The 72,089-nt window shown below is 46.3% G+C and overlaps 1 protein-coding gene across 1 annotated transcript; it reads right to left on the bottom strand.

Annotated features, from left to right (window-relative positions):
- Positions 1-39,923: 39,923 nt before the first annotated feature.
- LOC147980191 (uncharacterized) lies at positions 39,924-59,525 on the bottom strand. The gene is made up of 2 exons (XM_087515507.1): positions 58,818-59,525; positions 39,924-40,199 (listed from the first exon to the last, which is right to left on the bottom strand). The coding sequence occupies exons 1-2, from the start codon at positions 59,523-59,525 to the stop codon at positions 39,924-39,926; spliced, it is 984 nt and encodes a 327-aa protein (XP_087371633.1).
- Between the last annotated feature and the right edge of the window lie 12,564 nt (positions 59,526-72,089).

Genomic DNA, 72,089 nt, shown 5'->3' with positions numbered 1-72,089 from the left:
AGGCTCGCGGCCCAATCTTTGAGATTATTTGGTAGCAGAAGGTGATGATGGTCCCTTACGATCGCCCGCATGTGATGGAGGGCGTAGTAGGCATCCTTCTGACCGCCAGGCGGCTGCTTGACGCAGCAGAACATCGTATTGTGGGCGAACACGTGTTTGCCGTACTTACGAACTGCCCCGATGAAGGTGCCTCCAGATTTGGCGTAGCCAGGGAGAACATCATCAAGAACTTTCTTGATATTTGTGTAGTCTATCTAGGAGTTACGGTTCGGGTCGAAATACATGGCCATGGAATATTTCGGGCTTAAGAGGATGAGTGTGCAATGTGTGTCACTGCACAGAACACGGAATGTTAGAAAAAAAAGAACAATCAAAATCTAAGAAATCATATGTTACGGGGCGGTTAAGGAATGACTTACTCGGGAAAGTAAGCCACAAGGAAGTTATCCTTATCTGGGTTTGCCAGAATGACGTCTTCGAGGTGTGAACTCGCGACTTGGTGGTCCCCAGCGCTGCTCAAGAGCTTGGCACGCTTGTAGAAGGGGTCAACGATCACGATGTCCGGGGTCTTGTCTCTAATGATCCGCATCTCCATACTCAGTGAAAACAGCCGAACGAAGGTGTAGTGCAGCGGATGAAGGTTGAACATAGCAAAGATGTCATCAAACCGCAGGGCGATCGTACCCCCGATGGCGCCATCCACAAAGCCCTTGCCCTCTGGCACCTTGGCCACGAAAACCGGGTATGCCACGTCATTCTCTCTGAGACGCCGCTTCTCCAAAGAAAGAACACTGTCGTGCAGACTCCACATAGCACCGGTTGCAGCATTGAGCATATTTGTCGGTAGCGTCGCCCTACCCGCCACATGCACCCTCCTCGAGATATCCTTAGGTGAAGGTGGCCCGTCCTGAGCACGGATCATACTCGGTGCCGGCTGGCTCGCACCGGCGCCCTTTTTAGTCGGCCGTTTCCGGCCCTTCTTCTTGATCTGCTGTAATGGGACCGAGTTCTGCTCACAGACCGCCTTCTTGAGCGTGTTGGGGCTGATAATATTTGGCACCTCTGCTATATGAGGCTCGGTGAAGGCGGCAGCTGGAGGTGTCTCCTGAGAACTGAACGCTAGACGACGCCTGTTGCAATTGGGTTTCTCCGCCGTAACAGCTAGATCGCGGTCGTCTTGTTTGGGTTCTTGAGAAGGAGGCCCGCAGAACTCGTCACCGTACCCATGTTCGGCAAAGTACTTATCAACGTTGGTAAATGTACCATCACCGTTGTCATCGTTGTCCGGATCCTATGCCATATGCATGTCCGGATCCTGTGCCATAGGGATGTCCAGCATGTCCGTTAGCGTTGTGGCGTTCTTGCCATGGCTTGGCGCCAGCATGACTGGCGGTCTTGTCTGTGGGGTGGTGTCCCCCGCCCCCAAACGAATCTGGCTCTTCGGCCAAAGCAGGGGCCAGCTCAGGCGCTGAGGGTCATCTCATCTTCTTCGTCGGCCCCAGCGGGTCGAATCAGAGGTAACAGCTCGTCGCAGCCTGGCAGCACCCGAACCACTTCAACCTTATACATTGTGGGTGGCATTGGATTACCGTGGAACACGGGGTTGCCCGGTTGAACTATTTTGCCCTTGGCGACATCGACCAACTCGCCGCCCACGAAGTGCAGGAGAGTGTAAGGAACGTCGGCGGCACCCTGCGAAAACATGTAGGGCATCAGGGATCCCCGGTCAAAGGCAAGGAGATGAAGTCCTCGGCCGAGACTTAGTTACCGTGATGCCGTCAAGCTTGGCTAATGTTGAGGCACCGCCAACAGCGGGCGTGCAACTGACGGAGGGGCCGCTTGCTGGCGAGGTGCCGGCCGGCGTACACCCGGGTGCATTAAGCTCCAATGCCGGTGTCGGAGACACCAATACCGCCGCCGCCGGAGACACCAATGGTGCCGCTGCCGTAGACACCAATACCGCCGCCGCCGGAGACACCAATGGAGCCACCTGCGCGTTGTGCGAGTTGCTGGCCGTGAAGCTGGGAATCAGGGGAGGCCCCTGTTGGCCACCCGCAATCCACGTCGTTATCCCATGAATCAAGGTAGGCATAATGCCGGTGAGCGTCGATCCCAGTTGTTGTTGCACTTGCTCTTGGACCATCTCCGGAATCCGCGCCACTTGCGCCTTGAGTGCTTCAACCTCGCGCGACTAGCTTTTCGAGCTAGTCTTTTTCTCCTTTCGCCCACCAGCGGTATAGTATGACAACCATTTTGTGGACAAGCCTTTGCCGGCCACACGACCAGCTGACGTTGGCTTACTGAGCTTATCCTTGTTTTTCATTACGTTCAACGCCCTATTCAAAGGGGTGTCGAAAGGGGAGCTCTGAGACGACCCCGCGCTACTGCTTTCTTTGTCCTATGGAAGGAACGTGAACCATTTAGAAATATTGGGGATTAATTAGAATGCAACCATATGGAGCTAATTACGCGGGGGTGTATTCCTTACCAGAACAAGCTCAAGCGCCTTGGTCTTTGGATCCGTGGTAAGCTCCTTTGTTACCGGGTCCTCCTTGTACCGGGCCCTGAGAAAGTTCCTGGTCTGCTTGTCACTGTATTTCTCGAAGCGGGGCGGTAGGCCTTGCTCGGCACGCTCTGCGTCCTCCTTGTCCCATACAGGCTCCGCCACTCTGTAACCGCCGGGACCGAGTTGGTGGACCCCTATGTTCAACTGCCGCATTTCTTTCCCCCACTTACTTGATTCGGAGGTTGCGGGGCTCTCGCACTTTATCTTGAACTCCTTGTAGTCATCTTCGCTCATCAAAGGATATTTCGCCTTGATCTTCTCATAACTATCACCTTTGTCAATCAATGCCTTCACCGTGCTTTTCCAAGTAGACAGGGCCGTGCTCATCGTCGTGATGGCGGCACCGTTCACTTTATTACCCGAGGGGCGTGTGTTTGTGAACTCAGCGGGGAACTTGTATCGTTCGTGCAGCTTCGTGAAGAGGAGGCTGCGCAAATTCCCTCGGTCCTTATGCCTTAGGTTCTCGGTGTTGATCGAGGCGGTGCTTCGGAGAATGCAACCGAGCTGAATTGAGTACCCCTTGACTACGTGTTTGGGCGCCGTCGGATGCCCGTCGGAGTTCACTTCAGTAAATTCCTCCCTGACGGTGCCGTGCACGTTCGGGCGCTGGTCCTTCCATTGCCTCTTCGGTTGGCTGCCATCTGTGCGTGCGCCGCCATCATCAGTGGTGGCATCCACGACGCCATCATCAGTGGTGTCATCCCCGACGGCACTAGGGGTTGTGTAGTCAGGATCGGTGTCTTCCGTGTCGTCCTCATAGCGGTGAGGTTCTTCCTCCAACTCCTGGGACAGCTCCCAGAATTGCTTGTCTCCCGAACCGTCGACCTCATCGTTGTGGGCCATGTTTCGCTCTAAATAGGAAAAAAATTTGGTCAAAAATTTGGTTATTGTCAAGGAACAAGATCATGGTCTCATCATTTAGGGTTTGTCGACACCGAGGCATCCTAAAAGCTAAGCTTTTATCATTTAGGGTTTGTCGACGCCGAGGCACCCTAAAAGCCTAAGCGTACATCATTTAGGTTCTCATCGACACCGAGGCACCCTAAAAGCCAAGGTTTCATCATTTAGGGTTTGTCGACGCCGAGGCACCCTAAATGCTAAGTTTTCATCATTTAGGGTTTATCGATGCCGAGGCACCCTAGGTTGGGCCTAATCACTTGGCACTAATCAGTTGGCTCTATTGCCACCTATGTTGGTTTATCATCTAGGGTTTATCGATGCTAAGGAGAATTTCAAAGTTGGGCCTAATCACTTGGCTCTATTGCCACCTATGGTTTAATGCAGCAAGAATAAAGGGGCAGTTGATCCTACTTAATTAAGTACTAAGATACCCCGGCCCATGCATTAGTAGCAAGTACCTCATATGTCCGATTTTTAGCAAAGTCATGCTAAAATTCACGGAAAATTTCAGCATGACCTTTGCTGAAAATAGGACATATGGAGTACCCGAATTTGCCGGAACGGAAGTTAATCGACATTCCGGCAAACTCAAGGGCCTCTCGGGGTACCTGCAAAATCATCACGACACGAAGGGCCTCTCAAGGGCCTCAAGCAGCAGCGGCGTCTCCCAGGACCCCATTTTTTTGCTAAATTTCTTTAAGCAACCATTAGAGCAGAAAATTCAGCATATTTCTATACAACAGCACTGTAAAGATGAAGAACAGTTCTACAGCAGCCCATTTATATACAATAGCATCTTTGGTCATACCAATTTCTGAAACAATTCAAATCTGAACTGTATCTTTGGTCATACAAATCTCTGAAACTATACAAATATGAAATATATATCTTTGATCATCATCTTTGCATGTCTTTCTCAATGCGATCACAAGTAATTCAGAGGCATCACAAGTAATTCAGAGCATCACAAGGCATTAGTAGTTCAGTACATGAACAAGTTTTACAAAGCACATCAATATGTTACAGCAAACAAGAGTTCTGAAATTTGTTTCCCTAACTGAATTAACTGAATTTTTAGTAACCGAATAAACTGAATTTTCAAAACTGCAAGAAGCCATTTAAAAAAATCCTCTCATCTCATATGAGGAGTGTTAATCCTAAGACTAATAGTTTGTTGTGCAGTACAGCTACAGTGATGCCCTGTCCATTTGTCCCTCCCCAACTAGATACTAGAGTAGCACTGTTGATGCCCTATTCTTGCTGAACTTTATGACAGTATATACAACAACTTATCCTAAATGTGGCTAGAACTGCAGATTTACAAATTAAAGGACACAAACTCAAGCAAGCTTCCTGAACAATACCCTGACAGAAAACATAGGACAAGCAATGAATTTCTATAACCAGTAAGAACAAGGGGATGATTTTAGCAAGTTAAGTGCAGCTCTAGCACCCTGTGCATGAAATGTATCATGTATCAAACCATCAATTAGCTGCTGAAAATCATAAATGTACCATGTGAACATATAATACCTTCACGAGCGAACTCAATGAGTGTGAACCAACAGAGTGTGGGTCACCACAGATTGTGTAGTCAAAAACCTTCAGGACAGAGTGAAAATAGTTACAATATGCTTGCAAGTAATTTGAGGAGGGAACTACACTACACTACATACCCCAATTTGAGAAGAGCGGGAACTACAGTACACAGCACTACACTACATGGTCACTGCTACTCGAATTTGGAAATAATAATCCAAGCTGCCAAAGTATAGCACAGGAGCAACGATATTAAACCTAGTAGCACTACTGAACCTAATTGAACCTAGGCAATACTCCAACTGAATGCTGGACCATGCATGTTCTCACTACTAAACCCCAAGAGAAAAACTCAGTAACAAATGGAGTAACAGATTAACAAATAACAGTACACAAGAACTAAACTTTGGTTAACTGAATGCATTAGCTACTAAGCTGTCCAGATTAACAAACTACAGTGCACAAATCTCCTGTCATCATCAGTAACAAAATTCAGATTAACAGATTACTTCCATATGTCAATTTAGAGTGCACAAACTTTACTGTTATCATCATCAGTAACAAAATTCAGACATTACAGGTGGAGTTGGGGGGTGAAGTAGTCATAGTAGAAGGCGTTGCAGGTGTTTATCTGCGGCCATCACGAATCCATTCATCATTACCCAGGGAACAGAGACTGATAAATTTGTCAATTTTAGAAGAAAAGGAACGAATTACTAGCATGGCATCTCCATTCTCCATTGTCTTTCTGTCTAAACCTAGGAACACAGTCATTACTGTCTGTCTGAACCTAGGAACCTAGGAACCTAGGAACACAGGAGAGGGAGGAAGGAGGAAGGAGGAGAGGTACCTGGGCGGGAGGACGGCGGCAGCGGCTGGAGGACGGCGTCGTCGACGAACTCGAGGGCGGGGGCACCAGATGCTCCTCTCGTTGATGGGGGTTGGTGAGGAGCAGGTGGACGGCGTCGTGGTTGGCAAGGCGGCGCTGCCTCCGAGGCTCTGCCTCCAAGGAGGTGGTTGGTGCCTTGGCGGCCGGCGGTGGCGGAGGCCTGGAGGATGGAGGGACCGAGAGGGAGAGATGGAATCGGGGGCACAGGGGCGCGGGGGCGGTGGGGGTGGAGTCCGGCGGGGGTGGGGGCGCGGGGGCGCGGGGGCGGCGGGGGTGGGGGCGCGGGGGCAGCGGGGGTGGAGTCCGGTGAGGGTCGGGGCGGCGGCGTCGTGGGTCGGGGCAGCGCACGGGTGGATCTGGTGGCGAGGGAGAGAGGGTCGAAGGGGATTATCTGGCGAGGGAGAGGGAGATAGCTAGGGGGAAGCTTACTAATGGCGCACCACACCTCGGTGCGCCATTAGAAATCTTTTTTTAGATAGCAATGGCGCACCCCGCAGCGATGCGCCATTAGAAATATTTTTTTAGATAGCAATGGCGCACCCAAGCAGCGGTGCGCCATTAGAAATCTTTTTTTAGATAGCAATGGCGCACCCCGCAACGGTGCACCATTAGAATTTTTTTTATTACAGTTCGAGCACATGTTATATTGCACCTAACCCAATCCACATCAGAACCCGCCCACTAGCCCGACTGGTCAGCACGCAGCACACACACCAGGAGGTCTTGGGTTTGATTCCCAGGCTCCGCAATATTATTTTTTTGCATTTTAAATGTTGTTTGATATTTATTTGTGTTTAAATATGTTCAAACGTGTTTAAATCATAACAGTAATATTTTTTATAAAAACAGTCATAATTTTTTTAAAAATATATTCAAATTTGTTACTTGAAAATATCATCGGCGGCGGTGGTGGAGCGGGGGAGGGTGCGGGGGGTGCCCATTGGCGGCGGTGGAGCGGGGGAGGGTGCGGGGGGCTGGGTGCTCGTCGGCGGCGGTGGAGGGGGATCGAGATCGAGTTAACCTAATATAAATAATTTTACACTAGAGTTAACCTAGCTCTACAAGTTAGTTCAAATAATTTAACACTAGAGTTGAACTAGCTCTGCAGCCTAGTTCAAATAGTTTTTACGCTAGTGTTGAACTAGCTCTATAACCTAGTACAAATAATTTTAAACTAGAGTTGAACTAGCCCTACAAGCTAGTTCAAATAATTTTGCACTAGAGTTGAACTAGTTGTATAACCTAGTACAAATAATTTTACACTAGAGTTGAACTAGCTCTATTACCTAGTATAGATAATTTTACACTAGAGTTGAACTAGCTCTACAAGCTAGTTCAAATAATTTTACACTAGAGTTAGACTAGCTCTACAGGCTAGTTCAAATAATTTTACACTAGAGTTGAACTAGCTCTATAACCTAGTACAAATAATTTTACACTAGAGTTGAACTAGCTCTACAGGCTAGTTCAAATAATTTTACACTAGAGTTGAACTAGCTCTATAACCTAGTACAAAGAATTTTACACTATAGTTGAACTAGCTCTATATCCTAGTACAGATAATTTTACACTAGAGTTGAACTAGCTCTACAACCTAGTATAAATAATTTTACACAAGAGTTGAGCTAGCTCTATAACCTAGTACAAATAATTTTACACTAGAGTTGAACTAGATCTATAACCTAGTACAAATAATTTTACACTATAGTTGAACTAGCTATACAGGCTAGTTCAAATAGTTTTACACTAGTGTTGAACTAGCTCAAGAAGCTAGTTTAAATAATTTTACACTAGAGTTGAACTAGCTCTTTAACATAGTACAAATAATTTTACACTAGAGTTGAACTAGCTCTATAAGCTAGTTCAAATAATTTCACACTAGAGTTGAACTAGCTCTATAACCTAGTACAAATAATTTTACACTAGTGTTAAACTAGCTCTACAAGCTAGTTCAACTAATTTTACACTAGAGTTGAACCAGCTCTACAGACTAGTTCAAATAGTTTTACACTAGTGTTGAACTAGCTCTACAAGCTAGTTTAAATGATTTTGCACTAGAGTTGAACTAGCTCTGTAACCTAGTACAAATAATTTTACACTAGAGTTGAACTAGCTCTACAAGCATGGTCAAATAATTTTACACTAGTGTTCAACTAGCTCTACAGGCTAGTACAAATAATTTTACACTAGAGTTGTACTAGCTCTATAACCTAGTACAAATAATTGTATACTAGTGTTGAACTAGCTCTATAAGCTAGTTCAAATAATTTACACTAGGGTTGAACTAGCTCTACAAACTAGTTCAAATAATTTTACACTAGAGTTGAATTAGCTGTAGAGGCTAGTTCAAATAGGTTTACACTAGTGTTGAACTAGATCTACAAGCTAGTTTAAATAATTTTACACTAGAGTTGAACTAGCTCTATAGCCTAGTACAAATAATTTTACAATAGAGTTGAACTAGCTCTACAGGCTAGTTCAAATAATTATACACTAGAGATGAACTAGCTCTACAGGCTAGTTCAAATAATTTTACACTAGAGTTGAACTAGCTCAACAACCTAGTTCAAATAATTTTACACTAGAGTTGAACTAGCTCTATAACCTAGTACAAATAATTTTACACTAGAGTTGAACTAGCTCTACAGGCTAGTTCAAATAATTTTACACTAGAGTTGAATTAGCTCGATAACCTAGTACAAATAATTTTACACTAGAGTTGAACTAGCTCTACAAGCTAGTTCAAATAACTTTACACTAGAGTTAAACTAGCTCTACATGCAAGTTTAAATAGGTTTACACTAGTGTTGAACTCGCTCTACAAGCTAGTTTAAATAATTTTACACTTTTAACAGCCTGGATTTTGGCCCTTTTCTTTTTCTTTTGGTTTATTTAGTTTTTGCTCTGTTTTACTTTTTGGAGTGGTTCTGTGGCCTTGCCACCTGGGAAATCATCCTCATTTCCCCTCCCAAGTGGCTCACCATCCTCAAAACCTTGCCAAGATCATGTCACTTCACTCCTTGACCAAACCCTAAAATCTTTTTCTAGGGAATATTTCTTTTTCTATTAAAGGAATAAACCCTATCTGCCCTAGGTTGTGAAGCAACCTATATTTATGTCGCTCCCAGAAATCCTAATTAATTCTCAGAATTTCTTTGGGTCATATATTGCTCAAATATGCCCAAAAATTTCCTGTCCTAGCCCAAGAATAATTCCCCAATAATTATTCTTCCTTTCTGTCCAGAGTGGCACTTTGTGAAGGAAGTGCCATTTATCTTATCTTGTTTGCTCCCAAACTTGTTGGGAATTCTTTTACGTCCAAATAATTGCCACATGCCAAAATTCAACTTTATTTGCCTAGGTAATCTTCCTCAGTGATTTTTCAAAGTTTCTGTCAAACAGAAGCCACTGTGAAGGAAGTACTAGCTAGGAGAATCCAAATGAGTTGAAATTTTTGCATGCCTCTTCTTGTTCTCATATTATCTCACTCCTACAAATTTCAGCCCCATCCAATCATCTATATGAGCACAGGACCAAATCTTTGCTTCGCGTAAAATTTTCAGGTTGTGAAGCAAGTGCATTTTATATTGCTTCAAAAATCCTGATAAATTACCAGACTGTTATCCTACCCAAATAACTTCTCTCCTCCAAAATTAGGCTCAATCCATTAGACATTTGCCCTGTGCAATTTTTCCAAGTTTCTGTCCAGAGCAAAGCTATATGAAACAAGTGCTAATTTGGTTCATCCAAATGGCCTGAAACTTTTTGAGCATCTTCATATCTTCAAATCATTAGACCATGACCAATTTCAGCTCAACTTGCTTCTCCATGTGAGTGCATCATCCAAATCCCTAATTCTGGCCATTGTAGTGGTTTCTTCAGCAACCCTCATCTAAACTCCTCCTCTTAGTCTGATTTTTGGTGATCAACATCACCTTAGTGCGTGATCATCATTGGACAAACTTTTTACTGCGTTACCAAGCTGGTGTCCCCACTGCACAACACAAACACTTGGCTGCTGGCTTGCTTTGGGGCCGTCTGCAAATCTCTTCTTTGCCCCTGGACCCAATTCTTTTTCTTTTTGACTGAGGACACGATGGTCTATCTACTGGACAGGGTCGGCCTGGCCAGAATGCACCGTTTGCACCAGTGCCCATGGTGATCGCGATGGCGTCATGCATAGTGCAAGCTCTGGCTCGGTCTGGCCACTATGCTCGTCTCCTCCCTCCTCGTCTCGACCTCCATTCATGTCCAGTAGCTGCCCCGTGAGCTCCTGCACCGCCCTCCATCGTTGCTTCATGATCGTTCGCCATTAATGCGCCACTAGAGCCGCGCCCGTGCCACGTCCAGCCTCTGCCCGCCATTAAAGCTCGGTCGGGAGCTCGTCCGTGAGCTGTAGAGCCCTTCTCCGCGCCTATATAAGGACCCCCCGAGTCCCTCCGCACCTCAACCATCTCTCCCTCGCCTCATTTGCCCTCTGGAGTCACCTAATCTCGCCGTTGTTCACCGTCATCCACCATGGCCGCCTCGGCCTCGGCATGATTCCGGCCAAGCCAAGCCTCCTCTTGCCTCACTGACCTGTCCACCACACTCCCCACTACTCTGCGGTTCGCCCCAACCTCTTGCCCCTAACTGGAGAGCCCTGTGGCCGTGTGCTCCTCGTTCGGCCACCGCCCGACCCTTTCGGTCGCCTTTCCGACCGGCCATCCGGAGCCTCCTCGTGCTTCCCTGACTCCACCAACGTCTTCCCAACGTCCCGTCGAACCTCCCCAGCCCCTCATCTCTCGCCGGAGCGCCCTGCATCACCGGAGATCATCACCACCGCCCCCTCTTTGTCCGCTTCTGTCGCCACGGCCTCCCCTCCTCTCCACTCCACCCCGGCGCCGGATGATCCTCTTAACGGGTGCGGCTCGGCCCCACGGTCCCGCCGGTGTGCTCGGCCGGGCCGGAGCTCATCGGAGCAGCCTGCCCCATCGTCGGGTTTCTCCAGTCCTCGCTTCTCTGTTCCCGATCGGGGGCAGGGAGAGGAGGAAGAAGACAAGCACGCCTGGACCCCCTGCTCCTCACGGAACCCACCGGTCAGCCTCTCAGGCGTTGACCACGCGCGGGCCCAAGCGCATAAGTGGAAGCGCCTTCTGGTGAGTTCGCTTTCAATTCTCTGAAGGCGTATTTTCTTCAGTACGCTTTCATTTGCCCGATAGCGTATTTCTTTCTTATTTTCCCTAAAGTGCATTTTCTTGTTCAGAAAGCGTATTCTGATTTTGCGCCTCTGCCTTATCCACTCAGGGACCCGTTGGTGATGAAATATTCACAGATTGGTCCTTCTTCTTTCACACCTCATTAGTACGAAACCATAACTCCGATCGAGGTGACACCAGCGCTCACTTCTTCGTCTCGTCGAGCCTGTTCTATTGGTAATATTTTCATGATGTTTAGACATTCTGAAAATGACCATTTTGCCCTTTCGCTTAATCAGCCCCCTCTGAGAGAGAACGTTTTTCAGCAATTCTTTCCACGAGCTTCTCGCACTTCTTCCCGGTGATTTCTTCCACCCCAGGCAAGCCACACCCTCCATTTGCATGATTGCAATGCAGTGACATGGTTTATATATCTGAACTTGTCTAAAATATTGCTTTAGCTATGTATGATTTGTTCATGGCATTTCTCGGAGTATTGTTTTGATCTTGATGTTGCCATGATATTGCCTGGAGTTCTAGGACTTATGTTTTGATGATTATGTGGATGACATGTGCCTTTGCAATCTTAGTGGCTATTATGATTATTTTCATGATGGTATCTGGTATTATCTTGGAGTATTACTTTGGATATCATGTTGCCTTTGGATTCTTAGTGGCTATTATGATTATTTTCATGATGGTATCTGGTATTATTTTGGAGTATTACTTTGGATGTCATGTTGCCTTTGGATTATTAGTGGCTAGTGTTATTTCCATCATGATGCTCGATGATATTATGTTTTGGAGTATGATGTTGGAGATGATGCTCGCATGTGGATCATAGTTGGATAGTTAGTTCTTGATATTTGAGTAGTAGTTTTATCATTCTTGGATTCATCATGATAGTAGTGTTATGCTGTCTTCGGAGTATTTTGGTAAGACGATATTAAGCTTTGGATTATTTGTTGGATATTGCTATGACTTGGATTATAGGTTGATAGCTGGTATCGGAGTATCAGTTAATACTGTTATATTTTGGGGATAAATTCCGTCATTAAGTTGGTCAAGTGCCACCGAACCGGCCTTTTCCAGTGCAACCACGCTTACCTTTATGGGAAGGTCCTAACTGGGTCTATTGTCATGCCTCTCGCCGGTGCCTCAACGAGGGAAGGTTATGGGCGCGCGCTACCCTGATCAGGTAGGCAGACATAAGCCTTGTGTGCCCGTTGTTGTTGTTCTACCCGGGTTGTCCCTGTTTGGGACTATTTATGTTTGGCCACGACGGTGGCCGTTGGTGCCTTTGGTAGGCACGGGGCCAACCAGGACTTAGCCCAAAGGGGAGTTGGTCGGAGTGGCTGGGAGAGTGTCATTTCAGTAGGACGGTTTTGCCAGAATGTCGTTGGTCCACCCGAATGGGAGTGTGAGGCCATGGATTCCGTGGTGTGGGTAAAGTGCGCTACCTCTGCAGAGTGTGTTTGTTTAAACTATCGATAGCCGCGTCCTCGGTCGTGGGCATAAGTTCGTACTAGGTCAGACCGTTCGATCAACACTCACATGACGAAATGACTTATAGGTGATTTATATGTTGATATTTTGAGCAATACAGATTGACAGGATGTTGATGGTGATGTTGGAGACCAAGTGTTGGTCATGGTAGTGATCGCCGGAAAGACCACCGTTTGAGACCAAGTGTTGGTCATGGTAGTGATCGCTGGAAAGATCACCGTTTGAGACCAAGTGTTGGTCATGGTTGTGATCGTCGGAAAGATCACCTATCGGTGTCAAAACCAGCGGATCTCGGTAGGGGGTCCCGAACTGTGCGTCTAGGCCGGATGGTAACAGGAGGCAAGGGACACGAAGTTTTACCCAGGTTTGGGCCCTCTTGATGGAGGTAAAACCCTACGTCCTGCTTGATTAATATTGATGATATGGGTAGTACAAGAGTAGATCTACCACGAGATCGGAGAGGCTAAACCCTAGAAGCTAGCCTATGGTATGATTGTTGTTCTGTATGTTGTCCTACGGACAAAAACCCTCCGGTTTATATAGACACCGGAGAGGGTTAGGGTTACACCAAGTCGGTTACAATGGTAGGAGACCTATATATCCGTATCGCCAAGCTTGCCTTCCACGCCAAGGAAAGTCCCTTCCGGACACGGGACGAAGTCTTCAATCTTGTATCTTCATAGTCCAGGAGTCCGGCTGAAGGTATAGTCCGGCCATCCGAACACCCCCTAATCCAGGACTCCCTCAGTAGCCCCTGAACCAGGCTTCAATGACGACGAGTCCGGCGTGCAGATTGTCTTCGGCATTGCAAGGCGGGTTCCTCCTCCAAGTACGTCATAGAAGATTTTGAACACAAAGATAGTGTCCGGCTCTGCAAAATAAGTTTCCACATATTGCCATAGTGAGAATAATATTTACACAAATCTAATCTGCTGACGTATTCCGTAGTGTGACATCGCACCACGGCCAAGCCTTTATTCGAATCGTTTTATTGTCCCACCTCAGCGTGTCATGCGAGGTGGTTTCCTTGGCACGTCTCGTCGAAGCAGAGATCGTGTCCCCTTATTCCGGGATTCTCATCAATACGGGCGTGGGTAACCCAACCGCTTCTAGGACTCCTAGACTATAGGCAAGTCCAAACGGCCATGGAGAGGACGCTTGATATTCACCCTCTTTATAAAGGGACAAGGCTTTTATTTTTTCCCTCCCGTGCTCAATCAAATCCTTCCCCCACCTCAAGCTCAAACACCCAAAGTTCAGGTCAGGTGCTCTGAACCTTCAATCATGCCCGGATCTAGCCTTCAAGGCCGATGGGTGCCTTCCTCCGTCACGGAAGAAGACATCAAAAAAATGAGGGATGCCAGATATCTGACCGCCGAGATTTTGCATCGGCTGCCTGCCCGAGGGCAGGCCGTCCCCTCCCCCGAACCCAACAAGAACGTCGTGTTCATCTCCCACTTCCTCTGAGGTCTAGGCCTTGCTTTGGATCCTTTCGTTAGGGGTTTGATGTTTTATTATGGGCTAGATTTCCATGATCTAGCTCCGGACTCCTTTCTTCATATCACGACATTTATTGTCGTGTGTGAGGCCTTCCTCCGGGTTACCCCTCACTTCAGCCTGTGGCTCAAGACCTTTGAAGTAAAGCCGAAGATGATCGAGGGGCAACATGCAGCGTGTGGAGGTGCCTCAATATGTAAGATGACGGGAGCTCCATGGCCCAAAGGTTCCATTCCAGAGGTGTCTGAATTGTGGCAACAGGAGTGGTTCTACATCACGGCTCCTAGAAGTGCCAAGTGGGCGGCCACCCCTGTTTTCCGCTCGGGCCCTCCCCCACAACTGATGTCATGGATCAGCAGAGGTCTGAGCTGGGGTCCAGCCAAGGACGTGCCTATACTGCAAAGCCGCATTCGAGATCTCTTCAATGGAGATTTTAGTTTGGTTGCGGTAATACAAGTTATGCTGGTTCGTCAAGTCCAGCCTTGCAGACGCCGGCCCCTTCGCTTGTGGGAGTTCAATCCCGAGGGACCGTGTGTCATTCAAAATTTCCTCGGCCTGACGCACGAGGAGATGTACAAGTCATTCTTCGGACCTCAGGTAGAGTGTCCGGAAATCACCGAGGACGTGGGACTGAGCAGTAACTGCGCCGCCGAACAGGTAAGGAATCTTCTGACCGAACATACTATCTCTCATTTGTTACGAAGTTATTTCTGAGAGTTCGCTTTTTGACCAGGACTGGCTAACAAAGGCAAAGTTGATTCGGTGTTCGGCCCCCCTTCCTGAGGGTTTGGACAATCCGGTATTGGAAAAGATGCTCCAGGTCGCATCTTGCCTAGAGCCCTTGAAGGAGGATACTGGGGAGGATAATACGGGCGGACGCGGCCCCCAACGCTGCCCATTCTAACCGAGGGAGCGAGTGTCTCCATGAAGGAAGATGACCGAAGGAGGAAAAGGACTGCGCCCGGGGATTCGGAAGCCGAAGCTTCCAAACGGGAGAAGAAGTCACCCACAGAGGGTCCTACCTTGGGGGGTGCTTTTGCCGCACAAAGTCCGTGGGGGGATCAATTCTCCAGCGAGTCGTAAGTGACCCGAAATACTTTAATAGTACAGGTATGCCATTTTTTTCTTTTGAGAAAATAACCACCGCATATATCTTTGCAGTTCGGGCCTTCGCCCCTCTCAAATGAGCTCGTCTTCGGGGGATCTTCTTCCAGAGATGATGGAGAGCGAAACGCCTCCTCCGGACTCCTCCGCTCCGAAAGCGGGCGACCCCGAAGTGTCGTTGCGGAGGGCCTCTCCGAGTCCGGTGAGGCCAGAAGATAATCTCATTGACCCCCGAAGCTCCCAGTGTCTGGCTCCCGAAGAGAGCGGAAAAAAGAGTCCGGCACCGTCTGGTGTGCGATCGGATGTTCTGAGGGAGTTGGTGGGGCGAGCGGCCATCTCAGATGAACACCGTGTGCTGATGAATACGGTGATGGAGAGAATCTCGTCCGCCGAAAGCGGATTGCATGAAGCTTTTATGAGTCTACTGACAGGCTTTGAGGTACGTAAAATAATGTATGATAGTCCTGCACATGCTAGGTGTGCCCTGTGTAGATAGTAGCCCCTGAGACTCTGGTTGTCGTCGGAAACGACGACGAACAGAGGATCATATTCCCAGGTAATAACCATACTGCCTCTATGTGCAGGTGATGGAAGCTCCGGTGGCTAGTCGGACTAGCGAGTTTGCCCATTTAAAACGGCAGTTGGATGCGGCAGACGCCGACATCGAGCTTGATAACAAAAGGCTTGACGAGGCACAGGGTAAGTGTCATTATCTGGTAAACGCCACATAGTAAGAGCAGCATGATGCCAGTATCTTTAATATGTTGTGACTGCAGATGGAGCTGCCACTGTTGAAGCCTTGCGGGCAGAACTTGCCCGAGCCAAGGAACAAGCGAGGTTTGGTAATGCGGCTGCTTTGAAGGCGGCCGAAGAATTGAAAGCCGAGAAGGCCGCGCATGGCGAGAGCCGAGATAAGATGGCCAAGATGGCCATAGAATTAAAAGCCGCCGCCGATCGTTGCCGGGTTCTCGAAAAGGAAAACCTAGCGAAGGCATCGGACCTTGAGAAGGCTGCTGCGATGAGAAAAGACATCCGCTCTGCTATGAGGGCGAAGAAGGAGGAGCTACGGGAAGCTGGGGATATTGTAGCTGGGAAATCCTTTATGTTGCGGAGGAAGTTCGGAGATCCATGGTATGCCTCTCTGGATCGGCTGTGGAGTTCGGAGGATGTGTATATGGATTTGGCGGCGAGCGCTGCCGATGCGGCCAAGTACTTCCAGGGTCAGACGGACCGTGAAGTGGACGAGCTGTTTTGGACACAATTCCATTCCTCCGAGCGTCCGCTTTCATTGACGGACCAATTAGCCTAATGGGCCAAACTGAATAGGTTGTCCGGACTCGCCATGAGGTCTGTTGTGGATCAGCTGTGGCAGGAAAGGCCAAAACCGAACAGCTATTTCAGCTTGGTGCAGCAGTTCCTTGACGTGGTGCCGCGCATTAATGCGATGAAGAGGTCGGCGTGCATAGAGGGTGCACGGATGGCCTTTGCCCGTGTTAAAGCATACTGGGTGGAGATGGACGCTACCACTGTTGCAGCGCGGGATTCGGCCATAGGTCGAATGGCTGCTGAGCACTACTTTGAAGAAGTTCTTGAGGGTGCTCATTTGATAGAGACCCAGTGCTCAAAAAATATTATGTTTGAGTGATATGTAATCTCATTGTAAGCGAAATGCTTTTATAAATTTTTATAAGGCTATTTTTATACTTTTGCTTGAAAGTAATATGATGCCTCCTGGGCGGCCGTTTATGTATACATGTGTATAACCTGAAAGATTGCAGCCGTCGGCTTCAACCCCCACGCATATAATGCGGAGGTGCTCGCAAAAAACACGCGTTCACACTTAACCCAATGTCTTGGTCCTATTAAGGAGGTGATAGCGGAGCGAGCGAGGCAGCCGGACTATAATGCTTTAGCACTTTCACTTAGCCATAGGAGTTTGACAGTGGGGCTACTAAATAGCCCCTGGTGGCTCCGCACTCTCCCGATCCCGGGGTGCGTACATGCCTGGCCAGAAAACGGCCCTTCGTTAAGGCGGAGGAATTCTAACATTCCAACAGGTCATCGAGTGGTTGACCAGTCTCACGCTATATCATGACAGTCAGTTTTCGGCTTTCTCTATTGAGGTGCTTGTCCGGATGAACCAGGGCACAATCGCAGTAGTTCTCCTGGTGCTACCTTAGCCGGTAAAGAGGAACGTAAGGCACCAAAACACAGGAGCCGGGCAAACCCAACATTTGACCAAAGACAATGATTTGGAGCTGATGCATATAGGGCCAAACTCGCGACACCGAACACTCCCTAAGGTATTCGGTCTTTGTGGTATAAACCGGGCCTAAATAATGGCCTTTGTAAGAAGCCCCTTGTGTCCAGGTACGTGCATTGTTCTAGCGTGGCCACATGCCAAGACGTTAGCATCCTTCTCAACGGTGGATATGTATCAACAAGAGATAGTAAAAAAGGTTTACGCAGGGTCTTAATCTAAAAAGAATCCTTGGAGCGGGTCCCTGCTGCACGTCTGTGCCCGTGTCTCCGTTGTGCCGTATCCTGGACGGGTGTAGCACGATGATCTTCTGTAAAAGAGAGGAATTTAGGTGAAAAAGTTGTCGTGCAAAAAGATAGTTTTTAAAGAAACCATGTATAATTCAAGATGAGAAGAAATTGCCACTTGTATGTGCGCGTTGAGCCCCTTGTATGGACAAATAGAGGTGTGACCATTTATTCGGTATAAATAGCGGCGCCGGACTTGATTAGTTGTGCCTGAGGTCTTGACGACCTATTGGATGCTTTCACTGGTCCGGGCGCCTTTAGTGTGCGGCTGCCAAGGCAGCCACACTCTCTTCGGCGCGCAGAGATCGCTTGATATTTCTGTTCACTGAAATGATGCCACGTGGATCGGGCATCTTGAGTGTGAGGGGGGGCGTAGTGTGGTATTGCATTAAAGCGAGCGAAAGCTTCCGTCCGAGCAGTTCTTGATAGCCACTTTGGAATGGAGCGATGTGGAAGGTTAAATGCTCGCGACGGAAGTTATCGGGGGAGCCGAATATAACTTGTAGTAGGAGGGAGCCCGTATAATGAGCCCCTGGGCCTGGTGTTACTCCTTTAAAGGTAGTATTGCTATGGCGAATTTTTGTTGGGTCTAACGCCATCCCGCGGATTGTATCCTGATATATTAGGTTTAGATTGCTGCCACCGTCCATCAAGACTCGTGTGAAGTGATATCCGCCAATTACTGGGTCTAATACCAGGGCAGCCCATCCTACGCGTCAGATACTTGCTGAGTAATCGCGATGGTCGAAAGTGATCGGTTGAGACGACCAGTGGCAGGACTTCGTGGTGACAGGCACTTGGGTATATTTTCCTGGGAGTGCCGCGTTGTTTTTTCCCTTGATCACATGTAACACGTTTATTGTTTTGACTTCTGGTGGAAATTTCTTTTGTTCCCCAGTGTCTTGCTTGGGAGGCTCGTCCTCGTCTTCACTTGGTGTATCCTCCCCCTTGTGTACAGCGTTGAGCTTGCCGGACTGCTTGAAGACCCAACATTCTCTGTGGGTATGATTAGCAGGTTTACCAGGGGTACTATGGATCTGACATACTTGGTCCAGAATTTTGTTGAGGCTGGACAGTTCATCCCTGGTGCCTTTAGAGGGCGGCTTTTGACCTGGCCGAGAGCTTTTGAATCCGACGTTTACTGTCGCGCCCTTCGTGATGTCTTCTTTATTCCGGCGTTTGTTATTGCTGTTGCGCCGTGATTTCCCGTTTCCATCTCTAACTTCAGATGTACTGGGGTCGCTGGTGCTGCATCTGGCTAGCCAGCTGTCCTCACCCGCGCAAAAGTGGGTCATGAGGCTTGTTAATGCGGCCATCGTTCTCGGCTTATTTTGGCCGAGGTGTCTGGCGAGCCATTCGTCACGGACGCTATGCTTAAAAGTTGCCAAGGCTTCGGCGTCCGGACAGTCGACAATCTGGTTCTTTTTAGTAAGAAACCTGTTCCAAAACTTTCGGGCTGACTCTCCGGGCTGTTGAGTTATATGACTCAAATCGTCCGCATCCGGAGGTCGGACATAAGTCCCTTGAAAATTTGCCCGGAAGGCGTCTTCGAGCTCTTCCCAACTTCCAATGGAGCTTTCGGGGAGGCCTTTAAGCTAGTGATGAGCTGGCCCTTTGAGCTTGAGGGGTAAGTACTTGATGGTGTGGAGATCATCTCCTCGAGCCATATGGATATGAAGGATGTAGTCCTCAATCCAGACCCCAGGGTCTGTTGTTCCGTCGTATGTCTCTATGTTTACGGGTTTGAATCCCTCTAGAAATTCATGGTCCAGCACCTCATCGGTGAAACATAGGGGGTGTGCGGCACCCCTGTAGCTGGGTGTACCGCGTTGTTCGGATGTTTGTTGTGTTGCATTGTATGCTGGGGCGCGTGTGCGTGGTCCATAGATGGATCTTGTTGCATCGTCCTTTGGGTGCGAGCCCTCGCATGGGTCGCGTGTTGTATTGTGAGTGGCGTTGTATGCTGCTCTGTGTTGGTAGAGGGGTCTTCTATCCGGCCAGGTGGTTGCTTTGATATTTGGTTGTGGGGGGTCTGAGGCCTCCTCATCGAATTTAGGTAGCAGCTTCCGCTTTGGGTAGCTCTTGGAGGGGCGATTGTCGCCGTACCTCGCTGCTGTGTTGAGTATTTTACTCCATCTGATTTGGAGTGTGTCTTGCGCAGCCTTGAGCCTTTGCTTCTGCTTTTTAAGACTCCTCGCGGTGGCAACAAGCCTTTTACGGGCATTCTGCTGCTCCGGGTGCCTGTCCGGCGTTATGTCGTCCGGACCATTATCCTTGATAGAAGTTGTTTGTTCGGTTTGATTATCTGGATTGCCGTTGTCCGGTAGCGGTTCGCCCTGCTTCAGCGTTGGGTCTGTGTGATCGTTATTTCTGTCGAGGCGGGATTTGGGGCGGCGCTTGCGTCGCCGCTTTGACTACTTCTCGAGGGAACAAGCCTTTGGTGCGTCCTTCCGCTCCTCGTCATCATCTTTTGGTGCGTCCACCATGTATACATCATATGACGAGGTGGCTTTCCAGGGCCCAATAGGCGCTGGTTCTTCATCGTCTCCTTCATCGGCGTCCGTACCGTCGATGTCTTCGGAGTCAAAGTCGAGCATGTCGGTTAAATCGTCGACAGTGGCTACAAAGTGGGTAGTGGGTGGGCTTTGAATTTCTTCATCGTCCGTATCCCAACCTTGCTGACTGTAGTCCGGCCAGGGCTCTCCTGATAAAGAGAGAGACTTTAGTGTCTTCAGAATATCACCGAAAGGCGAGTGCTGAAAGATGTCTGCGGCAGTAAACTCCATGATCGGCGCCCAATCGGATTCGATCGGCAGGGGCGCGGAGGGTTCAGAGTCCGGAGAGGAGTCCGGCTCCTTGGAGTCACGAGTCTCTCGGAGTGCGGGCTGGTGTTCAGCTCGATCACCGTTGGGATCGCAGCCCCCGAGGCGGCGTCCAACCACCCATCCTCGATCGGCGCAGTTGGCTCCAAATTAAGGGTCGAAGCCGATGCGGGTGCGGCCTCCAGGGCACTTTTCAGCGGCAGAGCTAGATCATGCTCGTCATGACAGTGCGGCGCGCTCGGCAGTGGCTCGAATCCGTCGAAGATCAAGTCCCCGCGGATTTCAGCCGTGTAGTTTAAACTTCCAAATCTGACCTGACGGCCAGGGGCATAGCTTTCGATCTGCTCCAGATGGCCAAGTGAATTGGCCCGCAGTGCGAAGCCCCCAAAGACGAAGATCTGTCCGGGGAGGAAGGTTGCACCCTGGACTGCATCGCTATTGATGATCGTAGGAGCCATCGAGCCTGACGGTGACGACATAGAGGAACTCTCAATGAAAGCACCAATGTCGGTGTCAAAACTGGCGGATCTCGGGTAGGGGGTCCCGAACTGTGCGTCTAGGCCGGATGGTAATAGGAGGCAAGGGACACGAAGTTTTACCCAGGTTCGGGCCCTCTTGATGGAGGTAAAACCCTACGTCCTGCTTGATTAATATTGATGATATGGGTAGTACAAGAGTAGATCTACCACGAGATCGGAGAGGCTAAACCCTGGAAGCTAGCCTATGGTATGATTGTTGTTCTGTATGTTGTCCTACGGACTAAAACCCTCCGGTTTATATAGACACCGGAGAGGGTTAGGGTTACACCAAGTCGGTTACAATGGTAGGAGATCTATATATCCGTATCGCCAAGCTTGCCTTCCACGCCAAGGAAAGTCCCTTCCGGACATGGGACGAAGTCTTCAATCTTGTATCTTCATAGTCCAGGAGTCCGGCTGAAGGTATAGTCCGGCCATCCGGACACCACCTAATCCAGGACTCCCTCATCACCGTTTGGTTTTGATCACGAGGTGATCGAGATGGTATATTGCTTGGCCGGTTAGCCAAGAGAGATACGGTTATGGAGATCTGAGATGGTTATTTATCAGTATTGTATTAGTTTCATACCATGCTTAGTAGTTGTTTCATCATAATAGATGTTAATTTAATTAACCTGTTAAATGCCATGTTATTGTCTTGCCTTGATGTTTATGGTTGTTGTGAGCTTGCAAGTACATTGAATGTACTGACCTGGCGTGTCATGCCAGATTACACGTGATGCCATGATTGCTTGATTGCTTGTCGAGGTTGCCGTGCGTGCGAGCTAGATCGTGTCCTAGCCAGAGTCCCTGCGGAGTGGAGTTCACCACCTTCGTCGTTGTTCCGCTGCTAGAAGTATTCCACTGCTTCGAGTTGTTCCGCTGCTAGCATAGAGCAAGTGTAGTATCGCAGGCGTAGTGTTGCCGTGCTGATGTGCCTCTTTGTAACATCAGACCCTTGTATTATTATTCTTGTAATAAGAGCTGATTTGTTCTATGCCAAGCAGTGTCGTATTCCAGAGACTTCTCCTCGATCTCTGGGCTGGAATACGGGGCATTCCGGTTTCTCTGAGCCGGGGTGCCACATCGCTTGGTATCAGAGCAGGTCTGGCTGTAGGACGCCCTAGTCAGTGCGAGCGGTAGAAACCGGTAGTTTAAAGTTTGGCTTGTTTATTGCATTTGGTTGCTGCATTTGTTTGTTGCACAACATGCATATAGCCTTAGTATTTGTTGCTAACGGTTTATCTGGTGAGTGTAGCTGGTATCAGCTCGGATACACTACAACTCAGCCTCTGCATTTCTCCCGTTTATTTTTCTTTCGATGTTTGGTGTCATTTCTGTCCCAGTAGGGTGATGCCAAGTGATCCCGACACTGTTTGCAAAAATGGTGCTCAGGTATCGCGCTGATTTCTTTCTTTCATCCCCATTTTGTTTCGGTGGTAGACATGCTTCTATCCTGGATCGTCCTTTTTATTTTGTCGTGTTGGCAACGCTTAATGATCTTAGTCATCATGAAAGGGCGATGTTAGCAGACTCACTTTTTCCCTGCTATCCTTATTTCTTGGACGAGTACGGATATTTTCCGTCCGCTTGATGATAATGTGGTCGCGACATTCGTGTCCTGCTACATGGTTACCAAGTACGTCCTCGCCTCCGAGCTAGTCCAGGTTGCTACCTAGCTAAGCTAGCACTTGGTGTAGCGCTGTTTACACCAATTCTTCCACACATTTATTCGTCCTCGTGCACATCGTCATAGCATGCTAGATCGTAGAACCGGAGATCCCGCACGATTTGTGTGCTTAAGTAGGCATGCATATTGTGTGACTAGCAGTAATATGTGACATTGATTGTGTGTGAATTGATTGTTTTTGTGTGCTTTTGTTAGTTGAGTTTTCTTTTGCTTCTTTTTGGGCCCCGGTGTTACATTGCTTTTCCCCTATAAAGAGTTGCTCATGAACTGACACCGGACTCGAAGAAGCAATAAGGATTTCAAATAATTGGAAGAAGCTCAACTGAACATTATGGTCCACCCAGTCAACTGCATTATGGAATTAATATCTGCTCAGAATACCAATAGTTTCTTGGATTAATTATCAACATCAAGTCCCCATCAGTACCAAATCCTCACAATAGTAATGCTCAAGTCAGCTGCAAGGCAAGTCAGGTACAAGCCCAACGGTATATTTTCAGACAGAGGTATGGATCATATACAAAATTTTGGCTCAGCAATGCATGATGCTTGAAATATGTTATCATCCGAAATAAAGTCAGAATGTGACATGCTCGAGGAAGACAGTCAAACCATTTTTATCATGCAAATAATCAGTCACAGAATATTATGGACGTGTTTGTAGATTTCAGTCTGCATATTAGTATGCAGCTTTGGATGTAAGAAACTCGGTCTTCTTCCACACGTTATCGGAAGAAATTTATGATGCAAGGCTCCTAAATTTTCCTCAGCATGATATGTGAACAATTTCCGGCACATGATAACCAGTCTTTCTCAACAAGATACCTCAGTAAAAGCTTCTAACAAACAGAAATGAATTTTTCTCAACAAGCAAAACCGAGGAGAAGCTTCTCAAGTACGAGACTCAGGCTTCTCTAGCACAATAATCATACCAAGCTTCGCGTGTAATCTATAGAGCCTTTTTCTGCATGATACCCAGACAAAAGATTTGAGCAGAAGCTAACGAGTCCTCCTCAGCAAGCTACTCAGATGGCTTCTCTCGTAAGCCACTAAGTCCACGTCAGTACCACACTATTACACCGTCCTCAGAGATTATATGATGAGTTGCCAATATATGGCAGTATCGCTCAAGAATCAGAATCGCAACATTTTTGTCGGAAGCACAAATCAGTCAAGGCATAGGTCTTCTTCAGAAATCAAGTGTCCGATTACGGATCTTTCCGCATATATGGTGAACATGTATCCCCAGTCATATCAGTCACTCATATGAGATGCGGCAAGGATCCAGCAGATATACCTAAGGAAAGTAAGGATTCAACAACCTCATGAGTCAAGTAAAGGAAAATAAGCAGAGATACATCTCATGAATTACAAGGATTGACAAGATCTGGGGATGACATCACAGAATCCACAGTCTTGACAATGGTCATCAAGATCATTATTCCCGCACCAGACAAGGTGATATCATGAAACCTTGTCACCTTCTTGTATGATTGGCTTCAGCAATGAGCTCCGTACAGCTATGAACCCCGAGTATATGTCATATATGTGCGGACACAGGTCAGAAAAACAAGCACAAGGAACAATGTCAAAAATATTAATCACACCCATGGTCATACGAAGAATCAAGGACAGGCGTGTCCAAGTTATTTCAGCAAGGTATCCTGACAAAGAAAATCATGACCATTAAAAGGTGAAACCGACAACAAAGGTATGATGATTTTGCACGACCATCAGGGTCCGGATACCCCAAGTCAGTTGGAGGCCATAATTCCATATGGATCCACAAAGACATACACCTTCAGCGGCCTACTCTATTTACAAGGATTTTCATACCCCGCTGACCCGCTTGACATGGCTAGTGTGGAATATCCAAGTCTGCTCTGTCAGATCAAAGATTCCTTTGCAACCTCAACAGTTTGACCTCAGCGGCAGTGTTAAAACATACCACAACATATTACCAAAGATGGGTATACTGACAAAATGAGAAATCAAAACCCAAATAATTAGCTTAGCCCCAGTATACTCGCTGACGGAATCAAGAACATGGCCAGTCTGTCAGGAAAAGCATTTGTCCGTCAGCCCCGTGCCGGGCAAACTCTCAAGATGTAAATATTTGAGGTATGACATTGCTATAACTCCATACACCGTTATATTGCTCACGACAAAAGGTAGTCAAATCTTTGATTTATGCCACATGCTCGAGCCAAAGGAAATAAATCAAGATAAATTGGTGCCACCTATGAGCAGTCAGATCCCGTTAGAAGATGGCCATGATCAATTCTAAGCATTTATTGAACCTAGAAGGCCTTCATTTATTTGAAGCAACCCCATGACAGAAGTAAAAAGGTTTTCAGGACCAAAGGAAATTTATGCTCAGATTCATTGGATATCACTTCAGATATGAAAGAATCAACGTCAGCAAAAAGAAATTGGTATATGAGCAAAAACCCATCAGAATTTGGGGAAAGGTGAAGCAAGCCACCCTAGAGCATGGTAAGTTGATCATCTGAAATTCTTGGGGGAATAATAAATGAAGGAAAAAGGATACCCGCGTTGGAAACGGTATCCTCAAGTCATAGTTGTTCCCAAAGCAACTAAATCTCGAGGATGAGATTTCTTTAAGGGGGTAAGAGTTGTAATAGCCTGGATTTTGGCCCTTTTCTTTTTCTTTTGATTTATTTAGTTTTTGCTCTGTTTTTCTTTTTGGAGTGGTTCTGTGGCCTTGCCACCTTCGAAATCATCCTCATTTCCCCTCCCAAGTGGCTCATCATCCTCAAACCCTTGCCAAGATCATGGACCTTCACTCCTTGACCAAACCCTAAAATCTTTTTCTAGGGAATATTCCTTTTTCTATTAAAGGAATAAACCCTATCTACCCTAGGTTGTGAAGCAACCTATATTTCTACCACTCCCAAAAATACCAATTAATTCTCATAATTTCTTTGGGTCATATATTACTCAAATATGCCCAAACTTTCCTGTCCTAGCCCAAGAATAATTCCCCAATAATTATTCTTGCTTTCTATCTAGAGTGGCACTTTGTGAAGGAAGTGTCATTTATCTTATATTATTTGCTCCCAAACTTGTTGGGCATTCTTTATGTCCAAATAATTGCCACATGCCAAAATTCAACTTTATTTTCCTAGCCAATCTTCCTCTGTGATTTTTCAAAGTTTCTGTTAAACAGAAGCCACTGTGAAGGAAGTACTAGCTAGGAGAATCCAAATGAGTTGAAATTTTTGCATGCCTCTTCTTGTGCTCATATTATCTCACTCCTACAAATTTCAGCCCCGTCCAATCATCTACGTGAGCACATGACAAAATCTTTACTTCTCGTAAAAATTTTAGGTTGTGAAGCAAGTGCATTTTATATTGCTTTAAAAATCCTGATAAATTACCAGACTGTTATCCTACCCAAATAACTTCTCTCCATAAAAATTAGGCTCATTCCATTACACCATTTGCCCTGTGCAATTTTTCCAAGTTTCTGTCCAGAGCAAAGCTATATGAAACAAGTGCTATTTTGGTTCATCCAAATGGCCTAAAACTTTTTGAGAATCTTCATATCTTCAAATCATTAGACCATGACCAATTTTAGCTCAACTTGCCTCTCTATGTGAGTGCATCATCCAAATCCCTAATTCTGGCCATTGTTGTGGTTTCTTCAGCAGCCCTCATCTAAACTCCTCCTCTTAGTCTAATTTTTGGTGATCAACATCACCTTAGTGTGTGATCATCACTGGACAAACTTTTTACTGTGTTACCAAGCTGGTGTCCCCACTGCACAGCACAAGCACTTGGTTGCTGGCTTGGTTTGAGGCCATCTGCAAATCTCTTCTTTGCCCCTGGACCCAATTCTTTCTTCTTTTTGACTGAGGACTCGACGGTCTATCTACTGGACAGGTCGGCCCGGCCAGAACGCGCCATTTGCACCAGTGCCCGTGGTGATCACGCTGGCGTCACGCATAGTGCAAGCTCTGGCTCCGTCCGGCCACTATGCTCATCTCCTCCCTCCTCGTCTCGACATCCATTCATGTACAGTAGCTGCCCCGTGAGCTCCTGCATCGCCCTACATCGTTGCTTTGTTGTCATTCGCCATCAATGCGCCGCTAGAGTCGCGCCCGTGCCACGTCCAGCCTCTGCCCGCCATTAAAGCTCGGCCGGGAGCTCGTCCGTTAGCTCTAGAGCCCTACTCCGCGCCTATATAAGGACCCCCGAGTCCCTCCGCACCTCAACCAACTCTCCCTCGCTTCATTTGCCCTCTGGAGTTGCCTAATCTCGCCCTTGTACGCCGTCATCCACCGTGGCCTCGGGATGATTCCGGCCAAGCCAAGCCTGCTCTCGCCTCCCTGACCTGTCCACCGTACTCCCCACTCCTCTGCGGTTCGCCACAACCTCTTGCCCCTCGCCGGAGAGCCTTGTGGCCGCGTGCTCCTTGTCTGGCCGCTGCCCGACCCTTTCTGTTGCCTCTCCGACCGGCCATCTCGAGCCTCCTCGTGCTTCCCCGAGTCCACCAACGTCTTCCCCACGTCCCGTCGAACCTCCCCAGCCCCTCATCTCTCGACGGAGCACCCTGCATCACCGAAGATCATCACCACCGCCGCCTCTCTGTCCGCTTCCATCGCCATGGCCTCCCCTCCTCTCCACTCCAACCCGTTGCCGGCTGATCCTCTGAATGGGTGCGGCCCTACCCCGCGGTCCCGCTGGTGTGCTCGGCCAGGACGGAGCTCGCCAGAGCGGCCCGCCCCATCGCCGGCCTCGCTCATGTCCTCGCTCATTTGTTCCCGATCGGGGGCATGGAGAGGAGGAAGAAGACGAGCGCGCCTGGACCCCTCCTCCCCGTGGAACCCACCGGTCAGCCTCTCAGGCATTAACCACGCGCGGGCCCAGGCGCATGACTGGAAGCGCCTTCTGGTGAGTGCGCTTTCAGTTCTCTGAAGGCGTATTTTCTTCGGTATGCTTTCATTTGCCTGAAAGCGTATTTCCTTCTTCTTTTCCCTAAAGTGCGTTTTCTTGTTCAGAAAGCGTATTCTGATTTTGCGCCTCTACCTTATCCACTCAGGGACCCATTGGTGATGAAATATTCATAGATTGGTCCTTCTTCTTTCACACCTCATAACTCTGCAACCATAACTCCGATCGAGGTGAAACCAACGCTCACTTCTTCGTCTCGTCGAGCCCGTTCTATTGGTAATATTTTCATGATGTTTTGACATTCTGAAAATGACCATTTTTCCCTTGCGCTTAATCAGCCCCCTCTGAGAGAGAACGTTTTCCGGCAATTCTTTCCGCGAGCTTCTCGCACTTCTTCCCGGTGATTTCTTCCACCCCAGGCAAGCCACACCCTCCATTTGCATGATTGCAATGCAGTGACATGGTTTATTTATTTGAACTTGTTTAAAATATTGCTTTAGCTATGTATGATTTATTCATGGCATTTCTCGGAGTATTGTTTTGATCTTGATGTTGCCATGATATTGCCTGGAGTTCTAGGACTTATGTTTTGATGATTATGTGGATGACCTGTGCCTTTGGATTCTTAGTGGCTATTATGATTATTTTCATGACGGTATCTGGTATTATCTTGGAGTATTACTTTGGATATCATGTTGCCTTTGGATTCTTAGTGGCTATTATGATTATTTTCATGATGGTATCTGGTATTATTTTGGAGTATTACTTTGGATATCATGTTGCCTTTGGATTACTAGTGGCTAGTGTTATTTCCATCATGATGCTAGATGATATTATGTTTTGGAGTATGATGCTGGAGATGATGCTCGCATGTGGATCATAGTTGGATAGGTAGTTCTTGATATTTGAGTAGTAGTTTTATCGTTCTTGGATTCATCATGATAGTAGTGTTATGCTGTCCTCGGAGTATTTTGGTAAGACGATATTAAGCTTTGGATTATTTGTTGGATATTGCTATGACTTGGATTATAGGTTGATAGCTGGTATCAGAGTATTAGTTAATATTGTTATATTTTGGGGATAAATTCCATCATTAAGTTGGTCAGGCGCCACTGAACCGGGCTTTTCCAGTGCAACCACGCTTACCTTTATGGGAAGGTCCTAAATGGGTCTATTGTCATGCCTCTCGTTGGTGCCTCCAATGAGGGAAGGTTATGGGCGCGCGCTACCCTGATCAGGTAGGCGGACATAAGCCTTATGTGCCCGTTGTTGTTGTTGTACCCAGGTTGTCCCTGTTTGGGACGGTTTATGTTTAGCCACGACGGTGGCCGTTGGTTCCTTTGGTAGGCACGGGGCCACCCAGGACTTAGCCCAAAGGGGAGTTGGTTGGAGTGGCCGGGAGAGTGTCATGGCAGTAGGACAGTTTTGTCGGAACACCATTGGTCCACCCGAATGGGAGTGCGAGGCCATGGATTCCGTGGTGTGGGTAAAGTGCATGCGCTAACTCTGTAGAGTGTCTTTGTTTAAACTATCGATAGCCGCATTCTCGGTCATGGGCATAAGTTCGTACTAGGTCACACCGTTCGATCAACACTCACATGACGGAATTACTTATAGGTGATTTATATGTTGATATTTTGAGCAGTATAGATTGGCAGGATGTTGATGATGATGATGTTGGAGACCAAGTGTTGGTCATGGTAGTGATCGCAGGAAAGATCACCATTTGAGACCAAGTGTTGGTCATGGTAGTGATCGCTGGAAAGATCACCGTTTGAGACCAAGTGTTGGTCATGGTTGTGATCGCCGGAAAGATCACTGTTTGGTTTTGATCACGAGGTGATCGAGATGGTATATTGCTTGGCCGGTTATCCAAGAGAGATATGGTTATGGAGATATGAGATGATGATTTACCAGTATTGTATTAGTTTCATACCATGCTTAGGAGTTGTTTCATGAGTATAGTTGTTAATTTAATTAACCTGTTAAATGCTATGTTATTGTCTTGCCTTGATGTTTACAGTTGTTGTGAGCTTTCAAGTACATTCAATGTTCTGACCTGGCGTGTCATGCCAGATTGCAAGTGATGCCATGATTGCTTGATTGCTTGTCGAGGTTGCCATGCGTGCGAGCTAGATCGTGTCCTAGCCAGAGCCCCTGCGGAGTGGAGTTCACCACCTTCTTCGTTGTTCCGCTGCTAGAAGTATTCTGCTGCTTTGAGTTGTTCTGCTGCTAGCATAGAGCAAGTGTAGTATCGCATGCGTAGTGTCGCCGTGCTGATGTGCCTCTTTGTAACATCAGCACCTTGTATTATTATTCTTGTAATAAGAGCTGATTTGTTCTATGTCAAGCAGTGCCATATTCCAGAGACTTCTCCTCGATCTCTGGGCTGGAATACGGGGCATTCCGGTTTCTCTGAGACGGGGTACCACAATACTAGAGTTGAACTAGCTCTATAACCTAGTACAAATAATTTTAAACTAGAGTTGAACTAGCTCTACAGGCTAGTTCAAATAATTTTACACTTGAGTTGAACTAGCTCTATAACCTAGTACAAATAATTTTACAGTAGAGTTGAACTAGCTCTACAAGCTAGTTCAAGTAATTTTACACTAGAGTTGAACTAGCTCTACATGCCAGTTCAAATAGTTTTACACTAGAGTTAAACTAGCTCTATAACCTAGTACAAATTATTTTACACTAGAGTTAAACTAGCTCTATAACCTAGTACGAATAATTTTAAACTAGAGTTGAACTATCTCTATAACCTAATACAAATAATTTTACACTAGAGTTAAACTAGCTCTACAAGCTAGTTCAAATAATTTTACACTAGAGTTGAACTAGCTCTACAGCCTAGTTCAAATAGTTTTACACTAGTGTTGAACTAGCTCTACAAGCTAGTTTAAATAATTTTACAATAGAGTAGAACTAGCTCTATAACCTAGTACAAATAATTTTACACTATAGTTGAACTAGCTCTAGAAGCTTGGTCAAAATATTTTACACTAGTGTTGAACAAGCTCTACAGGCTAGTACAAATAATTTTACACTAGAGTTGAACTAGCTCTAGAACCTAGTTCAAGTAATTATACACTGCAGTTAAACTAGCTATATGGGCTAGTTCAAATAGTTTTACACTAGTGTTCAACTAGCTCTATAACCTAGTACAAATAATTTTACACTATAGTTGTACTAGCTCTACAAGCTTGGTCAAATAATTTTACACTAGTGTTCAGCTAGCTCTACAGGCTAATACAAATAATTTTACACTAGAGTTGAACTAGCTCTATAACCTAGTACAAACAATTGTACACTAGTGTTGAACTAGCTCTATAAGCTAGATCAAATAATTTACACTAGGGCTAGCTCTACAAACTAGTTCAAATAATTTTACACTAGAGTTGAACTAGCACTATAACCTAGTAAAAAATAATTGTACACTAGTGTTAAACTAGCTCTATAAACTAGTTCAAAAAATTTACACTAGGGTTGAACTAGCTCTACAAACTAGTTCAAATAATTCTACACTAGAGTTGAACTAGCTCTACATGCTAGTTCAAATAATTTTACACTTGAGTTGAACTAGCTCTATAACCTAGTACAAATAATTTTACACAAGAGTTTAACTAGCTCTACAAGCTTGGCCAAATAATTTCACACTAGAGTTGAACTGGCTCTAGAACCTAGTTCAACTAATTATACACTACAGTTCAACTAGCTCTATAGGCTAGTTCAAATAGTTTTACACTAGTGTTGAACTAACTCTATAACCTAGTATAAATAATTTTACACTAGAATTGAACTACCTCTATAACCTAATACAAATAATTTTACAATAGAGTTGTACAAGCTCTGCAAGCTTGGTAAAATAATTTTACAGTAGTGTTCAACTAGCTCTACAGACTAGTACAATTTTTTTACACTAGAGTTGAACTAGCTCTATAATCTAGTACAAATAATTGTACACTAGTGTTGAACTAGCTCTATAAGATAGTTCAAATAATTTACACTAGGTTGAACAAGCTCTACAAACTAGTTCAAATAATTGTACACTATAGTTGAACTAGCTCTACAAGCTGGTTCAAATAATTTTACACTTGAGTTGAACTAGCTCTATAACCTAGTACAAATAATTTTACACTAGAGTTGAACTTGCTCTATAACCTAGTACAAATAATTTTACACTAGGGTTGTACTAGCTCTACAAGGTTGGTCAAATAATTTTACACTAGTGTTCAACTATCTCTACAGGCTAGTACAAATAATTTTACACTAGAGTTGAACTGGCTCTATAACCTAGTACAAACAATTGTACACTAGTGTTGAACTAGCTCTATAAGCTAGTTCAAATAATTTACACTAGGGTTGAACTAGCTCTACAGGCTAATACAGATAATTTTACACTAGAGTTGAACTAGCACTATAGTCTAGAACAAATAATTGTACACTAGTGTTGAACTAGCTCTATAAGCTAGTTCAAATAATTTACACTAGGGTTGAACTAGCTCTACAAACTAGTTCAAATAATTGTACACTAGAGTTGAACTAGCTCCACAAGCTAGTTCAAATAATTTTACACTTGAGTTGAACTAGCTTTATAACCAAGTACAAATAATTTTACACTAGAGTTGAACTAGCTCTAAAAGCTAGTTCAAATAATTATACACTAGAGTTGAACTAGCTCTACAGGCTAGTACAAATAATTTTGCACTAGAGTTGAACTAGCTCAACAAGCTAGTTCAAATAATTTTACACTAGAGTTGAACTAGCTCTATAACCTAGTACAAATAATTTTACACTAGAGTTGAACTAGCTCTACAGGCTAGTTCAAATAATTTTACACTAGAGTTGAACTAGCTCTACAGGGTAGTTCAAATAATTTTACACTAGAGTTGAACTAGCTCTACAGGCTATTTCAAATAATTTTACACTAGAGTTTAGCTAGCTCTATAACCTACTACAAATAATTTTACACTATAGTTGAATTAGATCTACAAGCTAATTTAAATAATTTTACACTAGAGTTGAACTAGCTCTATAACCTAGTACAAATAATTTTACACTAGAGTTGAACTAGCTCTACAAGCTATGTCAAATAATTTTGCACTAGAGTTGAAGTAGTTGTATAACCTAGTACAAATAATTTTACACTAGAGTTGAACTAGCTCTATAACCTAGTACAAATAATTTTACACTAGAGTTGAACTAGCTCTGCAGGCTAGTTCAAATAATTTTACACTAGAGTTAAACTAGCTCTACATGCTAGTTTAAATAATTTTACACTAGAGTTGAACTAGCTCTATAACCTAGTACAAATAATTTTACCCTAAAGTTGAACTAGCTCTACAGGCTAGTTCAAATAATTTTACATTAGTGTTGAACTAGCTCTATAACCTAGTACAAAGAATTTTACACTAGAGTTGAACTAGCTCTATAACCTAGTACAAATAATTTTACACTAGAGTTGAACTAGCTCTATAACCTAGTAAAAATAATTTTACACAAGAGTTGAACTAGCTCTATAACCTAGTACAAATAATTTTACACTAGAGTTGAACTAGCTCTATAACCTAGTAAAAATAATTTTACACTAGAGTTGAACTAGATATATAACCTAGTACAAATAATTTTACACTAGAGTTGAACTAGCTCTACAGGCTAGTTCAAATAGTTTTACACTAGTGTTGAACTAGCTCAACAAGCTAGTTTAAATAGTTTTACACTAGAGTTGAACTAGCTCTGTAACATAGTACAAATAATTTTACACTAGAGTTCACTACTAGGAAAAGGCCTGTTAGTGGGGCACCTGTTTTGGCCATTAATGGCGCACTACAGATGCGCCACTATCATCATGCCATTAGTATCTAATACTAATGGCGCACCCCCTGGTGCGCCATTAGTATACTAGACAGTAGTGGCGCACTAGGCAGTGCGCCATTAGTATGTCCCGTGGTGCGCCATTAGTATGCCTCCCAGGGGGCCATATTTACCTTGTGCTCTGGGTTACTAATGGCGCACTACTAGGCAGTGCGCCACTAGTGTGTTTATTGCAGTGCGCCACTAAAGTGTTGTGTGGTGCGCCACTAGTATGAGTATTAGGATTTTTTTCTTTTCTGATATTTGCACAAGTTACAAAATATATTACTGGACAGAATATAGACAGCACCACACAGCAACAGTAGATTTATCGAATACAATAGAAGATTAGTCTCCGAATACAATTCATCATATTAGTCTCCGAATTGAAAAGACCGAACAAAGTTAGAACATTACAAGTCTTGAGACCGCGATTAGCGAGTTTGTCTTCACATTACAAGTCGATATCGATCATCTAAACTACCATCACATAGAAGAGAGATGCGGTCATCACGATTAGCATCATCGCGATGAAACTGGTCTTCATCCGGTTCCTCCTCCGCTCCCTCCTCTCTCCCGCTAGATAGCGCGCGTATCTAGCTTCCGCCTCCGCCCTAGTGCTGTACCCTTTGTAACTGTTACCACTGAAATGGTGAACCTGTCTCCGACACTCCTCCCAGTCGTCGTAGACTCTGGGAAGCTTACCCTTGTACACGACAACGATGACATCTCTATGCACTAGCCAAACAAAATGTTAGTAGCAATTCAGAGACAATACATAAGCAATGTATAAGTATGCAACAAAAGGATCGGAAGAGAAAAGCAAGACATTAATAGCACGATTCATGGTCCTACTAATAAATAGCATCGATTACATATAAGTTGAGCGACTGTCCAAACCAAAGAGACACACAAGTTCATTAATGTTTAATTACAACATGAGCTAATCGATATTTCAGAACTACATAACATCACTACTTTCGACTCGAATCAGGGACCGAAGCGTGGATGAAGCCGCCGTCTGTCATGATGGTCATGAAATTATGGGCGTTGTCAGCCTGCATTTTTAGCGTTGTTTCTATCTCACTGTTGGACGGTTGATATCTGAGGTAGAACTGCCCCGAGGTACGAAGGACATCTTGCTGGATGATTTCCGCAAACTCCGACTAGATGTGAAAGAATTCTTGTCTGATGTCCACGTCCTAGATTGCCAACAAGCTTGCGGCCCAATCTTTGAGATTATTTGGTAGCAAAAGGTGATTATGGTCACGTACAATCGCCTGCTTGTGATGAAGGGCGTAGTAGGCATCCTTCTGACCGCCAGGCGGCTGCTTGACGTAGGGGAACATCGTATTGTGGGCGAACATGTGCTTGCTGTACCTACGAATTGGCCTGTTGAAGGTGCCTCCAGATCTGGCATAGCCGGGGAGAACATCATCAAAAACTTTCTTGATATTTGTGTAGTCTTTCTTCGACTGACGGTCCGAGTCGAAATACGTGGCCATGGAATATTTCTGGCTTAAGAGGATGAGTGTGCAATGTGTGTCACTGCACAAAACACGGAATGTTAGAAAAAAAGAACGATCGAAATCTAAGAAATCATATGTTACGGGGCGGTGAGGGGATGACTTACTCGGGAAAGTAAGGCACGAGGAAGTTATCCTTATCTGGGTTTGCCAGAATGACGCCTTCGAGGTATGAACTCGCGACTTGCCGGTCCCCAGCGCTGCCCAAGATCTTGGCACACATGTAGAAGGGGTCGACTATCACGATGTCTGGGGTCTTGTATCTAATGATCCACATCTCCATACTCAGCGAAAATAGCCGAGCGAAGGTGTAGTGCAGCGGATGAAGGTTAAACATAGTGAAGATGTCATCAAACCGCAGGACGATCATACCCCCGATGGCGCTATCCACAAAGCCCTTGCCCTCTGGCACCTTGGCCATGAAAACCGGGTATGCCAAATCATTCTCTCGGAGACGCCGCTTCTCCAAAGAAAGAAAAATGTCATGCAGACTCCGCATAGCACCGGTTGTAGCATTGAGAAGATTAGTCGGTAGCATCGGCCTACCCACCACATGCACCCTCCTCGAGATATCCTTAGGTGAGGGTGGCCCATCCTGAGCACGGATCGTACTCGGTGCCGGCTGGCTCGCACCCTTGTTACTCTTTCTTTTCCGTCCCTTCTTCTTCTGCTGTAATGGGATCGAGTTCTGCTCGCAGACAGCCTTCTTGAGTGTGTTGGGGCTGATAATATTTCGCACCTCGGCTATCTGAGTCTCGGTGGAGGCGACAGCTGGAGGCTTCTCCTGAGAACTGAATGCCAGACGACGCCTGTTGCAACTGGGTTTCTCTGCGGTACCAGCTAGATCGTCTTTTGCAGGGTTGGGTTCTTGAGAAGGAGGCCCCAAGAATTCATCACCATACCCATGTTCGTTGAAGTACTTATCGATGTTGGTAAATGTACCGTCGTTGTCGTCATTGGCATCGTCTGGATCCCGTGCCATATGCATGTCCAGATCCTGTTCCATATCCATGTCCGGCATGTCTGGAAGCGTTGCGGGGGTCTTGCCATGGCTTGGCGCTGGCACGACTGGTGGTGTTGTCTGTGGGGTGGTGTCCCCCGCCCCCAAACGAATCTGGCTCTTCGGCCAAAGCATGGGCCATCTTATGCAGGCGCTGAGGGTCATCACATCATCTTCATCGGCCCCATGGGGTCGATACGGAGGTAACATGTCGTCGAAGTCCGGCAGCACCCGAACCAGTTGAACACTATAAACGGTGGGTGGCATCTGATTACCGTGGAACACGCAGCTGCCGGGTTAAACGATTCTGCCCTTGGCGAGATCGACCAACTCGTCATTCACGAAGTGCAGGAGAGTGCACAGAACATCGGCGGCGCCCTATGAAAACATGTAGGGCGTCAGGGATGCCCAGTCAAAGGCAAGGAGATGAAGTCATCGGCCAAGAGGCTTAATTAGTCAGCATGATGGCGTCGAGCTCGGCTAATGTCGAGGCACCGCCAACGGCGGGCGTGCAAGTGACGGAGGAGCCACTTGCTGCCGAGGTGCCGGCTGGCGTATTCTTCCCACACCCGGGTGTTTTAAGCTGCAATGCCGGCGCCGCCGCGGGAGACACCAATGGCACCGCCGGCGCGTTGCGTGAGTTGCTTCCCGTGAAACTAGGAATCAGGGGCGGCCCCTGTTGTCCGCCCGCAATCCATGCCTGCAGCCCAGAAACCAAGGTAGGCATAATGGCGGTGATCGTCGCTCCCAGTTGGTCTCGCACTTGCTCTTCGACGATCTCCGGAATCCACGCCACTTGTGCCTTGAGTTGTTGAACCTCGCGCTCCTGGCTTTCCGAGCTGGTCTTTCTCTCCTTTCGCCCAGCGGTATAGTACTCCGACCATTTCGTGGACAAGCCTTTGCCGGCCACACGACCAGCTGGTGTCGGCTTACTGAGCTTATCCTTGTTTTTCATTACGTTCAACGCCCTCTTGATAACCCACAAGTATAGGGGATCGCAATAGTTTTTGATAAGTAAGAGTGTCGAACCCAACGAGGAGCTAAAGGTAGAACAAATATTCCCTCAAGTTCTATCGACCACCGATACAACTCTACGCACGCTTGACGTTCGCTTTACCTAGAACAAGTATGAAACTAGAAGTACTTTGTAGGTGTTGTTGGATTGGTTTGCAAGATAATAAAGAGTACGTAAATAAAAAGTAGGGGCTGTTTAGATAAAGAAACAATAAAGTAAATATAGCGAGTGTGGAAAATTGGTGGTAGGAGTTGCGAAATTACCCCTAAGCAATTGACTACTTTACTAGACCGATAACAAGTATTATGTGGGAGAGGCCACTGCTAGCATGTCATCCCTGACTTGGAATTCTATGCACTTATGAATGGAACTATTAGCAAGCATCCGCAACTACTAATGTTTATTAAGGTAAAACCCAACCATAACATTAAGATATATTGGTCCCCCTTCAATCCCGTATGCATCAATTTATGTGCTAGGTTGAAGCTTCTGTCACTCTTGCCCTCCAATACATAGTCCTATCAACATACAACTAACCCTAGGGTGTGATCCACACGCGCAATCATATGATGGGCACCAAAGGGCAGCAACATAACCACAAGCAAATTAAATCAATCATAGCAATTCATCAACCACCGATAGGACAACGAAAATCTACCCAGACATCATAGGATGGCAACACATCATTGGATAATAATATGAAGCATAAAGCACCATGTTCAAGTAGACGGTACAACGGGTTGCGGGAGAGTGGACCTCTGTAGATAGAGGGGGAAAGGTGATGGAGATGTTGGTGAAGATGGCGGAGGTGTTGGTGTAGATTGCGGTGATGATGATGGCCCCCGGTGGCACTCCGGTGCCACCGGAAGCGAGGGGGAGAGAGCCCCCTCCTTCTTCTTCTTCCTTGACCTTCTCCCTAGATGGGAGAAGGGTTTCCCCTCTGGTCCATGGTCTCCATGGCACGGGAGGAGCGAGAGCCCCTCCGAGATTGGATCTGTCTCTCTCTGTTTCTGTGTTCCCAGATTCTTCCCTTTCACCGTTTCTTATATTCCCGGAGATCCATAACTCCGATTGGGCTGAAATTTTGACACGATCTCTATCCGGAAATTAGCTTTCTTGCGGAGAAAGAAGGGCATCAACCGCCTTACGGGGTGGCCACGAGGGTCAGGGGCGCGCCTGCCTCCCCAGGGCGCGCCCCCTACCTCGTGGGCCCCTCAAGCATCGTCTCGCGTGGATTCTTCTTCCCAAAAATCATATATATTCCAAAAAAATCTCTGTCAGTTTTTATTCCGTTTGGACTCCGTTTGATATGGATATTCTGCGAAACAAAAAACATGCAACAAACAGGAACTGGCACTGGGCACTGGATCAATATGTTAGTCCCAAAAATAGTATAAAAAGTTGCCAAAAGTATATGAAAGTTGAATAATATTGGCATGGAACAATCAAAAATTATAGATACAACGGAGACATATCAGCATCCCCAAGCTTAATTCATGCTCGTCCTCGAGTAGGTAAATGATAAAAAAGATAATTTTTGATGTGGAATTCTACCTAGCATAATCTTGATCACATATCTAATCATGGCATGAATATTAAGACATGAGTGATTCAAAGCAATAGTCTATCATTTGACATAAAAACAATAATACTTCAAGCCTACTAATAAAGCAATCATGTCTTTTCAAAATAACATGGCCAAAGAAAGCTATCCCTACAAAATCATATAGTCTGGCTATGCTCCATCTTCACCACACAAAATATTCACATCATGCACAACCCCGATGACAAGCCAAGCAATTGTTTCATACTTTTGACGTTCTCAAACCTTTTCAACTTTCACGCAATACATGAGCGTGAGCCATGGACATAGCACTATAGGTGGAATAGAATGGTGGTTGTCGAGAAGACAAAAAGGAGAAGATAGTCTCACATCAACTAGGCGTATCAATGGGCAATGGAGATGCCCATCAATAGATATCAATGTGAGTGAGTAGGGATTGCCATGCAACAGATGCACTAGAGCTATAAGTATATGAAAGCTCAAACTGAAACTAAGTGGGTGTGCATCCAACTTGCTTGCTCATGAAGACCTAGGGCATTTGAGGAAGCCCATCATCGGAATATACAAGCCAAGTTCTATAATGAAAATTCCCACTAGTATATGAAAGTGATAACTCAAGAGACTCTCTGTATGAAGAACATGGTGCTTCTTTGAAGCACAAGTGTGGAAAAAGGATAGTAGCACTGCCCCTTCTCTCTTTTTCTCTCATTTTTTTATTTTTTTATTTTTTGGTGGGCTTCTTTGGCCTCTTTTTTTATTTGGGCTTCCACTACTAGGCAAAAGCTTATAGACAAAGACTTACTAGTAGAGAGGGTTTATAACCCTCGCTACTGCTACTTACTAGTAGCGCGGATTTTTAACCCTCGCTACTACTAAGTTGATACTAGTAGCGCGGGGTTTTAATCCTCGCTACTACTAAGCGGTCTCTACCGTGCCCTCCCGGGACATGCCATACTAGTAGCGAGGGGTACAAACCCGCGCTACTAATAAGTTGATAGTAGTAGCGCGGTTTTACACCCCTCGCTACTACTAAGTATGAGGTAGGTGAAATCCCCGTATCCTCAGCCGAATCCCTCCTCTCTCCCTCACTTTCCCCCTCTCTCACTTTGCTCGTCTCTCCCTCATACTCCAACGGTGGCCGCCGCTGGTACACTCTGCTTTCTTTGCCCCTCCCTCTCCGAGATCCTCGGTGGGCGGTCGCCGGAGCTCCTCGCCGCCGCCAAGAGGCGGAAGCGCGACCACGTCATCCTCCTCCTCGCCGCCTTCACGTCTTCTTCTTGCTCCAGGTCAGCCCTCCTCCCCCCTCTCCGATTCGATCCGGAACGCTAGCTGACCCATCTCCCTCCTCCTCCGGCAGCACGAGGGCGACTTCTCGTTCCGGAAGACGTGGACCGCCTCCTGCCACCGCTCGTCACCGACCTCAACTGCGACAACCGCCGCGAGGTGTTGCTCCCCACACACGATGCCAAGATGCAGGTCCTCCAGCTCCTGGCCCATGCCGGGCTGGCCTCCGCGGCCGCCCTCGACGGCTTCCACGAGGCACGCGTCATGGATGAGATCTCCCTGCTCCCAGCCAACGTGCGCGTGTCATGGGGTCGAGATTTTTTTTTTGGTTTTTCAAATTAATAGTAGTAGTGCGGGTCACGGATACGCGCTACTACTAACACACGTACTAGTAGCGCAGGATGCACCGCGCTACTACTACTAGTTAGCTGTAGCGCCGTAGTAGTAGCGCAGGCACCCGCGCTACTACTAGCTTTTGACCCGCGCTACTACTAGGCTTTTTCCTAGTAGTGTTCTTTGGCCTCTTTTATTTATTTTTAAAGTCTGGAGTCTCATCCCGACTTGTGGGGGAATCATAGTCTCCATCATCCTTTCCTCACTGGGGTAATGCTCTAATAATGATGATCAGCACACTTTTATTTACTTACAACTCAATATTACAACTCGATATCTAGAACAAAGATATGACTCTATATGAATGCCTCCGGTGGTGTACCGGGATGTGCAATGATCTAGCGTAGCAATGACATCAAAAAATGGACAAGCCATGAAAACATCATGCTAGTTATCTTACGATCATGCAAAGCAATATGACAATGAATGCTCAAGTCATGTATATGATGATGGTGAAAGTTGCATGGCAATATATCTCGGAATGGATATGGAAAAGGCCTACTAATGGCGCACCAGTTTTGCCTACTAATGGCGCATCACTGGTGCGCCATTAGTAGCACGCCACTAGTAATTTTTACTAATGGCGCACCATTGGTGCGCCATTAGTATCTGGTATACTAATGGCGCACCACCAAGTGCGCCATTAGTATATAACACCATGCGCCATTAGTGTGCCTCCCAGGGGCCATATTTAACCATGTGCTTTGGCACACTAATGGTGCACTGCGGATAGATGCGCCATTAGTATACTTGGCATACTAATGGCGCACTCTGTCCTGATGCGCCATTAGTATCCTTTGGCATACTAATGGCGCACTCTGTCTTGATGAGCCATTAGTATCCTTTAGCATACTAATGGCGCACCTTGTGGTGATGCGCCATTAGTATGAATATTTGGTTTTTTTTACTTTTCTGATTTTTGCACAGGTTACAAAATATATTATTTGACAGAATATAGACAGTAGCACATAGCAACAGCAGATTCATCGAATACAATAGAAGATTAGTCTCCGAATACAATTTATCATATTAGTCTCCGAATTCAAAAGACCGAACAAAGATAAAACATTACAAGTCTCGAGACCGCGAGTATCGAGTTTGTCTTCACATTACAAGTCGATATCAATCATCTAAACTACCAACACATAGAAGAGAGCTGCGGTCATCACGATGAGCATCATCGCGATCAAACTATTCTTCATCCGGTTCCTCCAACGCTCCCTCCTCTCTCCCGCTAGATAGCGGGCGTATCTAGATTCGGCCTCCGCCCTAGTGGTGTACCCTTTGTAACTGTTACCGCTGAAACGGTGAACCTGTCTCCGACACTCCTCCCAGTCGTCGTAGACTCCGGGAACCTTACCCTTGTACATGACATACGACGGCATCTCTATGCACAAGCCAAACAACAGACAATACATACATAAGCAATATATAAGTATGCAACAAAAGGATCGGAAGAGAAAAGCAAGACATTAATAGCATGATTCATGGTCCTACTAATAAATAGCATCAATTACATCTAAGTTGAACGACTGTCCAAACCAAAGAGACATACAATTCATTAAAGTTTAATTACAACATGAGCCAATCAATGTTTCAGAACTACACATCACTACTTTCGACTCGACTCATGGACGGGAGCGTGGATGAAGCCGCCGTCTGTCGTGATGGTCATGAAATCGCGGGCGTTGTCAGCCTGCATTTGTAGCATTCCGTCTATCTCAATGTTGGACGGTTGATATCTGAGGAAGAACTGCCCCGAGGTATGAAGGACATCTTGATGGATGATGTCCGCAAACTCCGACTGGATGCGAAAGAATTCTTGTCTGATGTCCGCGTCCTGGATTGCCGACAGGCTCGCGGCCCAATCTTTGAGATTATTTGGTAGCAGAAGGTGATGATGGTCCCTTACGATCGCCCGCATGTGATGGAGGGCGTAGTAGGCATCCTTCTGACCGCCAGGCAGCTGCTTGACGCAGCAGAACATCGTATTGTGGGCGAACACGTGTTTGCCGTACTTACGAACTGCCCCGATGAAGGTGCCTCCAGATTTGGCGTAGCCAGGGAGAACATCATCAAGAACTTTCTTGATATTTGTGTAGTCTATCTAGGAGTTACGGTTCGGGTCGAAATACATGGCCATGGAATATTTCGGGCTTAAGAGGATGAGTGTGCAATGTGTGTCACTGCACAGAACACGGAATGTTAGAAAAAAAAGAACAATCAAAATCTAAGAAATCATATGTTACGGGGCGGTTAAGGGATGACTTACTCGGGAAAGTAAGCCACAAGGAAGTTATCCTTATCTGGGTTTGCCAGAATGACGTCTTCGAGGTGTGAACTCGCGACTCGGTGGTCCCCAGCGCTGCTCAAGAGCTTGGCACGCTTGTAGAAGGGGTCAACAATCACGATGTCCGGGGTCTTGTCTCTAATGATCCGCATCTCCATACTCAGTGAAAACAGCCGAACGAAGGTGTAGTGCAGCGGATGAAGGTTGAACATAGCAAAGATGTCATCAAACCGCAGGGCGATCGTACCCCCGATGGCGCCATCCACAAAGCCCTTGCCCTCTGGCACCTTGGCCACGAAAACCGGGTATGCCACGTCATTCTCTCTAAGACGCCGCTTCTCCAAAGAAAGAACACTGTCGTGCAGACTCCGCATAGCACCGGTTGCAGCATTGAGCATATTTGTCGGTAGCGTCGCCCTACCCGCCACATGCACCCTCCTCGAGATATCCTTAGGTGAAGGTGGCCCGTCCTGAGCACGGATCGTACTCGGTGCCGGCTGGCTCGCACCGGCGCCCTTTTTAGTCGGCCGTTTCCGGCCCTTCTTCTTGATCTACTGTAATGGGACCGAGTTCTGCTCACAGACCGCCTTCTTGAGCGTGTTGGGGCTGATAATATTTGGCACCTCTGCTATATGAGGCTCGGTGAAGGCGGCAGCTGGAGGTGTCTCCTGAGAACTGAACGCTAGACGACGCCTGTTGCAATTGGGTTTCTCCGCCGTAACAGCTAGATCGCGGTCGTCTTGTTTGGGTTCTTGAGAAGGAGGCCCGCAGAACTCGTCACCGTACCCATGTTCGGCAAAGTACTTATCAACGTTGGTAAATGTACCATCATCGTTGTCATCGTTGTCCGGATCCTATGCCATATGCATGTCCGGATCCTGTGCCATAGGGATGTCCAGCATGTCCGTTAGCGTTGTGGCGTTCTTGCCATGGCTTGGCGCCAGCATGACTGGCGGTCTTGTCTGTGGGGTGGTGTCCCCCGCCCCCAAACGAATCTGGCTCTTCGGCCAAAGCAGGGGCCAGCTCAGGCGCTGAGGGTCATCTCATCTTCTTCGTCGGCCCCAGCGGGTCGAATCAGAGGTAACAGCTCGTCGCAGCCTGGCAGCACCCGAACCACTTCAACCTTATACATTGTGGGTGGCATCGGATTACCGTGGAACACGGGGTTGCCCGGTTGAACTATTTTGCCCTTGGCGACATCGACCAACTCGCCGCCCACGAAGTGCAGGAGAGTGCAAGGAACGTCGGCGGCACCCTGCGAAAACATGTAGGCATCAGGGATCCCCGGTCAAAGGCAAGGAGATGAAGTCCTCGGCCGAGACTTAGTTACCGTGATGCCGTCAAGCTTGGCTAATGTTGAGGCACCGCCAACGGCGGGCGTGCAACTGACGGAGGGGCCGCTTGCTGGCGAGGTGCCGGCCGGCGTACACCCGGGTGCATTAAGCTCCAATGCCGGTGTCGGAGACACCAATACCGCCGCCGCCGGAGACACCAATGGTGCCGCTGCCGTAGACACCAATACCGCCGCCGCCGGAGACACCAATGGCGCCACCTGCGCGTTGTGCGAGTTGCTGGCCGTGAAGCTGGGAATCAGGGGCGGCCCCTGTTGGCCACCCGCAATCCACATCGTTATCCCATGAATCAAGGTAGGCATAATGCCGGTGAGCGTCGATCCCAGTTGTTGTTGCACTTGCTCTTGGACCATCTCCGGAATCCGCGCCACTTGCGCCTTGAGTGCTTCAACCTCGCGCGACTAGCTTTTCGAGCTGGTCTTTTTCTCCTTTCGCCCACCAGCGGTATAGTATGACAACCATTTTGTGGACAAGCCTTTGCCGGCCACACGACCAGCTGACGTTGGCTTACTGAGCTTATCCTTGTTTTTCATTACGTTCAACGCCCTATTCAAAGGGGTGTCGAAAGGGGAGCTCTGAGACGACCCCGCGCTACTGCTTTCTTTGTCCTATGGAAGGAACGTGAACCATTTAGAAATATTGGGGATTAATTAGAATGCAACCATATGGAGCTAATTATGCGGGGGTGTATTCCTTACCAGAACAAGCTCAAGCGCCTTGGTCTTTGGATCCGTGGTAAGCTCCTTTGTTACCGGGTCCTCCTTGTACCGGGCCCTGAGAAAGTTCCTGGTCTGCTTGTCACTGTATTTCTCGAAGCGGGGCGGTAGGCCTTGCTCGGCACGCTCTGCGTCCTCCTTGTCCCATACAGGCTCCGCCACTCTGTAACCGCCGGGACCGAGTTGGTGGACCCCTATGTTCAACTGCCGCATTTCTTTCCCCCACTTACTTGATTCGGAGGTTGCGGGGCTCTCGCACTTTATCTTGAACTCCTTGTAGTCATCTTCGCTCATCAAAGGATATTTCGCCTTGATCTTCTCATAACTATCACCTTTGTCAATCATTGCCTTCACCGTGCTTTTCCAAGTAGACAGGGCCGTGCTCATCGTCGTGAGGGCGGCACCGTTCACTTTATTACCCGAGGGGCGTGTGTTTGTGAACTCAGCGGGGAACTTGTATCGTTCGTGCAGCTTCGTGAAGAGGAGGCTGCGCAAATTCCCTCGGTCCTTATGCCTTAGGTTCTCGGTGTTGATCGAGGCGGTGCTTCGGAGAATGCAACCGAGCTGAATTGAGTACCCCTTGACTACGTGTTTGGGCGCCGTCGGATGCCCGTCGGAGTTCACTTCAGTAAATTCCTCCCTGACGGTGCCGTGCACGTTCAGGCGCTGGTCCTTCCATTGCCTCTTCGGTTGGCTGCCATCTGTGCGTGTGCCGCCATCATCAGTGGTGGCATCCACGACGCCATCATCAGTGGTGTCATCCCCGACGCCACTAGGGGTTGTGTAGTCAGGATCGGTGTCTTCCGTGTCGTCCTCATAGCGGTGAGGTTCTTCCTCCAACTCCTGGGACAGCTCCCAGAATTGCTTGTCTCCCGAACCGTCGACCTCATCGTTGTGGGCCATGTTTCGCTCTAAATAGGAAAAAAGTTTGGTCAAAAATTTGGTTATTGTCAAGGAACAAGATCATGGTCTCATCATTTAGGGTTTGTCGACACCGAGGCATCCTAAAAGCTAAGCTTTTATCATTTAGGGTTTGTCGACGCCGAGGCACCCTAAAAGCCTAAGCGTACATCATTTAGGTTCTCATCGACACCGAGGCACCCTAAAAGCCAAGGTTTCATCATTTAGGGTTTGTCGACGCCGAGGCACCCTAAATGCTAAGTTTTCATCATTTAGGGTTTATCGATGCCGAGGCACCCTAGGTTGGGCCTAATCACTTGGCACTAATCAGTTGGCTCTATTGCCACCTATGTTGGTTTATCATCTAGGGTTTATCGATGCTAAGGAGAATTTCAAAGTTGGGCCTAATCACTTGGCTCTATTGCCACCTATGGTTTAATGCAGCAAGAATAAAGGGGCAGTTGATCCTACTTAATTAAGTACTAAGATACCCCGGCCCATGCATTAGTAGCAAGTACCTCATATGTCCGATTTTTAGCAAAGTCATGCTAAAATTCACGGAAAATTTCAGCATGACCTTTGCTGAAAATAGGACATATGGAGTACCCGAATTTGCCGGAACGGAAGTTAATCGACATTCCGGCAAACTCAAGGGCCTCTCGGGGTACCTGCAAAATCATCACGACACGAAGGGCCTCTCAAGGGCCTCAAGCAGCAGCGGCGTCTCCCAGGACCCCATTTTTTTGCTAAATTTCTTTAAGCAACCATTAGAGCAGAAAATTCAGCATATTTCTATACAACAGCACTGTAAAGATGAAGAACAGTTCTACAACAGCCCATTTATATACAATAGCATCTTTGGTCATACCAATTTCTGAAACAATTCAAATCTGAACTGTATCTTTGGTCATACAAATCTCTGAAACTATACAAATATGAAATATATATCTTTGATCATCATCTTTGCATGTCTTTCTCAATGCGATCACAAGTAATTCAGAGGCATCACAAGTAATTCAGAGCATCACAAGGCATTAGTAGTTCAGTACATGAACAAGTTTTACAAAGCACATCAATATGTTACAGCAAACAAGAGTTCTGAAATTTGTTTCCCTAACTGAATTAACTGAATTTTTAGTAACCGAATAAACTGAATTTTCAAAACTGCAAGAAGCCATTTAAAAAAATCATCTCATCTCATATGAGGAGTGTTAATCCTAAGACTAATAGTTTGTTGTGCAGTACAGCTACAGTGATGCCCTGTCCATTTGTCCCTCCCCAACTAGATACTAGAGTAGCACTGTTGATGCCCTGTTCTTGCTGAACTTTATGACAGTATATACAACAACTTATCCTAAATGTGGCTAGAACTGCAGATTTACAAATTAAAGGACACAAACTCAAGCAAGCTTCCTGAACAATACCCTGACAGAAAACATAGGACAAGCAATGAATTTCTATAACCAGTAAGAACAAGGGGATGATTTTAGCAAGTTAAGTGCAGCTCTAGCACCCTGTGCATGAAATGTATCATGTATCAAACCATCAATTAGCTGCTGAAAATCATAAATGTACCATGTGAACATATAATACCTTCACGAGCGAACTCAATGAGTGTGAACCAACAGAGTGTGGGTCACCACAGATTGTGTAGTCAAAAACCTTCAGGACAGAGTGAAAATAGTTACAATATGCTTGCAAGTAATTTGAGGAGGGAACTACACTACACTACATACCCCAATTTGAGAAGAGCGGGAACTACAGTACACAGCACTACACTACATGGTCACTACTACTCGAATTTGGAAATAATAATCCAGGCTGCCAAAGTATAGCACAGGAGCAACGATATTAAACCTAGTAGCACTACTGAACCTAATTGAACCTAGGCAATACTCCAACTGAATGCTGGACCATGCATGTTCTCACTACTAAACCCCAAGAGAAAAACTCAGTAACAAATGGAGTAACAGATTAACAAATAACAGTACACAAGAACTAAACTTTGGTTAACTGAATGCATTAGCTACTAAGCTGTCCAGATTAACAAACTACAGTGCACAAATCTCCTGTCATCATCAGTAACAAAATTCAGATTAACAGATTACTTCCATATGTCAATTTACAGTGCACAAACTTTACTGTTATCATCATCAGTAACAAAATTCAGACATTACAGGTGGAGTTGGGGGGTGAAGTAGTCATAGTAGAAGGCGTTGCAGGTGTTTATCTGCGGCCATCACGAATCCATTCATCATTACCCAGGGAACAGAGACTGATAAATTTGTCAATTTTAGAAGAAAAGGAACGAATTACTAGCATGGCATCTCCATTCTCCATTGTCTTTCTGTCTAAACCTAGGAACACAGTCATTACTGTTTGTCTGAACCTAGGAACCTAGGAACCTAGGAACACAGGAGAGGGAGGAAGGAGGAAGGAGGAGAGGTACCTGGGCGGGAGGACGGCGGCAGCGGCTGGAGGACGGCGTCGTCGACGAACTCGAGGGCGGGGGCACCAGATGCTCCTCTCGTTGATGGGGGTTGGTGAGGAGCAGGTGGACGGCGTCGTGGTTGGCAAGGCGGCGCTGCCTCCGAGGCTCTGCCTCCAAGGAGGTGGTTGGTGCCTTGGCGGCCGGCGGTGGCGGAGGCCTGGAGGATGGAGGGACCGAGAGGGAGAGATGGAATCGGGGGCACAGGGGCGCGGGGGCGGCGGGGGTGGAGTCCGGCGGGGGTGGGGGCGCGGGGGCGCGGGGGCGGCGGGGGTGGGGGCGCGGGGGCAGCGGGGGTGGAGTCCGGTGAGGGTCGGGGCGGCGGCGTCGTGGGTCGGGGCAGCGCACGGGTGGATCTGGTGGCGAGGGAGAGAGGGTCGAAGGGGATTATCTGGCGAGGGAGAGGGAGATAGCTAGGGGGAAGCTTACTAATGGCGGACCACACCTCGGTGCGCCATTAGAAATCTTTTTTTTAGATAGCAATGGCGCACCCCGCAGCGATGCGCCATTAGAAATATTTTTTTAGATAGCAATGGCGCACCCAAGCAGCGGTGCGCCATTAGAAATCTTTTTTTAGATAGCAATGGCGCACCCCACAGCGGTGCACCATTAGAATTTTTTTTATTACAGTTCGAGCACATGTTATATTGCACCTAACCCAATCCACATCAGAACCCGCCCACTAGCCCGACTGGTCAGCACGCAGCACACACACCAGGAGGTCTTGGGTTTGATTCCCAGGCTCCGCAATATTATTTTTTTGCATTTTAAATGTTGTTTGATATTTATTTGTGTTTAAATATGTTCAAACGTGTTTAAATCATAACAGTAATATTTTTTATAAAAACAGTCATAATTTTTTTAAAAATATATTCAAATTTGTTACTTGAAAATATCATCGGCGGCGGCGGTGGAGCGGGGGAGGGTGCGGGGGGTGCCCATTGGCGGCGGTGGAGCGGGGGAGGGTGCGGGGGGCCGGGTGCTCGTCGGCGGCGGTGGAGGGGGATCGAGATCGAGTGTCCTCATGAATTCAAAAAGTGCCTGTGAAATTTAAAAATATTCAGGATATCAAAAATTGCCCATGAAATACAATCAAGAAATGAAGACTACGATTTAAATACAATCGATCTTAGCTAGCTATCTGTTCACAATCTTCTTGCCCTTCTTTTTCGCAAATGGAGTTCTTCTGTGGAACGGACGTCCTTTAGGAAGGGTGGTCCTGCTTCTTCTTGTGGTGTGTGCTGCTACTTCATCGTCGTCGTCATGTTCGATCTTCGGGTCGCCGTACTTGTCGAAGTCTTGCTCATTGGCTACTCCATCCATTCCGATGATCTTCCTTTTGCCTCTCCTCACGACAGCACGACTGGGCTTTGACGGGTCGGTAATGAAGAAGCATTGGTCCACTTGGGAAGCCAGTACCCATGGCTCATTTTTCGCGGTGACGTTTGCACCCGCGGTCTTGGATTTGGCTTCGGGTATAACCATGGTGGTGCAATACCGGTCTTCTTTTAGGACGCTCTTGGCCCATCTGACACGGAACATCAGGACCTTCTCTCCAGCGTAGCTCAGCTCCCAGATCTCCTCGATCCTTCTGTAGTATCTGTCCTTGTCGTTACCGGTGTAGGATTCCATCGTTACCCCGGAGTCCTGATAACCATCGCTCTTCATGTCCTTGTTCTCGGTGTAGAATGTGTAGCCGTTGATATCGTACGCCTCATAGGTCATCAGGTTGTGCTCGGCGCCCTGTGACAAGGAGAATATGAGTTGTTCTTCCGTGGAAGAATCCTCATGTAAAGGGTACGACAGAAGCTTCTGCTTGAACCAATGCGTGAAACATGAGTTGTGCACTTTGATTATATCTCCGTCCGTCCTCTGTTGGCCTCGGTCATTGTACGTCTTCTCAATAAAGGTTTTGTGCTCTACCACCCAAGGATCGACCACGTCTATGTGTTGTAGCGCGACTAGGTTTTCTCTTTCAAAGTCGGCGAGTCAACCCTCGAAGTCAACATGCATTTCACGGCGACCCTCACGGTGACCCCATCCAGCGAGCCTGCCAAGGTGCCTGTTGACGGGCAGACCAACGGGGTTCTCTATGCCTAGATAATTTGTGCAGTAGGAGATGCACTCTTCGGTCAGAAAGCCCCTGGCTATACTTCCCTCTGGACGTGACATGTTGCGAACGTATCCTTTGATGACACCATTCATCCTTTCGAACGGCATCATGCTGTGCAAGAACGTCGGCCCGAGTTGGATGATATCCTCCACGATATGGACCAGCAGATGCACCATAACGTCGAAGAATGCGGGCGGGAAGTACATCTCAAGCTCGCATAGTATCACCATGATCTCTTCCTGTAGCCTTCTGGGTTGCCTCATGCCAATCGACTTCCGAGAGATGACGTCGAAAAAGTTGCATAGGCCAAATAGCGTTTGACGGACGTGCGCGTCCATGATCCCACGGATTGCAACTGGAAGTATCTGCGTCATCAGCACGTGACAGTCGTGAGACTTCATCCCGCTGAACTTCTGCTTCGCTGGGTCTAGGTATCTGCTTATCTTCCCCGCGTAACCATAAGAAGTTTTACTCCTATGAGGCAGGTGAAAAACTGCTCGATCTCGTCCTGACTTAGAGTGAAGCACGCGGGAGGGTAGTCACTTCCGGTCTTCTTGGCCTTTTTTCCTTTGCGACGAGTTTCTGTGTCCTGCTTCGCCTCATCATCATCATTAGCATGAAGCTCCTGCCTGATGCCCATTGATTTCAAGTCTGCCCTTGCTTTCGGCCCATCTTTGGTCCTCTCTGGCATGTTGAGTAGGGTACCAAGCAGACTCTCGCACACGTTCTTCGTGATATGCATGGCATCAAGGCTGTGAGGCACACGGTGGATCTTCTAGTACGGCAAGTCCCAGAAAACAGACCTCGTTTTCCATACCTTCAGCAGCAGCTCTGGCGCCTTTCGCTTCTTTCCCGACTCTGGCGCCTTTTGCTTCTTTCCCGGTAGTGGGCAATCTTTCCAATTTTTCAACAGCTCGTCTATTTCCTCGCCGCTCCTCGTACGCGGGCGTTTTCGGGGTTCGGTTTCACCATCGAACAGATCCTTGCGTTTCCTCCACGGGTCATCGTCGCAAAGCCACCTTCGATGTCCCATGAACACGGTTTTTGAAGACCCGGGATCTCTATCTAGCTGGCGATACATTGTGTCATCCATGCACCTTACGCATCCAGAAAATCTGTGGACTACCTGCCCCGCGAGATATCCGTAACCGAGATAGTCGTGCACCGTCGTGAGCAGTGCGGCTCTCATAGGGAAATATTCTTTCTCTGCGGCGTCCCACGTATTGGCTGGCGTTTTCCACAGCGTGTCTAGCTCCTCTTTAAGCAGCCCCAGATATAGATTGATGTCGTTCCCTGGTTGTTTCGGCCCTTCAATTAGCATACTCATGTGAATGTATTTCCTCTTCATGCACAACCAGGGGGGAAGGTTGTACATCCACACAAACACAGGCCACGTGCTATGTGTGCTTCTCTGGCTACCAAACGGATTGACTCCATCGGTGCTTGCGCCCAGCACGATGTTCCTTGGATCCTTCCCAAATTCTGGGTATTCGAAGTTCAACGCTTGCCACTGGCTCGCATCCTTAGGGTGACTCAGCATCTTGTCTTTTTTATTTATCTCCAGATCATTTCCGTCATCTTCCCGCTTCTTCTCCTCCCTATCCGCGTGCCAACGCAGGAGCTTTGCTACCTTAGGGTCCGCGAAATACCGCTACAGACAAGGAGTGATCGGAAAGTACCACACCGATTTTCAAGGAGCTTTCTTCCTCTTCTTGTATCGAGTGACGCCGCACACCGGACATATGGTAGACTCCGCGTGCTCGTCCCGATAAATGATGCAATTGTTCATGCACACATGGTATTTCACGTGCGGTAAATCCAGAGGACACACGATTTTCTTCGCCTCCTCAAAACTGGTCGGGCACTTGTTCCCCTTGGGAAGACATTCGTGCCAGAATGACATGTTCTCGTCGAAGCATGCGTCGGTCATTTTGTGTTTTACCTTCATCTCCAGAGCCATGAGCGTTACTTTCAGGCGGGTATCCTCGGGCCTGCATCCTTCATACAATGGAGTAACCGCGTCTATCTCCAGATGATCCAGCTTGGCTTTCTCTCGGGCGGCAGCTCTTGCGTTATCCGTCTGCTTGAGAAGCAGCTCTTGAATATGAGGGTCCTGCACCCAGCCTCCATCGTCGTCTGCTCCAGCATCTTCATCTTCATGATCATGCTCTTCGTCTTGATCTTCCTCATCATCATGTACGACATCTTCTACATGATGACTATGTACAGCATCACCGTCGTGATCATGTCCTGGAGATTCTTCGTCTTCTCGCCCGCCCTCGCCGCGGTGGTACTTGTCTTGTTGCCATTCCTCATTTCTTGCCCGGCCCCCATGGACGACTTCATAGTCATCTTCATAACCTTGCCACCGATAGCCATCCATGAAACCACGCAAGAGCAGGTGGTCCCGCACCTGCCCGGAATCCGGGTCCGCAATAAGGCTCTTCAGCTTGCATCTTCGACACGGACATCTTATCTCCATCTCGTTCTTTTGAAGCATCTCAGCCTTTGTGGAGCTCAAAAACCTATTCGCGATGCCTTCGGTCATCGTGCGGACCATGGTCGCCTGCGGGGTAGAGCAAAACGATATTTTAGAACCAACAAAAAAGTTGGCATGACCTTCCCTAAAAATAGGACAAAAAAGAATGCATAGTGCCAAAATTCTTGCCGAAACGGAAATGAATCAACATTCCGGCAAAATATTGGCAACTGTCGCATTTCAAATACCGATACCTGCAAACACAAACATATATGCAACACCACAAACACATGCAACACCACAAACATACATAGATCTAGCTAGGCCACAAAAAGTGCATGTGCATGTTGTTGGAGCGAGCTAGGGAGAAAAAAAGTAGATCTACATCATGAAGATAGCTTTCCCCTTACTTACCTATCAAAAAAGGTAATTTCACCACTTAATTTTGATGAATCTATGGTGGAAATGAGGTGAGGAGGAGGAGGCAGCCGAAAGCTTGGAGAAGGAGGTGGAGGGAATGAAGTGGGGAAGTGAGTGGGTAGGTGTGGGGCTGTCCAAAATATCTTGTTGGGGTCCCAGGTTACTAATGGCGCACCACCTGCAGGTGGTGCGCCATTAGTAGTTTTGCAGAAAAGTAAAAAATATATATATATACTAATGGCGCACTTCTACAGGGTGCGCCATTAGTAGTTTAAACTAGTAATGGCGCACGGTGAGGCGGTGCGCCATTAGTAGTTTTGCAAGAATAAGAATAAAAAAAATTCAGTACTGACGCACTCTATGCATGGTGCGCCATTACTAGTTAGAACTAGTAATGGCGCACCAGACATAGGATGCGCCATTAGTATGTATGTAAAAATAAAAAAAACTATCACTAGTGGCGCACCTGTTTTCTGGTGCGCCATTAGTGTCTTCCACACTAATGGCGCATCACCAACTGGTGCGCCATTAGTATATAGTAGTGGCGCACTACTTCCCTGGTGCGCCATTAGTGTCAATCCTATCTATAGCCCTTTTTCTAGTAGTGGAAATGCCATGATAGGTAGGTATGGTGGCTGTTTTGAGGAAGGTATATGGTGGGTCTATGGTACCGGCGAAAGTTGCGCGGTACTAGAGAGGCTAGCAATGGTGGAAGGCTGAGAGTGTGTATAATCCATGGACTCAACATTAGTCATAAAGAACTCACATACTTATTGCTAAAATCTATTAGTCATCGAAACAAAGTACTACGCGCATGCTCCTAGGGGGGATAGATTGGTAGGAAAAGACCATCGCTCGTCCCCGACCGCCACTCATAAGGAAGACAATCAATAAATAAATCATGCTCTGACTTCGTTACATAACGGTTCACCATACGTGCATGCTACGGGAATCACAAACCTCAACACAAGTATTTCTACAATTCACAACCACCCACTAGCATGACTCTAATATCACCATCTTTATATCGCAAAACTATTGCAAGGAATCAAACATATCACATTCAGTGATCTACAAGTTTTATGTAGGATTTTATGACTAACCATATGAATGACCAATTCCTGTCATCTTTCTAAATAGATATAAGTGAAGCAAGAGAGTTTAATTCTTTCTACAAAAGATATGCCCACGCTCTAACAAATATAAGTGAAGCAAAAGAGCATTCTATAAATGGCGGTCGTATATGTAAAGAGAAACATGCAATCCAAGCTTCAAATGATATAAGTGAAGCACATGAAGCATTCTATAAAACCATACTCAAAAGATATAAGTGAAGTGCAATGAGCATTCTATAAATAAACCAAGGACTATCTCATACCAGCATGGTGCATAAAAGAAAAATGAAAACTAAATGCAAAAGACGCTCCAAGATTGCACATATCGCATGAACGAAACGAATCTGAAAACATACCGATACTTGTTGAAGAAAGAGGGGATGCCTTCCGGGGCATTCCCAAGCTTAGACGCTTGAGTCTCCTTGAATATTTACTTGGGGTGCCTCAGGCATCCCCAAGCTTGAGCTCTTGCCTCTCTTCCTTCTTCTCACATCGAGACCTTCTCGATCATCGAACACTTCATCCACACAAAACTTCAATAGAAAACTCGGTAAGATCCGTTAGTATAATAAAGCAAATCACTACTCTAAGTACTGTTGCAAACCAATTCATATTTTGTTTTTGCATTGTGTCTACTGTAATATAACTTTTTCATGGCTTAATCCACTGATATAATTCGATAGTTTCATCAAAACAAGCAAACTATGCATCAAAAACAGAATCTGTCCAAAACAGAACAGTCTGTAATACTCTGAACATTCACCATACTCCTGTTACTTGCAAAATTCTACAAAAATTAGAAAAAATAAAAAATTTGTATAGGAAGACAGTGCAAAAAGAATCAGAACTATTTGACATTCCAGCTAAAAATGTAAAATCGCGCAGTACAGCCAAAGTTTCTGTCCTGCACCGTACAAACCATCAAGCAAATGTAAACGTCCTAAAGGCAAACCTTGGCACATTATTTTTATAATACAATGGAATTGTACAAGGGGATAATTATTTTTATTGAAAATTTTCTGTAATCAAGATTCACAAAGTTTCCGTGAGCATGAACAAAGTTCAAGGCTAGCTCCCACTTCAACAATGCTTGTCTTTCTCACTTTCGCTTTCCTTTTTGAAAAAGTTTTGGGTTCCCCTCTTTATTTTTGTTGTTTTTAAACTATATAAAAGCACTCAACAGAAATAAATGACTCTCTAAAACTTCCGGGTTGTCTCCCTGGCAGCACTTTCTTTAAAGCCATTAAGCTAGGCATATAGTGCTCAAGTAATGGATCCACCCGGATCCCAAGGTATATCAAAGCCAATTTTAATTAACAATGATTTATAATTTAGTAGTGAGCACAAAGTAACATATATCATGCAATAACGAAGTCTAACTCTCTTCCTATGCATCGGCATGTCATAAAAGAACAATTCATGCACACAAAGTAAAGGCCAATGCATAGTATAAACAGTTTCTTGCAATTTTATCATATTGGAAACATAGAGAGGTGGAGATATAGTTTCTCTCTCATAATAATTGCAAGTAGGAGCAGCAAGCACATGCATATTATATTCATCAAAATCATCATGTGCAATGGTAAAAGGCAACCCATCAATATATTCCTTAATAAGAGCAAACTTCTCCGATATAGTGTAGTTTGGAGAATTCAAAAAGATAATAGGACTATCATGTGTGGGTGCAATAGCAACAATTTCATGTTTAACATAAGGAACTATAGCAAGTTCATCTCCATAAGCATAATTCATATTGGCATCTTGGCCACTAGCATAGCAAGCATCATCAAAAATGGATATTTCAAAAGAATCGACGGGATCATAGCAATTATCATAGCATTCATCCTTCGGTAAGCACGAAGGGAAATTAAACAATGTATGAGTTGAAGGGTTACTCTCATTAGAAGGTGGGCACGGGTGATCAATCCGCTCTTCCTCCTTTTGTTCTTCGCTCTCCTCCTCATCTTTTTCATCCAATGAGCTCACAGTTTCATCAACTTCTTCTTCCATAGATTCCTGCAAAAATATTAGTCTCTTCTCGGACAGCGGATACTTTCTTAATAAGCGCATTAATTTCGTAATTGTATTCATAATTCTCATAACAATATTTCAGGATAGCTAAATTTTCAGGTCTATAAACAACATCATCAAAATCTTCAAACTCTTTAAACATAGATTCAATTTCATAAGCACCATTAAAAGCAACAAATTCTTCTATTTGTTCCACATCATAGTAATCATATATACTATTAGCATAAGAATCTAAGGTTTCATTATCATTAAATTCACATGAAAAGGGAAGGTGTGGAGCCTTCACCATAGAGCAACAAGTATAATCATATCTCAAGCATAGTTGCCTAGCATACCAATTCAATATATGAATTTGATTCCATAATAGTTTCCCTTTTTGTGTCAAGCGGTAATCCCTAAAGTATTCACGTTGATCCAACGTTACCCCCATTACATAATTGAATGGGGTTTTCTCTGGATTATTAAATTAGTACATAATATTTTTCACATAACCAGCATCGAGGGTTTTAGGAGGTTCCCCATCTCCATGAGTAGCAAGTACACCTAATTTTTTTGGTATTTCGTGTTCCATATCCATAACTAAAGATAGATAACAACTAAGAACAACAAATAAAAATTACTTAGTGATAAAGCAAACAAGCACACACGAGAATATTCACCCCACGCTATTGCTCTCCGGCAACGGCGCCAGAAAAAGGTCTTGATAACCCACAAGTATAGGGGATCGCAACAGTTTTCGATAAGTAAGAGTGTCGAACCCAACGAGGAGCTAAAGGTAGAACAAATATTCCCTCAAGTTCTATCGACCACCGATACAACTCTACGCGCGCTTCACGTTCGCTTTACCTAGAACAAGTATGAAACTAGAAGTACTTTGTAGGTGTTGTTGGATTGGTTTGCAAGATAATAAAGAGTACGTAAATAAAAAGTAGGGGCTGTTTAGATAAAGAAAAAATAAAGTAAATATAGCGAGTGTGGAAAAGTGGTGGTAGGAGTTGCGAAATTGCCCCTAAGCAATTGACTACTTTACTAGACCGATAGCAAGTATTATGTGGGAGAGGCCACTGCTAGCATGTCATCCCTGACTTGGAATTCTATGCACTTATGATTGGAACTATTAGCAAGCATCCGCAACTACTAATGTTCATTAAGGTAAAACCCAACCATAGCATTAAGATATATTGGTCCCCCTTCAATCCCGTATGCATCAATTTCTATGCTAGGTTGAAGCTTATGTCACTCTTACCCTCCAATACATAGTCCTATCAACATACAACTAACCCTAGGGTGTGATCCACGCGCGCAATCATATGATGGGCACCAAAGGACAGCAACATAACCACAAGCAAATTAAATCAATCATATCAATTCATCAACCACCGATAGGACAACAAAAATCTACTCAGACATCATAGGATGGCAACACATCATTGGATAATAATATGAAGCATAAAGCACCATGTTAAAGTAGAGGGTACAGCGGGTTGCGGGAGAGTGGACCGCTGTAGATAGAGGGGGAAAGGTGATGGAGATGTTGGTAAAGATGGCGGAGGTGTTGGTGTAGATCGCGGTGATGATGATGGCCCCCGGTGGCACTCCGGTGCCACCGGAAGCGAGGGGGAGAGAGACCCCCTCCTTCTTCTTCTTCTTCCTTGACCTTCTCCCTAGATGGGAGAAGGGTTTCCCCTCTAGTCCATGGCCTCCATGGCACGGGAGGGGCGAGAGCCCCTCCGAGATTGGATCTGTCTCTCTGTCTCTCTCTGTTTCTGCGTTCCCAGATTCTTCCCTTTCACCGTTTCTTATATTCCCGGAGATCCATAACTCCGATTGGGCTGAAATTTTGACATGATCTCTATCCAGAAATTAGCTTTCTTGCGGCAAAAGAAGGGAATCAACCGCCTTACTGGGTGGCCACGAGGGTTAGGGGTGCGCCTGCCTCCCCAGGGCGCGCCCCCTACCTCGTGGGCCCCTCGAGCATCGTCTATCGTGGATTCTTCTTCCCCAAAATCATATATATTCCAAAAAAATCTCCGTCAGTTTTTATTGCATTTGGACTCCGTTTGATATGGATATTCTGCGAAACAAAAAACATGCAACAAACAGGAACTGGCACTGGGCACTAGATCAATATGTTAGTCCCAAAAATAGTATAAAAAGTTGCCAAAAGTATATGAAAGTTGAATAATATTGGCATGGAACAGTCAAAAATTATAGATACGATGGAGACGTATCACGCCCTATTTAAAGGGGTGTCGAAAGTGGAGCTCTGAGATGACCCCGCACTACTGCTTTCAGTGTCCTGCGGAAGGAACGTGAACCATTTAGAAATTTGGCTTCATTAATTAGAATGCAACCATATGGAGCTAATTACGCGGGGGTGTATTCCTTACCAGAACACGCTCAAGCGCCTTGGTCTTTGGATTCGTGGTAAGCTCCTTGGTTACTGGGTCAATCTTGTACCGGGCCCAGACATAGTTCCTAGTCTGCCTGTCACGGTATTTCTCGAAGAGGGGCAGTAGGCCTTGCTCGGCACGCTCCGCGTCCTCCTTGTCCCATATAGGTTCCGCCACTCTGTAACTTCCGGGACCAAGTTTGTGGACCGCTAAGTTCAAGTCCCGCATATCTTTCCCCCACTGACTTGATTCCGCAGATGCGTTGCTCACGCACTTGATCTTGAACTCCCTGTAGTCATCTTCGCTGATCAAAGGATTTTTCTCCTTGATCTTCTCATAACTATCACCTTTTTCAATCATGCTCTTCACCAAGGCTCTCCAAGTAGCCAGGGTCGTGCTCATCTTCGTGAGGGCGGCACTGTTCACTTTATTCCCTGAGAGGCGTGTGTTTGCGAAGTCACCGGGGAACTTGTATCGTTCGTGCAGCTTCGTGAAGAGGAGGTTGCGCAAATTCCCTTGGTCACGATGCCTTAGGTTCTCGGTGTTGATCGAGACGGTGCTCCGGAGAATGCACCCGAGCTGTCCCGCGTACCCCTTGACTATTTCTTTGGGCGCCGTTGGATGCCCCTCGGAGGACACTTCAGTAAATTCCTCCTTGACGGTGCCGAGCACGTTCGGGCGCCGGTCCTTCCATTGCCTCTTCGGTTGGCTGCCATTTGTGCGTGCGCTGCCATCATCAGTGGTGGCATCCTCGGCGGCACCATCAGTGGTGTCATCCCCGACGCCACTAGGGGTTGTGTAGTCAGGATCGGTGTCTTCCGCGGCGTCCTCATAGCGGTGAGGTTCTTCCTCCATCTCCTGGGACAGCTCCCAGAATTCCTTGCCCAAACCGCCAGCCTCCTCGTTGTGGGCCATGTTTCGCTCTAAATAGGAAAAAAGTTTGGTCAAAAAGTTGTCTATTGTCAAGGAACAAGATCATGGTCTCATCATTTAGGGTTTGTCGACACCGAGGCGTCCGAAAAGCTAAGCTTTTATCATTTAGGGTTTATCGACACCAAGGCACCCTAAAAGTCTAAGCTTTCATCATTTATGTTTTTATCGACACCGAGGCACCCTAAAAGCCAAGGTTTTATCATTTAGGGTTTGTTGACGCTGAGGCACCCTAAATGCTAAGTTAAGTTTTCATCATTTAGGGTTTATCGATGTCGAGGCACCTTAGGTTGACTGATATATATGGGTATCTTCTAATAATATACCCTATCAAGAAAAGGGAAGGAGAATTCTAAGTTGGGCCTAATCACTTGGCTCTATTGCCACCTATGGTTTAATGCAGCAAGAATAAAGGGGCAGTTGATCCTACTTAATTAAGTACTAAGGTACCCCGGCCAATGCATTAGTCGTAAGTACCCCATATGTCCTATTTTTAGCAAAGTCATGCTAAAATTCACGGAAAATTTCAGCACGACCTTTGCTGAAAATAGGACATATGGAGTACCCGAATTTGCCGGAATGGAAGTTAATCGACATTCCGGCAAACTCAAGGGCCTCTCGGGGTACAGCAGTGTAAGTGCATCTAGTGCCACCCCTAGTTGGTTTTGGAGTATTGACGACAAACCTAGTTGAGGGACTAATGTGTTTGTGAGAATTGCAGGATAACACAGGTAGAAGTCCCTCATTGATTCGGTTTTCCTACCAGAGATGACCCCTAAAAATGTATGAAGACACTGATGTCAAAGGTGGTATATGAAGATATTCACATTGAAGACTATGACAAGAGAAGACATCGCATGAAGCCTATGGAGCTCGAAGACTTAGATCTTTCGTAGTTCTTTTTCTTCTTCTTTGTTGAGTCACAGGAACCCCTGTACTGTTAAGTGGGGTCCAAGAGAACCATTCAAAATGACTGAAGTGATGCTTAACCAAAACCTATGTCTTCGAGTGAAGACTATGAGAGCGAATCTTGTCCAGAGTCGGACAAGTCAGCTTTGCTTGTAGCCCAAGTAAAGTTGCCGTGTGAGTTTGAAATCTGACTGTTGGAACATGTGTCAGTTCCTTAGTGACCCAGGGTCATTTCGGACAAATCAGGTCGGGTTGCCTAGTGGCTATAAATAGCCCACCCCCTACAACCAAAAATGGTTGGCTGCTCAGAGTTAGTATACGGCTTTTGTCGTTTGAGAGCAACCCACCTCGAAGCTTTTGAAGAGAATTCCTTGCGAGGATAAAGCCCTAACCACCCAGAGCCAAAGAGAATTAGGCATCACTTAAGTCTTCTTGTTTGTGTGATCTGAAGACTTATTACACTTGAGGACTGTGAATCCTCTAGCCGGTTAGGCGTCGCGTTCTGAGCATCCAAGAGATATTGTGGATTGCCGGTGAACGAAGTCTGTGAAGGTTTGGAAGTCTACCTTGAAGACTTACCAGAGTGATTGGGCGAGGTCTGTGTGACCTTAGCTCAAGGGGAATACGGTGAGGACTGGGTGTCCTGAGCTGCATGTTCAGGACTGGGTGTCCAGGACTATGTGTCCTCAGGTTTAAATACCTAGCCGCCCTAACCAGACGTACAATTGTCACAACAACTGGAACTGGTCCAACACATCATTGTCTTCAACGACTCACTAGTTTCATCCTTCCCTTCTCTTTACGTACTGTTACTCCTTGTGAAGTCATTGTATGATTGCACTATCTTTTATCTTCACTGAGTGACTGCGTGTTCTGTTTGGCTTCATAATATCTTCCTACCTGATCCTTACTACATTGCTGCTATTAGTCATTGTGCTTTCACTCTATTGAATACTTGACTATGGCTTGCCTAGTGTAGTCTACCTTCCGCTGCAGGGTAATAGGTTTACTTCTATCGTTTGTCTTCATAACTTCCACGTTTTGAAGACTTTCATAAAAATCGCCTATTCACCCCCCTCTAGTCGATATAACGCACTTTCAATTGGTATCAGAGCGAGGTACTCCCTTGTTCTGTGTGATTCGGTTTAACCACCTAGAGTTTTAGCTATGTCGACTGCAGCGATAATCAAAGTCTCCGCTGCGTGCCCCGTCTTTGATGGAACTGAATATCCCTACTGGAAGAATAAGATGCGCATGCATCTTGAAGCCATTGACGTCGACCTATGGTATGTCGTCAAGAACGGCGTTCCCAAGGCTGGAGAAGGTGTCACTGCTACTGACGTCAAGAAGTTCGTTCAACTAGACTCTACTGCCAAGAATATCATCTGTGGTCATCTGACCAAAGGACAGTATGGCCGCGTGAGTGCTTTGGAAACATCTAAGCTAGTCTGGGACTGGCTCTCCAAAGTCAACGAAGGCGTCTCAACCCAGAGAGATCAGAGAATCAGTGTCCTTCGCAACCTCTTCAACCGCTTCAAGAGAAATGACAATGAGAATGTTCAGATCACATTTAATCGACTCACTGACATCACGAATGAGCTTCAAGCCCTTGGCGCTATTGAGATCACCAAGCATGAAGTCGTCAAGACACTACTGACATCACTTGACAGTTTGTTTGACACCCTAGCCCTGATGATTCAAGAACGTCCTGATTTCAAGACACTCGATCCGTCTGACATACTTGAGAGGCTCAACACACATGAGTTTCAGCTTTCTGAGAAAAGAGATATCTACGGTCCAAACTATGGGCGAACTCATGCCTTGAAGGCAAAAGCTGTCTCCTCATCTGAAGAAGAATCTGACAACAGTTCTGATGATCCTGAAGACATTGGAAGGGAACTTGCTATGCTTGTGAAGAAGTTCCAAAAATTCACCAAGAAGAAAGGCTTCAGAAAGTCTTCTCGATCAAGCTCAAGGAATGATGAAGCCTCATTTCATGACTACAAGAAGAAAACATGTCACAAGTGCAACAAACCTGGCCACTTCATCTCTGAGTGTCCGCAGTGGGACAATGAGAACAAAAAGAAGAAGAAGAGCAAGGAATATGACTCTGACGACAAGGAGAAGAAGAAATACTCAAAGTCTTCTTCAAAGTCTTCATCACACAAGAAGAGCTCATCTAGCAAGGCACGTGCGTTTGTTGGCAAGGAAATGGATTCAGAGGAGGAGTCTGCTTCTGAGGAGGCGGAGGTGGAGTCTGAGGAGGAGTCCGATTCTGGCGTCGCAAGTCTGGCTACAGCATACGTTGCCAAGTCCATCTTCAACACTGAAGACAATGACTTCATCACCGGCACCGATGCAAATGACAAGGACCACTCCGCTCCTACCTACTACTTCATGGCACGCAATGCCAAGGTAAACACACGCACTACTCACTATCAAACATCTAGTGACGATGACTCTGATTGTGGTTCAAAACCCAGCTACAAAACACTTGCTAAAATTGCAACTGAACAACAAAAAGCCATGGAACATATTCAAAAACTGTTAGACAAAAGCGATGATCTGTTAGGCGCTGAAATGACTCGTTCTGAGTCCTTAATTGAAGACATAAAAAATCTTCACGTTAAGTATGAGGAACTTGAAAGTCGTCATGAAACGCTCTCAACAACTCATGAAAAGCTTTCCTATGATTATCTTCAAAGGAATCTAGATCTTGAGAAATTGAGAGCGGCTCATGAAGATCTTCAAAAGGAAAATGAGTCACTTCACTCCAAACAGATCAGTTCCGCTCAGGAAGGATTTGAACCACCATGTCTTAAGTGCATTGAGCGTGATAATGCTACTACTGTTGCTGAATGTTCTACTTCTGCTACTGTTGCAATATCTTCAACTGTTGATGTGGGAACTAACCCCTCTGCTGAGGATTCCACTGCTATTGCTGATGAGAATGCTAGGTTGAAGACATTGCTTGAAACAGGGATGTACAAAAGTCTTAAAGGGCATTAGACACTATGTGATGTCCTCAAAAAGCAGATCTTGAACCGAAACCCGAGGAAAGAGGGTGTTGGGTTCGTAAGGAAAATGAATGCTGATGGCTCTTACTAGAAACCTGAGCAGTACCCCAAAACCACATGGGTTGCTGCAAAGGAATCTTCAACAGATCTATCCAATCTATCTGGCTTCACTTGTGCAAACCCCATTGTCATTGATGAATCCTTTGATGCAAACTATAAACTGTTTAAGAATCAGAATGGTGAAGTGTTTGCCAGGTACATTGGTACTAACTGCAGGAATGGACCGCCTATGAAGAAGATCTGGGTTCCGAAAAAGTGTCTGGAGAATCTTCCTGTGAATGTCATCATGACACCACACGTGAAGAAGACAAACCTCAGACCACAGGCTTCATACGGTCCAAAGGCTTCATACAGACAGAGGACTCACCTGAGTCGCACTAACGCAAATGTTTTGCAGGGAAACCATACTCAGGCCTATGAATATGAGCGCGGTTCATCAAACCGCCATGTTCATAAGACCAAGAACTATTCTACGTATTCTTATGAGTACTATTGTCCGCCTGCAAGACTTTTTGCTAGGGCTCCAAAGCCAAAGTTCTCGGACGCTGCACTTAGACTTATTGCTTCTAAGCCACCCTTGAAGATGTGGGTGGCTAAGAAAGCTTAACTCTCTTTTGCAGGGAAAGGTCTCCAGCAGAAAACCAAAATCGTCTGACGCTATTGCTGGGGACCTTAAACATCTTGTAGGGCGCAAGATCAAATGTCCGAATGGTCTTACTATGTACTTCGTTCCTGAATCGCTTGCTACTCTCCCTATCAGTCCTAATCTGGATCTAAGCTTTCATAACCCACTGGTTCGTCAAATGTTTTTGCTTCACAATTCTCTTCGTGAAGCCTATCCCCCTAACTGCACTGTAGGGTACGACACCGGCGTCTTCAGAATGGATTATTGATAGTGGGTGTACCAACCACATGACTGGCAAACGAAGCCTTCTTATGGACTCAACCTTACGTCCATCCGACAAGAGTCACATCACATTTGCTGACACTGGTAAAAGTAAGGTATTGGGTCTAGGTAGAGTTGCAATCTCAAAGGATCAACTCATGGATAAAGTCATGCTTGTTGAATCCCTTGGCTTCAACTTAATGTCTGTCTCAATGCTTTGCGATTTGAACATGATCGTAATATTTGGAAAATATCGCTGCCTTGTACTAATGGAATCTGACAAGTCTCTAGTGTTTGAAGGGTATCGGAAAGATGATTTGTACGTGGTAGATTTTTCAGCAGGACCACAGCTTGCCGTATGTCTTCTAGCAAAGGCTTCAGAATGTTGGCTCTGGCATCGGAGGCTAGGGCATGCTGGCATGAGGAACCTCCACACCCTTGCAAAGAAGAAGCATGTCATAGGCATCGAGGGCGTCAAGTTCAAGAAAGATCACTTATGCGGTGCCTGTGAAGCAGGGAAGATGACAAGGGCCAAACATCCCTCGAAGACAATCATGACAACCACTCGACCCTTCGAACTTCTCCACATGGATCTTTTTGGTCCCACTCATTACTCAACTCTTACTACTACTGCTTGCCTCTATGGCTTTGTTATTGGTTATGATTATTCTAGATATACTTGGGTGCACATAATCCTTTACAAGACTGAAGTGCAGGATGTCTTCAGACGCTTCGCCAATCGAGCAATGAACAATTATGGCGCCAAGATAAAGCACATCAGAAGTGACAATGGCACTGAATTCAAGAACACTAGCCTTGATACATATCTTGATACCTTGGGCATCACACATGAATTCTCAGCCCTATACACCCCACAGCAAAATGGCATCGTCGAACGCAAGAACAGAACACTCATTGAGATGGCCCGAACGATGCTTGAAGAATACAAGACTCCAAGAAAATTATGGCCTGAAGCCATTGATACTGCATGCCATACAATCAATCGTGTTTATCTTCACAAGCTTTTGAACAAGACATCTTATGAGCTCCTTACTGGCAAGAAGCCAAATGTCAGTTACTTCAGAGTATTTGGTGCCAGGTGCTGGATCAAGTATCCACATCACACTTCAAAATTTGCACCAAAAGCACATGAGGGTTTTATGCTTGGATATGGAAAGGATTCGCACTCCTATAGAGTCTTCAATCTCTTTCATTATAAAGTGGTTGAAACAGTGGATGTGCGGTTTGATGAGACTAACGGTTCACAAAGAGAGCACCTCCCAAATATGCTAGATGAAGTTCCATCCAGCGAATCAATCAAGCTTATGGGAACCAGAGAAATCATACCCTCTGAAGCTCAACCTGAAGAGGAACTTATCATCTCCGCACCTGATCAACCTGAAGACAATGCTCAGCCTGAAGACAATCCCACTAACAATGACAATGATCAGCAAGAGCAAAACCTTCGCCCTGTACATCCTCGTGTTGCCAACGAAGTGCAGATTGAGAGAATAATTGACAGCATCAATGCACTCGGTACGCTCACTCGATCAAGGGCAACTCAGCTGGCAATTTTCTGTGGGCACTTCGCATTCGTCTCAATAACAGAACCCAAGAAAGTTGAAGAAGCATTCATGGAACCTGAATGGATTCAAGCTATGCAAGAAGAGCTTCAACAGTTTGAGCTGAATAATGTATGGGAACTGGTTAAGCGTCCTGATCCTCGGAAGCACAACATAATAGGCACCAAATGGATATACCACAACAAGCAAGATGAGCATGGTCAAGTTGTCAGAAACAAAGCTCGTCTCGTTGCTCAAGGATATACTCAAGTGGAAGGCATTGACTTCGATGAAACATTTGCTCCTGTGGCTAGACTTGAAGCCATAGGCATACTGCTGGCCTATGCCAATCATCACAACATACTTCTATATCAAATGGATGTGAAGAGCACCTTTCTCAATGGCAAGATTGAAGAAGAAGTGTATGTTGCACAACCGCCTGGCTTTGAAGATCCAAAACATCATGACATGGTATACAAGCTCAACAAGGCACTGTATGGCCTCAAACAAGCCCCTCGGGCCTGGTATGACACACTCAAATACTTCCTGAAGAGCAAAGGCTTCATACCTGGTTCCCTAGACCCCACTCTCTTCACGAAGACATATGATGGTGAACTGTTTGTGTGCCAAATATATGTGGATGACATTATCTTCGGCTGCACCAATCAGAAGTACAGTGAAGAGTTTGGATATATGATGCAAGAGCAATATCAGATGTCCATGATGGGAGAGCTGAAGTTCTTCCTCGGTCTCCAAATACGACAACAATGCAATGACATCTTCATATCTCAAGAGAAGTATCTCAAAGATTGTCTGAAGAAGTTCGGTATGCAAGACTGCAAAGGCTTCACGACGCCAATGCCAACCAAGCATCATCTGGGTCCCGACGACAATGGTAAAGAGTTCGATCAAAAGGTATACCTCTCCATGATTGGTTCTTTGCTTTATCTATGTGCATCTAGGCCAGATATTATGCTTAGTGTTTGCATGTGTGCTCGATTCCAAGCAACACCAAAGGAGTCGCATCACTTAGCTGTGAAGTGAATTCTTCGATATTTGGCTCACACCCCAACTCTAGGATTATGGTATCCAAAGGGCTCAGAGTTTGATCTGGTTGGATTCTCGGATGCTGATTATGCTGGTGACAAAGTGGATCGCAAGTCTACATCAGGCACATGTCACTTTCTGGGACGATCACTTATATGTTGGTCTTCAAAGAAGCAGAACTATGTATCTCTCTCCACTGCTGAATCTGAATACATTGCTGCTGGATCTTGCTGCGCTCAGCTTCTGTGGATGAAGCAAACACTCAAGGACTATGGCATTCATCTGAAGCAAGTGCCACTCTACTGCGACAACGAAAGCGCCATCAAGATTGCCAACAACCCAGTTCAGCACTCGAAGACAAAGCACATTGAAATTCGTCATCACTTTCTTAGAGATCATGTTGTGAAGGAAGATATTGATATCATACACGTCAACACTGAAGAGCAATTGGCAGATATCTTCACCAAGCCCTTAGATGAGAAGAGATTTTGCAAGTTACAGTGTGAGCTAAATATCCTGGAATCCTCAAATGTCCTGTGATCAGGCACACATCCTAACACTTATGCATATTGATGACTTAGATGTGCAACACATGAAGTAAAGTATATCTTCAATCAATGAAGACATACATTCTAGGTGTGAATACATTAATGTGGAATTTTACTTCGGAGCGCCACGATAATTGTGCGCCATGTCCGGGTCTAATAGTTCCTACACGGTGGGTAATACCACCACCAAATGTTCTGTTTGAAGTGTTTCACTCATGGCGTTACATTTGCTATGTCTTCACATTTGGTATTGGCTTCAATCTCAACATATCTTCATGATTATCTTCACTATGTTGATTATATAGATATATATATATACTAGTGTTCTGTCCTCTACATCATTCACTTATAGCTATGTCTTCTTGTTGAATCTTTTGAACTAAGTGAATGTGATCGGACCCTAACCTCTCTATGCTTTCTATCTCAAACTCTATCTCTCCAAATCATATGCATTCTATTGAAACTGTCGAATGTCTTCTCTGCGTCCTTGTCAGCAGAAGATACAGAGACAACCATTAAGTCCATTTTCAATGCTCATTCCTCCACCTGAAACCCGGAGAAGTGGGAACGACCACCCGACAATCCAGGCGTGCGTGGGACGTGGAACAAACCCCAATATGCTGCATGATGGCCACGTGTTCCTCAGATGCGAATCGCCAGGGGCACCTGTGTAATAACGCAGTGCCGCCCCTGTACCTATAAATACACACCTCACAGCAGTCATTATCTCTTCTTCCACTCTCGCACGAACCCTAGCGCCACCGCTAGCCCTCAATGATGCCGGCGACGAAGCGCTTCGCTACCGCAACCTCTCCGACGCCGTCTTCACGCCGACCGCGGACATCGTCTTCTTCACCGTCGCCGTAGGTGTCCTCCGTCGCCAAGTTAGGGCACGGACGATCGAACTGCTCGGCCTCCTCTTCCACTCCGTCTAGCAGTTCTTCGTGTGGTAAATAAAACCTCCTTTTTACGGCCTCTTTGATCCTATAGCTTTATCACTTTCTACCACAAGCAGTTTCTATTCACACAAGTTGGATCACTTTCATACTGCATCTCATAACATGCCTAGTATATTCACTTATGCTTCACAAAGTAGTTAGATTCCTCACTTGTACTGATCCGTGGATTCGTACAAATCTGGAACCAAGTCCTTATCTATGAGTGAATGTCTTCGCACGATGAGGTCAATGTCTTCTAAACTGATTTATCTTCAAAATCTTCTGAGAATGCATATAACCTCTTCCCCTTCCCTCGCACCTTAATGCTGTCACAGGTACATGTCCGTGGGAGAATCCCTTGGTTCTCATAGTCTGCATTCATTTGCAGAATTCTTACAGCATCACATAAATTCTCCCGAAGCCAGTTCCTGTTTGTCCAGCAAGCGAAAACCTTTGAAGCCTCTGAACGTATTGAAGCCTTTCAGATAAAGGTTCATGGCTTTAGAAAAATCAGCAAGGAAGGGTGGCAGAAAGCGTCGAGGAGAAACATCAAGAGATCTGCCCGATGACCTCTCAGAGCTGTACAAGACAGATCCTGAAGAGGATTACAATCAGCGCAAGACGCGAATCCAATGGATTTGACGCTATTGGGCAGAACAGTGGTTCAAGTACAGATTTGTGACCAAGGAATATGCTAAAAAGAATGCCATCAAGCGACCATGGGGAGACATCCTCTACAAAAATCTTCAACCCAGGACCAGAGATGAAGCCATTGAACAAGGCTTCTATCCCTGCATGGTCCATGGACCACGGCCTGCGGATGCTGACCCATCGTCCCTGCTATGGTGTCGTGACGACAATCTGTTTAAGCGCAACTTCCAGTTTGCCCAGAACTCAGCGAAGCTAAACAAGAAGACTTTGGGTTTAGATTTCAACCCTGGTCCCTCTGCTCCCCGTGCCGATGGAACTCGTGAAGCTGAACCCAATCTTCTTGGGCCCTTCTACAATCTTGAAGGCCTCATCACTCACATCGTGGTTCAAGGGACAGCCGTGAATGAGCCTGTAGATGAAGCTGAATCAGATGAAGCGCCTGCAGCGCCGAAGCCAAAGAAGCTGAAGCAGCCAAAAGCTTCAAAGCCGGCCTCTGCACCAAAAATCTCACGGGCGAAGCCACTGGCAACTGCACCTCCTGAAGACAGTGTGCAGTCTGAAGATTTGTCACGCATCTCCAAGCCCCAGAAGGTCAAGATGCCTCTGCCACACACCGGCCAAGAGCTAACAGCTGCGGCCATTCTGCGCAATGATGCCATTGATCTGTCAAGTGATGAAGATCTTGCAGATGACGCTCTTGAGCAACTCATAAAGAGCAAAGAAGAAGTAGAAATCTTCAATGATCTGCCTCTCTTTGATGTAACAATCATCCACAACTTCATTGATGAGTGGTTTGACATGCCAAACATCAGCTTCGAAGATCTGCAATGACCCATTGGCCTCAGTGTCGCCTTCCATGGCGCCATTGCTTCAGAGCTAGCCCTCGCTCAGCGCATCGTCGAACTGAAGCAAAAGATTGACTATGAAAAGGCTCAGTTCAAGAAGCATATGGCCAAGCTTAGCGTGCAAGAGGTGAAAAACTTCAAGATTATGCTGCACGAGCTCAAAGAAGCCTTTCTCAAGAAACGCGCAAAAGCTCAGGGTTCTCGGGAGCATATGAAGAACCTGGCTGACAAGTGTGTGCAAGGCTACAATGAAGCTGAGAAGCGCAAGGCCCTTGGGCGTCCGGGCATTGATCCCAGGATGGCTGCTAAGCAGAAGAAGAAGCCCATTGTGACTGAACCTCTCGCACCAAGGCAGGAAGCAGATCCCATTGTCTTCCCAACTAGAATGACTGGCTCGAAGCCAAAAAGCCGGTCAACCGCTTCAGAACTGAAGAAGACGAGGACTGCTGAGGCTGAAGCCAGGAAGAGGAAACATCCTGAAGCCTCTCCTACCGCCCCCCAAGAAGAAGAGGAAGACCAAGAAAGAACGGGCTGCTCCCACAGAGCCTTTGATTATTGAACCCATTTCCATGGTTCGTCCTGACGCTGAACGCCAATTGACAATCCATGAGCCTACTTTCACAGAGGCTCATGAAGCTGAAGACTTTCCAGCAGCTGATCCCATCACTGCTGACAACATTGGTCACCATGACCATGTAGAAGATGGTGCAGTCCTTCCTCAGCCCGAGCACAGCGAACTCATCAGCATTGGTCGTCCTCTGACGCCAATTGCTCAGGATGCTTCATGGGCTGATCGCCCACAAGAGGAAGAAGGCTTTGAGGCCCAGCCAACTCCAACTACACAGGCGTCGCCTGCGTTGCGCAGGCTTCGCAAAGGACCAAGGCCTCCAGTCTCTGCGTCTGAAGCTGAAGCTGCTGAAGACATCCCGGCTGCATCAGCCGATGAAGAAGAAGTCCCACAAGCTGCTACTCCCCTGTCCCACCAAGAAGCGGTTCTCGAGGAGAACGTGGTTGTGACCGACCCTCCAGCTCGTCAAGTGGAGGTCGAAAATCTTGAGGCTGCCACCACCAACACCAATGAAGCCACTGACGTTGTCATGGCTGAAGCTAATGTGGAGCCCTCACCAACAAAAGCACCAGAAGTCAGCGAAGCCACTGATCCCACTGCTTCTGTTCCTGCGCCTGCTGCCGGTCCTCAGTTCGACTATCATGTTGAGCACAGGCCTCAGGTACAGAAGCCAATCCCAAGATTGCCCAGGTTCCCAGGTCCTGCATCAGCACCTGGATCCTTCAATATCAATGGCTTCAGAGCAGATGACACATTCTTCAATAGCTCCAGGAACCCCTACTCAAGGGAAAGAATATCATCTGATCGGTTCTGGAGCTATCTGCGGCGAAGCTATTACTCCTGCATTCTATACAATCAAGGTCGCATCTTCCCACACAAGCGTCTTGACATTGAAGCAATAGCTGGTCTGCCCTGTCTGGAAGAAGCTCTGGATTGCTTCAAAGAGGTTGGATTGCTGCCGTTCGTCACTGACCAAGAGCATTGGAATGAAGAGTTGTTGCTCCAATTCTATGCCACACTTCACATCCGCGGGTATAATAGAGATCCGAAGACTTGGGTCCTGGAGTGGATGACAAGAAATGTTCATCACGAAGCCAAAGCCTTTGACATCATTGAGCTCACTGGTCTACCCACTCCCGGCGATCTCTACGAATCTGGCTGTCAACTTCATAGTGAAGCTGTGGAGAGCATCTTTCAGAAGCCTGAACCTAACATGAGTCAGATGCTCAGTATGATGAAGCCATTACCCCAAGATGCTGCATATCCCAAAGAGTTCTTTGTTGAAGACCTAGAGTATTTGCCAAGGACTATTTATCACATCATAAGGCGAACTCTCTGGCCCATCAAAGGGCACTCTCCACATGCCAAGCTGGAAGGTGCAATGAAGACTTTGGTCTTTTATATTCTTCATGGAAAATGCTTCAATGCACAGGACTTCTTCATTCGCCAACTTGCTGCATCAGGCTCTGATCTGTTTGGCTTGAAGTTCTACGCCCCATGGGTAATGCGGCTGATCAA

The sequence above is a fragment of the Triticum urartu genome, chromosome 3A, assembly GCF_056163025.1.
Source record: "Triticum urartu cultivar PI428250 chromosome 3A, HENAU_Tu73, whole genome shotgun sequence".
NCBI classification, from domain to species: domain Eukaryota; kingdom Viridiplantae; phylum Streptophyta; class Magnoliopsida; order Poales; family Poaceae; genus Triticum; species Triticum urartu.
The sequence above is the reverse complement of the archived record's forward strand: the minus strand, read 5'-3'. Positions and strand labels throughout refer to the sequence as shown.

Excerpts from the sequence above, each read along its gene's own strand:
- LOC147980191 (XM_087515507.1), bottom strand. The coding sequence starts at position 59,525 with ATGGCCCACAACGAGGAGGCTGGCGGTTTGGGCAAGGAATTCTGGGAG. Across the intron at positions 40,200-58,817 it reads TGCGGGACTTGAACTTAGCG|GGAGATCTCATCCATGACGC; the intron begins GTCCACAAACTT and ends GGCTGGGAGCAG.